The 72089-nt window shown below is 34.4% G+C and overlaps 4 protein-coding genes across 4 annotated transcripts; all 4 read right to left on the reverse strand.

Moving 5' to 3' along the window:
- Positions 1-11775: 11775 nt before the first annotated feature.
- Positions 11776-15047, reverse strand: LOC143560941 (kinase-interacting protein 1-like). The gene is made up of 2 exons (XM_077049128.1): positions 14739-15047; positions 11776-14564 (listed from the first exon to the last, which is right to left on the reverse strand). Exons 1-2 carry the CDS (start codon positions 14830-14832, stop codon positions 11776-11778), a joined length of 2883 nt encoding a protein of 960 aa, XP_076905243.1. The 5' UTR covers positions 14833-15047.
- Positions 15048-16515: 1468 nt separating this feature from the next.
- On the reverse strand, positions 16516-19306 carry LOC143560942 (S-norcoclaurine synthase 1-like). The gene is made up of 4 exons (XM_077049129.1): positions 18972-19306; positions 17517-17653; positions 17351-17448; positions 16516-16695 (listed from the first exon to the last, which is right to left on the reverse strand). The coding sequence occupies exons 1-4, from the start codon at positions 19304-19306 to the stop codon at positions 16516-16518; spliced, it is 750 nt and encodes a 249-aa protein (XP_076905244.1).
- Positions 19307-43149: 23843 nt separating this feature from the next.
- LOC143560934 (uncharacterized) lies at positions 43150-43579 on the reverse strand. Its single transcript, XM_077049121.1, has one exon. The coding sequence runs from the start codon at positions 43514-43516 to the stop codon at positions 43157-43159; it is 360 nt and encodes a 119-aa protein (XP_076905236.1). The 5' UTR covers positions 43517-43579; the 3' UTR covers positions 43150-43156.
- A 2556-nt stretch (positions 43580-46135) lies between these two features.
- On the reverse strand, positions 46136-47077 carry LOC143560943 (uncharacterized). The gene is made up of 3 exons (XM_077049130.1): positions 46792-47077; positions 46636-46730; positions 46136-46588 (listed from the first exon to the last, which is right to left on the reverse strand). The coding sequence occupies exons 1-3, from the start codon at positions 47075-47077 to the stop codon at positions 46136-46138; spliced, it is 834 nt and encodes a 277-aa protein (XP_076905245.1).
- Between the last annotated feature and the right edge of the window lie 25012 nt (positions 47078-72089).

The following is a 72089-nucleotide window of genomic DNA, read 5'->3' on the forward strand; positions in this document are numbered from 1 at the left end:
GAGGAATCATCACAAAGCCGATCTGAAGGTAAGATCTGTTTGATCATTTGACCCGTTTTTACTTTAACTAATATAATGCTACATTTGTTAGTTTATTGAAACATTTGGTACTCGATGTAATTATGGGTGTGAGGATGGGTAAAAGTTGTGGTATATATGAAACATAAGCATGCATCGTCTTTACAATCTGCTGATGTGCAGAAAAAGCTAAAGAGGAAAATGACAGCTAAGAAGCTTTTGGATTCTGAATATACTTCTCCAAATGATAAGGTATTTTTGTAATTTATGTCTCCAAACATAGCATAACTCGGTGGTTCTACTAATTTATTAGTGCTATGGGATCATATACCTGTCTAGAATCGGCATTCTCGGTATATATAAACATGTTCTCATAAACATTTTTCTTTGTGGATGCAGCAATATTTTGACGATCGGCTGACAACACCTAATGCTCATAAGGCAGCAGCATTGAATCACTATTCTCACAATTTCCATGTCTTGGTTATAAAACCTTAAAAGATAGGGACCACTTGGAGGATGTTTAATTTTCTTTGGCTGGTGAGCAGAGTTTATAAAATTGACCTCTCGCATGTAATTAGTATTTTATAAAAAAATGATGATAAATGTGTTCTTGTGAGGAAGGCGGGCTCTGTTTCTCAAAGACGTGATTATTAGCAACGAACCATGTTATTGTTAGGACCATGCCTTTTGTTACATTTTATTACATGGTTCGGGCAAAATGGGTATGTGCTTTTGCATTCTGTAATGTTATGCAATTTTTTTGTACAATTGAAAAGTTTTAAGTGAAGGGTATAAACATCATAAACATGCAAATAGGTATAAGCCCTTAACTAATCAGCTACTATGCATTAATTCTATTCAAAATTTGATTGAATTCAGTCATACGACCTATAATAAACTTATGATGAAGGATGAGGCAACCAAGCCTACTAGAACTCCAACCGATGTCATTCAGCAAAATGAAACAAACAATTGATTAAATAAATACCATATGAACAAACGTAAACAAACACGAACAAAACTATTCAAACATAAATGAACACAAACGAACAAATATAAAACATTAAATAGATGATTCATTATCCCACATCATAAACATTAAGTAGATGATTCATTATCCCACATCATAATGAACAAACATAAATGGATCAAAATATGTCAGAGTATAAAATTCTGAATTAATATAGCAAACGTCCTTCCAATAAATTAAATTCAAATCCAAAATAATATTGTCACAATAATAGAAACGACCAAAAAAAAACGTAATACATTTATGTAAATTATATAACAAATCCATTTGTTTATATTAGCAACACCACGATGCTTGGCTTTGGCACTGGATCGAGAAACCATAGCTTGACGTTTCAAGGACCAAGAGATGGCTGTAATAAACACAATAACCGCTCGTGGACCGGCAGGTGTCTGGACACGACTCACATAAACCTAAATAGCCTAACTATGAACTTCAGCTCCAGCCCAACTATAAACTTATTAATCTCAATTGAAATAGTCTAAATGTAAAAAAAAAAATTAATGTAACAAACTAATATATACATATTAAATGAAAACAAAACTCGATTGAAAATAAAACAAATCATTAGAAAAATAAAATTGCAAAATGATTAAAAACAAAAACTACATAATCACGCGTAACACGCGGGCTAAAAGCTAGTTATATTTATATACATAATAATATTATGTTTGTATACATATACAGACACTCTGATCATCTTCTTCGTTTCCGGCGAGACCACCATCACCGTCCATTTTTCAGGTGGTGGATGTTTCATGTGAGCGGAAACGAGTTTCAATCTCTACTCGCATTCCCATAAGATGTGCGATTAATATTCGAGAGCGCCTTCGGTACAGCGGCAGGGGTTTAACTATTTTTATCATGGGAGAGGTCTTATGTTACTGTGAGAATACGTGATTTAGTTAAGAAGCAAAATCGATTAATCAAACTAGTGGCTAGGGTTATAAAGAACCCGGAGATGACGGCCGCAGAGAAATTGGAGCTGGCGGCGAGCTTGATGAATCTGAAATTAGGGCGTGAGGGGCTGAATTAGACAATGACAACTGTGAAAAAAGGAGTTTTATGGTTAGAACAACCCTAAGTGGATCTCGTATTCTCGCGGTTCGGGTTAGAACAATGATCATTAACCGTTGAATGCATTAATTGTTGTCTAAGTTTGTGTGCGGATCTGGGTGTAATTATTGAGTTCGAAGGGAGGGGATTGGGGTTTTTGCAGATATGAAGGTAGTCAGGTGGTGATTCAGGCGACCAGAAAAATAGACGGTGATGGTGGTCTCACCGGAAACGAAGAAGATGATCGGAGTGTCTGTTTATGTATGCAAACATAATATTATTATGTATATAAATATAATAATGGGGTAAATTTAGTTTATTAGTGTGGGTATTTCGGTCATTTCACACAAATTTAACATACACAACTAATCGGGTTAATGATTTGTTAGGCTAGGATTGTTATCGGTAACGAAATTGAAAGTTGGGATTGCCATGGGCCACATTGTTACTTGGGATTATTATTGGCCAATACTCAATAGTTTGGATTAATAACATCCAATTTTCCAAAAAAAATTAGAGTTGTTCATCTATTTTTAACAAAATTACAACTTTTGTCTCAGATTTAGAATTCAACTAGTATTTCGACCCCCCGCAACCAAAGATGAATCTCAGATCTTAGCTATCAAGACCCGAGAGTCAATCGAATCTTCTCAATTTTGATCATCATGGCTTTGAAAAATGAAAGGAATTCAAAGTTCAAAGGTACAAAAGGAAGGCACAGATCTCCGTTATGGTTGCAACACACGTTACCATTCCAAATAATGGAGCGTCATAGCGAAACACAATGTGCAAACATAAGCAGACCAATTACAACCACTAAAGTGCAACCAAGCTTCCATATAGTTAACAAAGAAATAAAGCTCGTAAGAATGGAGCAGCAATGGACCGACATCAAATGTGCTCAGATCGGTTTCAAATAAAGCTCGTAACCATGTTTTTATGTAACTGTGAACTGGAGACCAAACTAGCAGTTTTATATATCATTAAGTATTTATATCTAGAAAGTGTTCCACCACTTATCCAAAACATTTTCAACAATTATATATCTAGAAAATCATATTGAACTTTTATAATCTGTAGTTCTGTACTACACCATATTGAATTCCAAAATGCCCTTAAAAGATATAATTTACTACATGTGCTGTATTGCTGTAAATTCAAATCTGCAAAAACCGTCCTAACTTCAATTTGTCATAAACAATTGTTAATCAGCCCCAATTTTGTGACTAAGAACAACTAAAATTTTACCTATAATAGAGAATGCCTAGGGATGGGGGTATCTTGTCGTGTGAACCTTTGAGTTCTCAACTGCTTCGCTTCCGTTCCCGTAGTACTTAAGACAGAAAGACATCTGTGTCGAAATCAAGATGTGCCTCATGTAAAGCAAATAAGCTCAGCTTCCATAAGTTGTACATAGGCTTCACAAAATGTCAATGGATTACCAAAATACCTGCACCACATCAACAAATATCAATACTCGAATCACATATTAAAAGAGTTAAAATTTTACAAAATTATAGGAAATCAACATTTGTGAATAAACGGTACCGATGTAATTCCTATATTTAGTTCTACTTTGGAACTGTCCCTATTCCATCACTTCCAACAGCATCAGTTTGCATTTTGAGAATCCCATACACAAACAATTTGTACCCCAAAATGTTTAGAATTAGAATCACATGTGAATAACTTAATTATCATAGCCGTTAATCCTTTATCATCCTAAAACCTCAAACTCCTTCATCATCATTGAGTGAAAGATATATAGGTTGGTGGTCGCCCCCGGCAACAACAATGCAACACCGGTTTTCTCTCATTCTTTCTCTATAAAACATGAAATCGTTGCCACAAACAACGGGCGACATACCAAACATGAAGATGGAGTTAAATGTACAGCCACATAAAGCATCACAAAATATAAAATTTAGACTTGTGAGGAATCATTGAGATACAAACATCGTTCAGAGACGGACGTATCTGAAAGAGAGGACAAACTATGCAATTCCCAAATTATCAATGCCTTACATCTTAAATCAATAAAACTGGGACTAAACCCTAAATTGTATCAGCATTCTTGAATCCCCAAATTAATCGACATCTAAAGTGCCAAATTGGCAAATTGAATAGCTTTCGCTGAAAACATATAATAGAATATTACTCAAATAAATTACCTTCGAAATTGATTCCGTATTTGAAAGCAGAACCACAGGTGGATACATATGTGTACCCCATCCCCATCGCAGTCTCAAATTGCAAAAGCAGTCTAGAATGCACTATTGGATCTGGGGCGGCCATAGGCTTCCAAAATGCAGAACACTATACATACAAATAACAAAACAACTCTTTGAGTAATATTCACAACTTGTGAAGCACATTGTGCAACCTTTAAAGCACAATTTTGTTAAGAAAAGTTGTTATTTAATATATACTTATACTATACCAAGTCTGAACAACTGATGTTACAAGGGTTTGAAATTAAACTAGATGGTGAGAAATGCCATATATCATAAATGTTTGATGAAATTAGCGTTACATTAAATAAATCTTGTCATATTTTACATTGTATAATAATGAACACAATCTAAGGGAATTGGTACGATCAAGTTGAAGGCGAGTCTAACACCGCGGGTTGCACGAAGTACGGATGAGTTATACAACCAGACCGATGTACACCCTAATTTAAGACAAAAATGACGGGGTGGGAACCGTGGTTTACAGCTCACAAGGTATTATTATACAATGTAAAATATGACAATATTTATTTAATTTATTGATTTCAAATTTCAATTCAAGTGCACAAGTTTCCAAACACAACAGATATAACCCAAAACAAATAAATAATCCATAACAAAATAATAATACAAATATTTCTTGATTTTATTTTCTAAAGTCTTTCTATGTGTTCTTCACCTTAGCTTCAAATCAACTGGTAATCTGCAAAATGCATAGAAAATAAATAGAGATTTATCAACAACACATGTTGAGTGAGATGATCACCAATTTCGACACTAATAATAATATATGTATAATAAATGATAAATAATAAATGCATAAACAAAATAATGTGAGTAATAATTCAATTAAACGATGAGCAAATAGTTGTGTCAGTTGACCGCTGCCTTACAAAATTGGGCATTGGCTACTATGACTAGCATACAAATGTGAGTGTCGGTTGACCATCGCCATGCGAACGGGCTTTGGCTCCTAAGACGACATATGATCATATTTTAATGTGATTATGATGGACCTCTCCGAATGCGATAAAAGTAAACCCTTAAACAATTAGCAATTTAGCATTTAATTGAAATACACACAATATTTGCGTTTGCGAGTTTGTGTATATATAGAATATAAAAGTATGCATTAGATACGCATATGTCCCCAAAAGTTGTAAAAAGCAGTAAAATAAAGGGGAATGATATCTCACCTTTTTGCTTAGGCGAGTGTGCGAAAAATAAGAAAAAAACACGATAAAATGAACGAACATGCCTTTAACGTGCTGACTGATAATAAACCAAATAGACCTGAAACTTAGAGATAATAAAGTATGATTAAACCGAGAACATAGCCGCTGAAATCGATCCAAACGGATGTCTAGAACTCCGGTTATGAGATAATTAACGTTTAAGCGAGTTGGTACTAATCAGAATCCGAATAGCGAGTCGGAAGTCGGATTTTGGCTAGTAGCCTTAAAATCTTGAAACATAAATAAAAGTCACCGAAAGTCGGTTCCGAGCAGAAGTGTGAGAAATTGATTGGTAAAAGTTGTTGACCAATATGCCCTTAAACGGATTTGAGTCAAATTGACCCGTCGATACCCCTCAATCTCAGAAACTGATCGAGGGTTATTACCTAAGGAATAATAAAAGATGATTTATAGTAAACAACTTATCCAGAATGTGTATGAATCAATAGAAAAGTAAAGTCAAAGGTTGATATTATAGCAAAGTCAAACACTTAGGCTTGTATCTTCGAGTAATATGGCAAAAATGGAGGAGAACTTGATGGTGAAATGAGGGTGATGACTGAGGGATAAAATATTAGGGTTTAGGGAAGTGTTTGGCAGATGATTTATGTCTTGTTCATATAGAATAGGTAAGCACGAGTCAATTTTAGTTAATATGCTCGATTAAGTAATTGAATATCGTTTTAATGACTAAATCAACTAGAAAAACATCAAAATTCGTTCTTAATGAAAGGGTTATTGAATGTGGACATGTACCTAGTCTATATTAGTTTTCTTGGGGCTTAAAACAAATGATTTGGTCCAAAAATAATTGATTTTGCACTAAAAACGAACCAGGAAATAAAATAACAAAGAGGATATGCACAGGTGGGTGGCCGCGCGACCAACTTCACCCATCATGGCCGCGGGGCGCAGCATGTCCGTGGTGGGGAAGTTTCGTCATTTGGCAGTTTTAGTTGTTGTGCTTGTTAAAGTGTTAATTTTTTATATTTTAAGAGTTTTTAAGCAAGAAATGGCTTGTTTAAACAACACATAGGGTAGGAAATGAAAATTCATCAATGAATACTTGAAAATGTATGATTTTATTAATAATAAAGATCCGAATAACGTTCCCAAATCAGTTTAAACATAAACGAATTCGAATACGAAAAATCCAAGATGTTACAACCGAAGGCAACTATGCGCTCTACATGGGTCAATGAAAAGAAGGGGGCATAGAAGTTTGGAAACCGAATGTAATATACGATATTCGAAACAGTAAGGTGGTGTAATTGTACTGGTTATTAGAGTATTAATATCCCCTTAAAGTAATACGTTAACATCCTTAATCGAGCATGAAAATAAAATATCATTGTATTATAAAAGTGTAAAATAATAATTACGTTAATAATAATTATAGTTTATGGAGAAATATTCTAAAGTCTATGGTTAAATTTTGAAACTTCTAAAACTAGAGGGAGTTATTTATAATACATACACCAAACTAATTAACTAATAATGTTGGGGACCAATTTTGGCATTTCTTTTAGGGGGTGTTTGGTAGAGAGATTTGAGGGTGGAGAATTAGGTTTCTCTTGTTTGGGAGAATTAGGCGGAGAATTGGGCGGAGAATTGGTTTTCTCTGAGAATTGGGTGTAGGCAAAAAGTAGAGAAATCCAATTCTCTCCATTTGGAAGAGAAATGGAATTCTCTCTGCTTCTAAATCGCGTCTCTGCTCTACTCCGTTCGCGTATGATGATGATGATGCTCCGACCGGCGATGGTGATGATGATGCCGACGTCCGGCACGGCGGCCGACGCCGCAGCCACGTCCGTTCGCGTCTCTGAGCCAAAACGAAACCCTAAATCGCGAGGCGGTGTTGCGAGGCGGAACCCTAAATCGCGGTGTTGATGTTGCGCGGCGATGATGATGACGCTCTAGTCCGTTCGCGGTGTTGCGACGCGTCTCTGAGCCACCATTTCTCCACCATGATGATGCCGAGGCGGAACCCTAATCACGTCTCTGCTCCCGTTTCTCCACCCATTTCTCTATTGTATCAAACAAAGAAAATGATTGTCAATTCTCCACCCATTTCTATTTCTCTCCAATTCCATTTCTCTCCCATTTCTATTTCCATTTCTTCCCATTCTTTTTCTCTGTACCAAACACCCCCTTAAAGTTAAATTTAAAACCTGCAATGATTTTCCATTCCGAGAATAACGGCGTAAACCGAATACTTTCTAAACGATTTAAGCGATAATCCGGGGTCGCCTGCGTGTTTAAATACATATGATAACATACGAATGAATTTTACTTAATCTAAAACCCTACCTTGCGTCCTTCCTCTGCCGTATCTAGCACCACCTTTCCGCAAATCGCCGAGATTACGCCGCCACCACTATCGGTTGTTGCCGGAGATAACAACCACCATCACGCCAGTTTGCTGCGTCTACGCTTTTTGATACGTTTTGTTTTTGTCCGGATTTTGAGGTAATTGTTACCGGTCTGCTTCCGAATACTTGTACGAATATAATGTCTATAATCGATAGTTTGTTCCGGTGACTAAAGCGAAATTCAAAACTTTGTTATGACGAAAATACATAAACTAATAATATCAATAATCTTTTTCGTTTGTTTAGCTCTATGAACAAAATCTAAATATATGATGTACTGATAAACTAACTATAATCCCTATACCGACTATGTTGTACTGATAAACTAAGTATAATTGCTATACTAACTGTCAGTGAAATAATAATAATAATAATAATAATAATAATAATAATAAGTCATGAAATTGCTATAGACTTTTTGAGACAAGCTTGCACATACATATTAATAAATAAACATCAATTAGTTTGCTTTGGATTTTAAAGACCTTTGTCACCGGAAAAGTAATATATAATATATATAGCAAATCCAATAATGTAATTTAAGCTCCATGAACTTAATTCGTAACTCTTAATACAATTAAAGTGTAGGTTCTCGGACTCGTTAAGGACGACTTTTATTATTTTGTTTGTGTTCATCACTTAAGATACGGTTTCTGGTTTCTTTCACTCATAGTATTACTTATATTCCGTTACTTCGTAGTATGGATTCTGTTTTTTTTTCACTTGAAGTATTAATTATATTTCGTGGCTCTGTAGTACGGTTTCTGTTTTCGTTTACTCGTAGTATTAATTAAATTCCATTTTATATTCGGTGTCCGTCACTTTGTAGTGCGGACTTTTCGTTAGCTTCTATTACAGTTGAGTTCGGCTTATTTATTAAGTTTTATATTTATTTCTGTAACATGTAATAGGTAATAATATTTTGTACTCAGTATTGCATGTCCTGTTAGTAGCATTTTTGTTGCATATTTATATGAAATTAACTTTTGTACGCTGTCACCCGAGCATGTCTGAAATGTCGTATGGGCGTCAACGGCATGCACTTATCGTGACAGTGCGTAATTAAAGTTCACGGCGTCTCTAGCTTGGCCCCTAGAGGTGTATAGATCGATCTTAGCTCTGAGTTTGCATTTGTTGTGTGGAGATGGAATAATGGGTACACGCCATACTCATCGTCTCACAGGTGCATGGACTAGCTAGCTGTGTACCAGTCTGTTCTGTTTAGGCTCGTTGGTGCTTCTGTTTCACGTGACTTTGAGTTTTTGATATGTGTAGTCACGTGGTTTGATATGTGTATATATTCTGATATGTTTCTGTATGCGTTTGATTTTGTTCCGACAAACTATTGAATTATGCATCAGTTTATGTTTAGTATTTTTGTCAGTAAAAAGTTGGTTTCGAGTTTGAATCAAAGTTCTTAGACTTACTTTTCCTTCGTCTGTCCTTACCTATACTATTGTTCTTCTGTTACTGGGCAATTTTTGGCTCAGCCGTGTTTTCTTGTTTGTGTTTGTCTTATTTTGTTGGCAGGTAATCTGGGAAATCAGTGATGAGAGTAAAATGAAGCTCATGAATAAGGATTTTTATTTATTTTCGCATTCAATAAATTGGACTTAGGAATTTTCTTTCGGTTTGTTTTGACTAGTTGGTTGCCTTTGGATTCTCTTTATTTCTTTTAAATGGATTGTGTTTGGTTTATGATATCTGTAACAGTGACACGTCAGCCTGTTTCGGGTTAAGGTGTTACACCGAATATGTTTTGATTTTCAGCCCATAACTGAAGCCGTGAAAGAAGTACGCACATCTCCTATCTCATTTGACTAATGCTACATTTAGGGGATAATGTTGGAAAATGATTTAAACTTAGCCCTTAAGAGCTTATTTATTATTTATGCTGTTATGTTCGAATTAATAATGCACACATTAGATTATCCTAGGTAAGATGTTTTGGCGGTTAACAATTACAACTGTTTTCTCTCTTCTAACTATCATAACGGTTAATCTCAGATACACCTGAATCAATCCAAAATATTAAACCCTTGGTCGAAACATAACTCGTTTAACCAGTATAAAAACAACTCTTAATTAAACTCACTTGTCCAACCCAATAAAAATCAAGCAGTAGTCAAACCATACTTGTTTAACCAATAATAAAACCTATAAAAATAAATTTCTGGTCTCGTAGCCAACAAAGCCAATAAACCCCAAAAAAATAAATAGTTGTGCGAGGACCTGCTTCCTTCTTCGCACAATCACAAAACATATTACACTAAAAATAAACCCCAAAAGTCACCTTGCTTCTAAAACAGAGACCTGCTTGCGATGACCATCACAAAACTTAAGCCTTTTTGGCTTTTCAATGAATATTATTTCTTTTCGATCACAAACTAATCCAACTTTGCAACTCCTTTTGAAAAATATGTTGTATATGATTGATACCCAACAGTAGGTCCTTAAAGGCGGATCAAACAACGTGTTCTTGAATCAATCTCAACTATATGCTAGCGGAAATCACATATAGCCAACCAAGATCTCGGATCTTGCTTGTGTTGATTATACCTGAAATAGTAAGGTAGAGAGAGTTGGTGAAGAGATAAGGTGTGTGTGTGTATATATATATATATATAGAGAGAGAGAGAGAGTTTTTCTAAAAGTTGTTGATTGCATATGCATACTTCACCTTTTATAGCTGAAGCCACGCCATGCTTCCTTCTATTATAACGGCCCAATGGGCTTTTCTTTACAAGGTCTCGGGCCCAACCAAACAAGGAAGATAAACGAACACATACAAAACACAACATTAATCAAGCTAAACAAATACAAAAGACTTAATACAAGAAATGGGATCTGCACCAACTGTTTTTGGAATCTGCTTGCCTGCTATCTTCCAAGCACCAAATCTAAGCCCGTCACCGGCCGATTATCGATTTCTTGAACTTAGCCTTAATACCAATTCAAGTCCCGGATCAATAAGCAAACACGAATAAAGTACTAACTCTCGTTTATATTGATCTAGAAAATATAATTCAAAAAATTTATTACAACTCTCAAACCCTAACATGGTTAGACTCTTGATGAACTCTAACTTATTTGCATCTAGATGAACCCTAGCTCGGTTACATATTGTGTGTGTCTCCAAATGAACCCTAGCTCTGTTGCATCTCACACGTTCTATAATGTCTAACCATAGCTCTGTTTATATAGACTAACCCTAACTTATTATTCAAGATATTTCCAATAAAATTACAATACAATTAGAAAACACGTTGTAATTTGGAAACATAACCAACTATGACTTACTTGTCAATATCGGTCCTTCAAGTTCACCAACTTATGACTTAGAGTCCGAAATTATGTCCAACACTTTAAGCCCGGCTTATGTTTACATATTAATGGGTTATCTAAAACATTTTACTTTTATGTTTATTAATTGGGTTAAATATATACTTGTGTTACGGACCAGCCGACATGCTTTGTAATTAGGCCATTAGTTTATGTTGTGGCACACTTTATCGAACTGAAACAATGGAGCACATAAGTTAACACCGAATCAGTGTGTTAACCAAATTCAGAAGTTGCGATGTTTCGTTCACTGTGTAAGATATTGTACATTTGTAAAACATTTGGAAGTTTTCAATTTGTGAATAGATGTTCTGTGTTTATATATATACAACAAAATATTGAGTTTGTTGAGTGCCACTGATACAGAACAAGAAGTTGGTCCTGGGAATACTTCTGTGTTCTAATAGCTATCCATAGAAATCTTAAAAACCCAAACAAAACGGGAAAACATATAGAAATCTTAAAAAACAAATATGCACAAATTTATGTTATATTCGACCACCTTTTGGTCTCTTATTAATAACATTGAAAATTGATGGCTTTTGCTTCTTTGCTTTAACCCCAAAAATGAAGTTTCTTAATGGTATTCCTGGTCGAGACGTTGGTGAGGGAACCGAAGTTTCCTGGTTATTGGGTTTCTGATTATCTGAAAGACCAAGCTCCTCTTCTAACTTTCTCAATGTTTTCTTTATTTCAAGGTGTAGAGCCCTGACATGATCTAATCCAGCTTCAAGTTCTTCGTTTACTCGATTATTTTGTTGCTCCATATTTAATATTTCACCTTGAAATTTTGCTGCTTGATGTGTACTGAACTTGATTTCATCCTCTAACATGCCTTCCTTCAACGCCATTGTTATTTCTTCTTGGATGTTTGACAATGATGTGCATCTCGTTTGTAGTTCATCTTTAAGGTTTTCTGCTTGTTCTATCCATAATGTGAGTTCACTTTGAATCTCTTTAAGGTGTTTGTATATTGGTCGGATATCGGACCGCAGATCAGTTGTGAACATAGATTGGCTGGTTTTGTCGTCAGAGGATTTAGCCTCTGCGCCTCTAGATTTAACTTTTGTTATCTCTCGTTTTAGATCTTCTACTTCTGTCTTAAAGTTTTGCACCTGGTGAAATTGAGTGCTGAATCGTAACCAGAAATCGAGGTTTTCATCCAGTATCACGTCGATATCGGTTCTAAACTTCTCTTCGATCTCTGAAATGGGTTCGGAATCAACAATTGACAGTGTTATTTCTTCATATTCTTTCTCTTCTGCTGATGTGTAATCTTGTTTTAGGTCTTGCGGCCAGTTTTCGATATCTTGAAGCTGATTAAGCTGCTGTTTTAGCATTTGGATCTCATTGTCTCTTTTAACTATGCATGTTTTTAATTCTCGTACTTGTACTATGAGCTCAAAGAGGGTTCCTAGTTTTTTCTTCTCTTCATCACTTAGTTTCTTCTTGGTTTCCTTGTAGTTTTTGAGATTTGTTGTGTATTGTTTCAATGGATTCTTTCGAGGTTCATCACCGGTTTCTTTTATGCGTTGATCCCTTTTATTAATATCTTCTGTTTCGATTCTACTTGCCTCATCTGTTTTAACATCAACGTTATTCGCATCTTCATCATTTGAAACTTCCTTTTTCATAGTATTTGTATTCTCGACCAAATGATGTTCGTCTTCATTGTCACTAGCATTGGCTCTGATAGTGCCACAGGCACCGGCAATGTCGTTGTCACTTTTAATGCTACTATCTCTGGCCGTTTCACTGTTATTGTTACTGTTACAGTTAATATTACTGGCACTTGGTCTGAGATTGGCATTGACACTAGCACCTGCATCGTCACGGTTTCTATCATTGTCATTATTATAGGTATCATTCATACATGGGATTTCTTTCTCTTCAACAACACATTCATCAAAACCCCGCACTTGCTCTTCAGAATCATTACAAAAAACATCAATAACGCCTTCTTCCGTATTCAAATGTTCTTCTTCGGAGGCAGGAGAATCCGTCTCAACCTCCTCATCCGGCTGGACATCGTGAAGCTTCTCAGACATTTGTTCGATTCTGCAATTAGCTTCCATGAAATATACTTTCAGGCTGTGATTTTGCTTCTCAATTTCCTTTTCCAAATCCTCTAATCCTTGTAACTTTTTATCCAAGTTCTTCAACTTTCTACGCATGAGTGCCCCATCCGCCTTTGATGCTTTATCACTTTCCAAAATTTGAATTTGTGTTTGAAGTTCACTGGCCTGATTTCTTAAATTATCTATGTTTGCGGTTTGAGATGAAACTGTACTCTCCAAACTAATAACTTTATTCGCAATTTTGTCTATAGTATTTGCCAATTCTGAAACCCTTAATTGCTTTTTTGATGATTCATCTAAGCTTTCTTTAATCTTTTCCATAGCATCATTCTCGTTGTCTTGATTTATGATTTGTGACTCTGGTTCACCATCTTTTTGGGATTCGTTAACTTGTTCTGGCGGAAACTTACGCTTCAATGCATTGATTTTTATTTTTGCGTTGACAATCTTCTCATGCTCAGACATGGCAGCTTGGCTTGAATTCTCTTGTTTTTCTATTAACTTCTCTAGTGTCTCTTTGCATGATTTTAATGCAGCTTGTGCCATTACTGTTCTAGCATCACCATCTTCAATAGCTTTCCCGACTTTAAACTCGTCTTGTAATCTACGAACCTTTTGTTGCATGGTGTTTATCTTGTTATCAATCTCCCAATACTTACAAAGCCCGTTCTCATACAAGCTTTTTGTGAACTCTTTCGTCGTTTGCAATGAAAGTATCTCCTTTTGAATCTTGTCAATTTCTTCAATGGCTTCTTCTTTACTCAAGCCGGATTTGGGTATGATACGATTCGGATTATCTTCTTTTGATGTTTTGGTTAGTTGCATTTTCTTTGACGCATTGCTAATAAGACCCTTTAAATTCTTATTAGGAAGTTGTGGTACTTTTTGAATGTTTGCTGCATTTGGACCCTGTATTTGTGGAGGCATGCTTTTGGGGATAATAGGAGGACTATCATCATCATCAAAATCATCATAAGATACTTGATCTGGGAAGATTGATGCAATTGTCGTGTTGGCTTTTTGTAAGTTTCTTGACAGCTTATCGTAACGCTCGGCTAATGATCTGTAGGCCCGAAAAGTCTCCTCTATGAAGCATATTAGATCCGGGCGGTGCCGGTAGTACATTTCTGCCCTCTTTCCAAATGAATCACCATCTTTTTGAACAATGTTTAGCGCGTAATGAACCTTATCTTCCATATCTGCATAAACATAATTAAAAATTCAAATGACAATAGGCACTTTTAGATCATGACATGAAATATAAATAGATATGTCATAATTTCATTGGAAATCAAAAGAATTAAAAGTATTGCGATTTCACAGAATACAGCATCAACTATCACTTCAATCGTTATGGGCAATTGGTTCGTTACCTAAAAGGCTCTGCTCAAGCCATTTGGATTGCTTGGTTCGAATGTGGCTAGCCCACCACCATGAAAACGCGTTGCTAGCCGCTCTTTGTAACATCTTAACTATATAAAAGCTGTTCTTCCCTTTCACCTTTCTCTTGCTGTCCGTTTCTACTCTTACAAATCCTAGAAAACATGTACGCTCTTTCCTGATGGGACAAGTTTACGTATGATTATGATAGAAAATGAGAGAATGGAGATGTTTTGTTGTATTGATTCAAACGCGATGGTGCATTGTATCATACAAAGAAGCATGGGATTGATGAAAAAGATGGTGAGTACCTATATCAACAAATGCTATGGAAATTAGAAAAAGAGAAGTTGGGGTTAATTGAGAGTTGTTTTGGTAGAACAAATGGAGAAACATTGATATATAGGTTTGAGGTTGAGAGATGGTATAGGGGCCTGAATATGTGCACTGCCTTTATTGATATAAATAGTATCTAAGGCAATGGGTATAGACTTTATTTTTCGTTTTACCTACTTAATTGTTAATTGGTATACATTGTATCTATCATTGAGACACCAGCTTATTCATTTAACGGTAAAAATTTATGAAGACTAGGGTTGGTCTTTACTTTTTACCTTTTCTTTTTGGAAATAGAAATGATGAATTTCTTTTTAACGTGTAAAAAGGAATTGATGATAAATGTGTAATATTTATATAATTTCTTGAACATATTCTTATAAACTTTTCTATTGGGCTCTTACAAAAATGTAGATTTTATCAACTGTTGTAGATTGAAGGATTCTTGACAAGTATCCATTTGGAAACCATGGCAATAACGTTAAAGAGGATATAGCATAACCTACTGGTATTGTGGAATAAATCAATAAGTCAAACCGTAATTTACCAGTTTAGGCAAATTATACATCGATTGTTGACCTAAGAGGTTGCTGATGGTCGGTAATTAGGAACCCAATGCTAGCTCTTCCATGTGTGAATCGAGAGTAAATAGTGACTTCTGCTGATGGTCGGAAATTAAGGACGTGCTAGCTCATATTGTCTTCCTTCACTTATTCTTTCTTTTAGACAGTTAACAAACTAGTGGCTTTCTCATCTGGTGGACATTAATTATCAAGCAATGGTACAGTAACGGTCGAATGTGCAGGTAGATTGTATCATTATTCGACAACAATGTACTACTCTACTATCGAATTTTTCTAGCAAGGATATCCTACAACTATCTTATTATTTTTGTTATTATATAATTTTATTACTCATAGAAATTAGAAATGTAAATAGTAAACCTTTTTGTTATTATGTAATTTTATTATCAAGTATGATTTTTAATCAATGTAAAATATATCTAGATATCTTTTTAGGTATATCACGAATTTATTTCTTGGGACGAAAGACAATGTTTGTTTAATCAAACCATTTGTAAATTAACTTTTTTAATTGTGAACACACCTGAGTATTTTCAGACTACCGATACTGTAGTGGTAACTCGCACCTTTATGTTTATAACCTCTACTTGATTACGTATAATACAACTGCAAACAATATTACATGTTTTATGCATATACCAAATTCTTCAACTGCTAGATGGTTTGGTAACTCACAAGAGTTCTTTTTGCAACACACAAAAGAATTCCACTAGTTAACTACATTTATTTAATGTATGTACAGCTTGCCCATGAAAATGCTATAACAAAAGTTGAAGATAGAAGATCCATTTAAATGCGTTTATTCTCCACAAGTGCAACTTTTAAAAGACATGAAGCATGCTATCACACATTAGCAGTTGCTATCTTCCACAGGGATTGCAAAGTGATCAAGATCAAGAACTTCTTCACGCAACATAAGAGGGTTTCTTTCTTTCTTGAGTCTTGATTGCAAAAGCTCTTTGTAAAAGAACCCTTTATACTTTGGTGCTTCACCAACCTCCTCGGCAAATTTGGGCAATGGTTGAATCCACTTTTCACCACCAATATTGTAGAAAATGCAAACGAATGACGATTTCTTCCTTTAGGTTTCCACACTCGATGATGCGGTGCTACCATCTTCTTATTTGTTAAAGCCTTTTGAACAAAACAATTGTTGCAAAAATTAAGCAAGTCATGTTGTCATATGTTTTGTAAGCAACAAACGCTTTTTCTCAATTATTTACATGCAAATTAACTAATAAGTCGTGTAGTTATTATATCATCAATGATATAAGACCTTCTTCAATGGGTGTCCATCGAGCCCGCTCATGGAAGATGTGTATAGGAGAGTGTGCATGGGCGATGGTGCATCTGTTTAAGGTGACGGTTATTATAAGGTTTCCATTTGTCAATTTCGTTGGTGCGAATTAATTAATGAGTTGTAAATCGCATCATTTACTGACTTCTACGTAAGTTAGTTTACTAAAATCTATTAGTTTTTACAAGTTGTATAATAATTAATAATTTGGTTCGGTAGATAAAACAATTTGATTATGAAGAATAATGGGGAAAAATATTGGGTTTATAGGTTGGAGATAAAATAAGTGTTTTGTATGATAAGTGGAACTTCGACATTGTAGCTGATTGTGCGCATTTTTAGGCTTTTGCTTTGGAGATCGATGGTCCAAGTCTGAGAAACGCGTTACCTGAATGGTTGTGCCAACATTAACCACAAGAGAGCCCGCCACGGGAGGTACAGGAATCCAAAAGCCAGCTTTCTCATATTCAAGACCACCAGCATCATCTTGAGGCAAAAATGTAAAGCAATTAGTGTCTTGGTGTGCTTCCCTTCCTATCTCGGATATCGCCAACACATGAGAACATCCTTGGATCGGTCGTCGTTGAATTCCTTGAGAAAATTGGACGGGAGACCTAAGTAATCGTTAACCAAGTTCTCCACCATTGCTCCAAGCTTCTGAAAATGAAGAAAGATCTCCTCCAACCTTTCACTGTTAATTACAAATTATATCTTGTAATTATGGTTGCTTACAATTTTTTAATTTAAACATATTGATATAAAAAAATCTTAACAAACACTTCTTAATCAAACTATAATATTTGGCATTGTATATGATACAATGACAAAAAATGTAACGATATAAGTAAAAATTGTAAAGTATATGCATATGTATATTAGTTTATTATATTAATTATATATATAGGAAATCCTCTTTAAATCGGAAAAATCAATTTGAAAGGAAGAAGAATAACAAACGAAGGATAGATATAAAAAACGGATAACTTTGTTCTTTCTTTTGCTTTACATTGTGGACTAAAGTCGTTATTATCCATCTAATTTCTGGACTGATCGAATTGGTGTTGCATAGCAAGAGTAGACCCACATGTGACAAAATAAATTATCTACTCTTTTTCTTATTATATTAGCAATAACAATAATATATTCTTCATCTAGAAACATACATAAAAGTATAGTTTATTTTAATAAATGCAGCTTTTGAATTCCTCGGGTAGCCGTTTGATAAGGTAGCCTCTAGATACAAATATACGTATACAATATATGTGTTGAAGGAGGTTTAAGTCTATTTAACTTGCGAAGTGTAGAAGTTATTAGAGCGTGACACATTTTTGAAGCGAGGGGCATACACTTCAATTTGAGTCCGCACAATATTTACCTTCAAGATTTAGAGGTGCATATAAATAATCAAATTACATACATAAACCTTTACGCCCAAAATCGTAAATAACATGATGCATGTATGTAAATAATTACACAGCATATGTGTGTGTATACATGATAACGCGTAGTTATATAGCAAGTACACAATATGTATTACATACATGTATATATTTAATGCATACGTAACATACTGCATATTACACGTGCATATTACTCAATTACACAACATATAACAAATAATTAAGCAAGATATATTGCATAATGCACACATTCCCTTACACTAAAGCAACTCTTTTAGAAAAAAAAAAAGCAAAGAAAAGAAAACACGTTTTCTCTAGAATTTATATAGTAACACTAATTCTCGATAATAAAATTACTAATTATGTGATCTAATTAAAACAAATAATCAAACAGAATAAAAGTTATTAAAGTTTAAAACAGTATAAAAGTTATTAGAGTTTAAACCGTGAAACGTTCTAGGCTTGATTTATAATTCATTTTTTTACCCTATTGGCCATTTCTAGTTTTGTATCTGTGCACTCGTCACTCCTAAACATTGTAGAATAGAACCACTTTGGACTCTTCGTCTTCTTCTATGAGAGTGTGATGGAAACATGTTGGAAACTTACCGAACCACACATGAAGGGAAGACATTGAAACCCAAGACGGGCTGACACACTATTAACCATTCATTGCAGCCAAAGCTACCATTCATCTTGCCATAACCTGCTGGAAGAATAGTTGAAACAGGCTTACACTCAAGTTTCTCATCAATGGGACGATCAAAAAACTGTTTAGTGAGTTCCCGGCTGCGGTTTATCAATTCATCCGGCAGGCCATCGTTTATGATTCGCAAAAACCCGAATTTCAAGCACGCTTCCCCGAAATCTTTCACTGCCTTCCTCCGGTCCACCTCATTGGAATGCTTGAACATGGAAGCAAGGTCTACTACTAGAATTTCCATTGGAACCTAAGTTTTCTAATTACAAAGTTCTTGCCTGTCTTCATGGGGGCGTATATTGTAAATTTATAATGGTATCGATCCTCGTAAAATAATGAAATTAAAATGTAGCAGATAACATATTTGACTGCTTTTTCATTATTTATTTATTAGGGGTGACATATTTGCTCCTTTGTGATGCTAGGTGTAATCTAGATTTATCATTATTATGAAAGCCTTTATAAAGCATTTGTTTGTTTTTATAAGTTTAAATATTCTATTTCTAAAGAAATATAAGTCGCAATGCATTAAAGAGAAATATTCTTTAGCTCATTTTCTATTTGAAGTATGGTCACATATACTTTCTCACATCGATTACTAAAATTTTCTCCCATTTTTCCATCATGTGATGCATAGAAGTCAAACAAGTGACTTAAAGCCTCACCATAATGTTTGGCGCCTACCTTGTAACTTTCTACCATAATGCCCCAACCAATGGAATTAAGTCAATAGTCACTATTTATACTGATTTTGACGTTCTAGGTCTGACTTATTCAAAAACATCATCAAAGATAAAACTCATCAATGTGGGAAAACTCCCTTGAGTTAGGTTTCGAACCTGAAACCTCAAGGATCACAACCCAAACCTTAACTGTCACTCTCATGCCAGTGGACAAGTGACATATAACATTCTAGCGTTTATACCATAGGTTACTAACCAATAAAATTAAGTCATCATTTGTGATTTAGTACAAAGTTTAAGATTTAGTACGAAAATTATCTTTAATACAAGTTTATCACTTATCATGGTATTGCTTTTTTCCTGAGATTACTCTTGTTATTCGTTGCTTCTATCTCTCTCAACCAAAGTCTGTCTTTTCATTTATAATTTGTATAGAAGAAATATAGGAGTTTGTGAATGGTGTTTTGAGACGTGCTATATGCTTACATACCAAATATCACTAGTTTGGTATTAATCACACTCAGTTTTAAAAATGTAAGGTTTTAAAATTTTAACAATATCACATTCACAAAAGGATATCTTTACCCATCTAACAATCACTGCTACAAACTAGGCAATTGCGACTGAAGAAAACGGTCGCAAATTAACGACCGCTTGCGACCGAAACATCAGGTTTGCACTGACAAGGTTGTTTGGATCGCTCCTCCTCTGGCTCAATGGAGTTATCTAAACGCCAATTCCATTATTGAAGCCGCCGTACTGGCGCTCAATCAACTTAGCACTCCGCTGACTATGATTTTGTTATTATCCAACACTAGAAGTGGCATTTTTTTGAAAATTGTAGTGATAGATCCTATTAGTTTTGACACTTTGCGTAGAAATCAAAAAATTAACATGCTCTATCTGGTCAATGAGGACTGAGGAGCTTCCAAATTCATCATCAACTGTTAATAATAAAATGATTTAGTTAGCTGCAGTAGGATGTGACTAGTAGCAGTTCCATAAACCATAATTATCTTAGCCTCCTTGATTTGTCTAAATCCTGATACATATTTACCTACAGTTTTCTTATATTGATCTTGCTGCTCTTGAAAAAGTAAATTGTGTTAATTATATTTTTGAGACATGGGTAAAACATAAACCCTAACATGTTGATTCAATCATAAATAAGAAATTAGACATCATGGTAATAGAACTTACTTGTAGAAATCGAAATCATAGAGAAGGATGAAGATACCATGATGACTCCTGTTCGGTTCCATTATGATGTCACTGATTGATGGAGATTTTAGAGAGAGTTATTGGTGTGATTTTTTAATTATCAGTCATTGTTATGTGACATCTAAGGGAAACCCTAATATATATATATGGGTACATCCATCAAATAGCCCATATATCTTATGGGCCAAGTCAGGTTATTTGACTAATCATAATTACTTAAATGGTAATGAGGCTATATTATATGGGTTTTTCCAACATTCTCCCACTTGGCTGAATAACCATTTAGGATGAGTAATTCGTTAAATTAGTGGCCAAGTTAAACACTCATCAAGTTTTTACATTAAAACTGTAGTAGATAGTTACAATCGTTTGAGTTGCTGTCAACTCGAGATCCCCAACAGTCATACTAAAGTATCAACATAAAACATTTAAAACTTAAAAATCAAATAACTGGCCCATTAAAGTAATTAATTAATTTGCATAAGTTTGTCTATAGATCATAATGTGCACATAACCGTTATTATAGACAAAAACAAAGCGTTCGAGGAAATCATAATAATTCATACACAATGCTATTATACAATGTCTCTACTTATACCCATCCGTGTTATAAGTTATTAGATATTTATGGGCGGGAGACCTTAAGTTATCGGATCCTTAAAGCATATTTATAGTGTGGCAAAGTATAAAATGAAAACCCACTTGAGTTGTGAAAACCCGTGAAAACCCTATGTAACATCATTTTTTTTTGTTACATGTAATATATGTTGTAACATTTAATACAAAACATCGAAACATAAAAAAAAATGTTTTGCTATTTTTTAACATTTTTTTGCTAATTTTTATATATGTTTTCAGAAGAGAGAAAATGTTATATTTATATTTACATTTTTTATTCACTTTAATTGTGGACCACAAGATTTAAACTTTAATTAAAAACATGTGGTTGAGAATGAGTTTCTAGAGTTTTCACAACTCAAGTGGGTTTTCATTTTAACCTTACCCTTTATAGTGTTAATGTATTCCATACAAAGGTTATTTTCCTCTACTCATTCACGTACGACTACGAACAAGTACTCTGCATCAAAACATAATGCAGCGCCACTCGAACTTTTACTATTCAAGAAACTAATGGCAACTGACTTATTAAAGTATACCTTCAATTTTCATGATATGGAGTTAAAACAATTTTGAGTCCACTTATCAAATTTTCAAACAATATTCCATGGCACGTTGCATTGTACACTACAACATATTCAACCATCATTATGGAGATTGTTAGCTGTTGCTTATTACTCCTCCATGACATTAGTCCGCCTATCGACATAAAGTGGTACCCCAAATCTAATTTCTTATCATCTTGCTTTTAGCAAAGTAAGAATTATAAAAGTCAATTACTTCCAAATTATCAATTGTTTTTATATCAAGCTTCTTTTGTTCTTTATAGATATCGCAATACTTTATTTATTGTCTTACAATGATCTAGACCATAATTAGATTGATAACGGTCTAACATTCCAACAATAAATGTGATAACTTGACGAAAACAAACTTACCTATACATCAAGCTTCCAACTACTAAACCATAATGTATCAATTTCATTCACTCCTTCTAAACCTCTATTTTCGGACATTTAAAATGAAACGAAAAGACCTCCTTTAATTACTGGAGCTACTAATGGAAAGCAACATTGCACGCTATATCGTGCAAGAACACGATTAACGTAAGCCTTTTGAGACCGGCCTAATCTCTCTTAGATACGATCTCGGTTTATTTTGATGTCTAATACATAAGGAGCTTTTCGGAGATCTATCATGTCAAAATTACGCGAGAATGATCGCTTTGACCCATGCAATAAATCTATAAGCTGTTACTTACCAGAAAAATATCTTCCGTGTAAATGACAAGTATAGTAAAATTGCTCCCACTCATTTTGAGGTAGGTGAATTGATCCACTTGGTTTTCATAAAGCATGTATTCTTCATAATTTTATCGAACTTTAAGTACCATTGACGTATATCTATTTTAGCCCATATTTGGATTTCTTTAGCTTACAGACTACATGTTCCTTACCCTCAGGATTAAATCCCATAGTTTGAGTTATGAACACGTCTTTATGCAAGTCACCATTTAGGAGAGAAATTCTTGACATCAATCTAATGTAGCCTTAAGTCATAATTTGCTACTAATGTCATACCAATACTCAAGGAAACCTTCTATAATACAGGTGAGAAGGTTACATAATAATACTCTCTTTTGGGTATAGCCTTTAGCAGTCAATCTTGCTTTATAATTTTCGATGTTTTCGTTCGGGACTAATTTGTTTTCATAAACCCATTTACAACCTACGGGTTTTACACCCTCAGGTAATTTGACCAACTCCCAAAGGTCATTCGTATTCATGGAATCAAGCTCATCAATCATAGAAATATTCCATTCACAAGACTGATCACTACTAATGGCTTCATTATAAGAGGCTTGATAATTATACTTTCTTAAATTCAAATAATCTTCATTAAGGTAGGTTACATAAGCATCAAAGTTAGAATGCCTTTTAGACTTGTATGACCCTCAAGTTGATTTTTGGGTTCTTGATCGTTAATAGGTTCAGATTTTTACTCTTGTGTGTTTGAGGTGCCTTAACTCTCAGGAATATTTGAAGCATTATTTTCCGAGGAAACATTAGGTGGTGCAGTGTTATGTACAAGAGGTTTAATAGGAGGTAAAGTTGAAGAGCCCATCCCCCCTCCTCTTGCACTTCTTGGAAATCAAAGACTTCACTTTCACTGCTCCCACTAATCTTGGAGTTCTCTAGAAACTCAACATTACGAGTTTCTACTATGCGAGTAGTATACGTAGGGTAATAACATTTAAATCCCTTAGAATGTTTGGAATATTCTATAGAGTAACAACTGACAGCCCTCATGTCAAGTTCTCGTTATAGAGTATTATAAAGTTTAGCTTTGGCAAGACAACCCCATAATTTCATATATCGTAAGCTTGGTTTCCTTCTTGTCCTAATCTCAAAAGGATTTTTAGGGACAAAATATATGAACAATTGTCTTTAAGGCCTCAGTCCATAAAAGGTTAGGACGATTTGAGTTTGCTAACATACTTCCAACCATATCGTCAAGGGTTCTAATTCTTCTCTCAGCGTTGACGTTATGCTAAGAAGTACCCGTAGTGGTAAATTTGTATGTTGGTCATAATACTTACCTCGTCTATCTGATCAGTTTACCTTTATCTTATGCTTAAGTTGAATTTTAACTTTAGACATAAAGGTTTTAAATATGTCAGATGATTCATTTTGTTTTTCTCTTTAACTAAATACAAGTACGCGTAAATTGTAGAGATTTCAATCAAGACAAGCAAAAACAAGAATTTAAGAGTTTAACTAATAGTGACTTTGTCACGCCCACGCAAAACTTTATAACCATCATTGTCTAACTTTGGTATTGATACTAAATTAAGGTATCATAAAGTGTAATACAATGACAAGTTTTTCATAATAAATCGCATGGTTCCTACGACATCATTAAGTTCGTCACCAACTCTCGTTCTAAAAGTTCTCTGGTTTCTTTTTAGTTTTTGGATTGTAAGAAATCCCTTTCTTAGTTAGCTCCACCTCGAATTTTGGCAATCCCATCGCATGCGTCATTTATTATGGTACAATTAACATGTGATTGTCCCTTAGAACATTACGGTTGAGAATAGTACTTGATTTAGATTTATGGACCATAAAACTTTCCTCTTTGAATTTCCCCTACTTCTTATGCAAGTTACTAGTAGCGACATAAGCAACTTTCGGTTTTTCTAGTTTTCAATCGCTTTATCAACTCACTTGGTGACTATTTGTCTTTTATGAATGTTATAGTTGATCTTAGAAGCATCAAAATGTGCAGGAAGAGAAGTTATGATAAAAGGCGCTAGTAAACATTTACCAATCTCCATGTCTAATCCATTTAACTTATGGTACGTGTTTCTCATCATCATAATGTGCTTACGCACACCACTAACTTCATCGTGCTCGCATGCGTTTCAGAAGATGCCTTAAGTTATACCTTTTTTTTTAATCCAATAAACTTCATCATTCTTTGAATCGGGTATAGCTCCCTTAATAGTACTTAAGATGTAATTATTGATGATCATAAAAGACATTATGCTCGACCACTCCCATTTAGCTACAATACTTTAGGCAATAAGAGCTATGAGGGTGTCGTGTCTTCACGCATAATCAAGATCCATCATTCCAAGAGTGATTTTAACCATGTTCGTCTAAGAGGTAAAGTTCAATTGCCTGCCAGGACTTAAAGTGGATACTAGCTTGATATAGATAGAAAAGTTTAATTATGCTAAATTAGGGGTAATCAACAAGGTAGACATAACAATATATTGAAGATAAAGTCAATTATACACCAAAATAAAAGACTGACTTAAGGTTCTATTTGAATTTTGGCTTCGCGTTGGCTACGACCAAAATTCAAATATTATGAACATATATAAGGAGTAAAGTTCTACTTAAAATTTGGCTTCACATTGGCTATAACCAAAGTTCAAATATAATGAACGCACGTAAATAAAGTAAGGGCTCATAAACATAACACATCACCTTTGGGCATAAATGAAATGTCTATGTACATAAGGCCAATAATTCATCATGTATACCATCAAAACAAATAGCCATTGGGTTTATTTTATTTTGACAAAACACATAATTGCATAAAATGGTTTCATTAAACTTCAATTTCAAACTAAATGATATCTCGTGGTTCAATCACTTAATTCTTCATTAAAGTTGCCAATGAAATTCTAGCTTGCGCGAAACTTATGCGAAAGTTATGGGCTTAAACATAAATAGATTTACATGCAAAATAATTAATATTCAAAATAACAGGAATTTTTAAGTTCGATTACCCGAAAGCTTGTGGCATACAAGATTTAGACCATTCGTGAGTTCAATCAAATGAAAGCTTTGGCTATTCGAAATCTCGAGTCACACGAAAGTTTGGTCGCTCAAAAGTTAAGCCACAAAGTTTCGTTTATTTCAGCAAAACTATGTCATTTGAATATTCAAGTGAAAGTTACTAAGTTTCACCAAAGATAAATAAATTTCGTTTAAAATTAAGTTTCGTTTAAGGTGAAAGTTTTAATTAATAACATGGGAAATTAATGCACCTCAAAGTAATAATGAAACGAAAGTAAGCATAGGTCAAATGAGTTCAATCGAAACTTAAATTATTCACACAAAACGTAAATAATTCTTTTGATCTTATACGAAAAGTCATATATATTGAACTAATAAATGCTTGAGTGTAAACAAAACTAAGTAATGTTTTGTTTCGTAGTAAACAAGTTACAAACATGAAACATACTGAGTTTTGTTTACAACATGGTTAATTTCGTTAAACATTTATTTGCAGAATCACGTCCACTTTTGACTTTTATGAAAACAACAATTACTCATTCCACCAGCAAACTAATTGTAATTTATGTGGACGAAAAATTGATTAAAAAAACATTAGTTTTGGGCTTAAGAGAGTCCAGCCATGCGAAAAATTGTACATTAATTTACAAGATTTAATAAAATAATTATAATGCAAAACTTGTTTTCAATCTGAATTATATGGATTCTAAAACATAAATTTGTGGACATATTAAAATCATGTGACTTACCCACTTATTTGAATTAATGGAAATCGAATATATCAAGAATTATCAAGGGAAACTGATTTGCACCATTATTTTATTCTTGTGTCAATTATAATGCCGAACGAAAACTTGATGGTGGTTATCAATTGAAGCAACGATTTGTATAACACCAAGTTAAGGATTTTAATCAACACAAAACAAATTATCAGTTATTTTAATGATTGAATTGACATAATCAACATTGCTCTGATACCACATGTTAAGTATATTTTGAGACATGTGTAAAACATAAACCCTAACATGTTGATTCAATCATAAATAAGAAATTAGACATCATAGTAATAGAGCTTACTTGTAGAAATCGAAATCATAGAGAAGGATGATGATGCCATGATGACTCCTGTTCGGTTCCATTATGATGTCACTGATTGATGGAGATCTTAGAGAGAGTTATTGGTGTGTGATTTTTTAATTCTCAGTAATTGTTATGTGACATCTAAGGGAAACCCTAATATATATATGGGTACATCCATCAAATAGCCCATATATCTTATAGGCCAAGTTAGGTTATTAATTACTTAAATGGTAATGAGGCCATATTATATGGGTTTTTCCAACAAATTGAATAACATAGGCTGACTTTGACTCCAATTTGTGCGTTGACTGTACAAGAATTGGAATCACAAAAGATCATGTTTGTGTAAATTACTGGTTTAGTGGGAAATTGGTGTAATGAATTGAGTATCGCATCATAAATTGGTAATGGAAATGACTAGCATCAGTCTTAACATGTTGAGCTATGGTTTCAAGTATTATACAGTTGATCTCTTATAACACAAGGAGACTTGGTGTATATACCTTATGAACATGATTTTGGCGCTTTTTGGTTCATTTTTTTCTGTTTGTACATTGCAGTTCAGTTGCATCATACATGAACAAATTGATTACAATAAAGTGGCTAGACAGCAACAACCTGCACCGCAACCCCCTTTTATATAGCAAACACAATTATATTAAAAACAAAGTTCTGGTTCTTAGGGGTCAAAGAAAGCACAACCCCCTCTCCCTGAACCCTGGCCAAAAGTTCCACAGCCTCCGGGGCTAGAAACTTTGTCCAGTTTTGCCTTCAATGCCGCTTAATTTAACCCCAACAAGAGGGAATATTCCTGTAAGGTCCACACAAGCGTGTTGATGGTCAAATGGTCGTGTATAAATCAGGTATTATAATGTACTAATTGTTTATTTTTGTTAAGTTGTTTGTTAGAACTGTGGTACTCAAGCACGCTTTTGTGTTTCAAGTTGCTGAACGTTAATGATGCTTATCGGGGCTAGTTACGAGCTTATAATGATATTCGGGATGATCGGGATTTCCAACCACGCATCTCAGAGCTTAAACGAAAATAAAGTTTATGTAACCAAGGTCTATCGCGCTACACAACGAAGTGAAGATACCTTCGCAATAAGCAAGAGAGTCAGAATGTGCGTCTATTGGAATTTAATCATAAAGTAGGTTAATTATTTAATTATGTAATTATTGTCATTATGTATTAAATGGAAGGGCCAAAACTGAAAATAATAAAATTAGGTTTGTTTAGGCAGTTAGGGTTTGTGAGAGTTATTGTATAAAACCACTTAGAATATTTGATACGAAACGTTGCGCAGGTTCAGAAGCGACGCTTCAGTGTGTGTATATATAGGGCGATTCTCAATGTAAACAATCGTAGTTCAGTCAATAATATATTGCTTTCATATACAACTAGGTTACATCCCGTGTTACATACGGACGGAAAATATATAAAACTTCATATATATATATATATATTGTTTGTGTGTGTGCGCGCGTGCACGCGTTTGCGTGTGTGTCACATACATTTTAACGAATTGTAAACCTCAGGTAATGTAGCATTATTATGATTATTACAAGGCATCGCATTGTTAATTTTATTAAAAGAACCCAACATACAAAGACAAATAGAGAAAATTAACAATTTAAAACATAATTCTAAGTTATGCCACATATTTCTAACTTATACCATGAAACAAAAAAGACATATTAGTTAAAACTTCACCATCTACTGAATTCATATGTTGTAAACAATGAAGCGTAAACATGTAGATGTTGTAACATAAGTTGTGTGTTATAAAAAGTATTTTTATTGAAATTATAATACATTTAAGTACACAACATAAAAAATACTAAAAATATGAATATAACAATGAGATATAATTATAATTTTTATTAAACCGCACGTTTAATAAAGCAATAATATAATCCAAATCTCGTGATTTAAACCACCATTTTAATCCAAACATCCAGTCCAAACGTTCATAAATAATTTCTCAAAATCCAGAAAAAAATTAAATAACAGTCTCAACATTTAAAAAAAATAGCAATGAAAACAATTAATTGTCTTTATCACTCAATAAATAATGATTATAACAATTTTTGAAACTTTCTTCAACTTAGGAGTCGGTGTTTAAAATTATTGTTCAAATTAACATATGGAATTTATATAAATGGAAAATTGATGAGTTGAAAGCCAATGTGGACATGCTAGCTGAATGTCATGTGAAAATCTTATATTGCTTTAATAGTATAACAAGATCGTTATAAGGTATCATATTGTTATTTTTATTAAAAGAACCTAACATACAAAGACAAATAAAGAAAAATAACAATTTAAAACATATATAATTCTATGTTATGCCACGTATTTCTAACTTATATCATGAAACAAAAAACACATATTAGTTAAAACTTCATCATCTACTGAAGTCATATGTTGTAAACTATGAAGCGTAAACATAAGATGTTGTGACATAAGTTGCGTGTTATAAAAACTATTTTTATTGAAATTATAAAACATTTATGTACCCAACATAAAAAATACTAAAAATATGAATATAACAATGAGATATAATTATAATTTTTATTAACCGGACGTTTAATAAAGCAACAATATAGTCAAAACCTCGTAACTTAAACCATCATTTCAATCCAAATATACAGTCCAAACGTTCATAAATAATTTCCCAAAATCCAAAAAAAATAAAATAAATAACAAACTCTCAAAATTTTAAAAAATAAAAATAAAAATAAAAACAATTAATTGTCTTTATTGCTCAATAAATAATGATTATAACAATTTATTTTGAAACTTATTTTAACTTAGGAGTTAATATTTAAAATTAGTGTTCAAATTAACATGTGGAAATTATATAAATGAAAAATTGTTGAGTTGGAAGCCTATGTGGACATGCTAGTTGAATGCCATGTGAAAACATTGTATTGCTTTAATAGTATAGTAAGATAAGATTGTTGTTCTTCCTACTTCACATATTCTTTGCATATATATCCCAATTTATTTGTTGCTTCTTATTTACCAACAAATGGCATCAGAGCCCACGGTTATATATAGTTTAACAAGAAGAACATCATCCCTATGTCACGTCCTTTTGACCATGGGTAATCGTTCATCGTTTTCCATGTCGGCTTGTTAATTCGTTCAAGATTAAGACTTTGTTTTTATTCATAATACGATAATCAAAATATGACTTTTTCACTTCTTGTTCATAAAAATGACTTTTTAAAGTGTTGGACACAAACCCGGCTCAACCTTGGGCTCGTTTCCGACCAAACCGAAACACTCGGTTAAATTCTTTTCTTTTACATAATCATCAGTACACTTATTTCTAAACAAACCGAACCTTTTAAACATGACTAATAAGTATTATAACCAAATTCTTCACTAAAAACATGAACTTTTAGTGAAATATATGTTTTCTAAACCTTTTTTTCCCTTCAAAAACACTTGAACTTTATACCGAATCATCAACCTCTTTGCATACTTTAAAATTTTCAACGAGTCTTCTCTTGAATCTAGAATATTTCATTTTTTTTTCTAGGATCACTCGTCTAACCGAACTTCTTCAGTTCACTTGTTTAAGCACATTCTTCATCGTCAACCTCGCTTAATTTAACAAGTAAGTTTCATAACCCTTTTTCCACGCTTTATAAATATTTGGGGTGTAGCATGTTATCATGTTTTCTCGTCATTTCATGATCTTGTTTACAAACCGATTCCAACTATGGCTTACATGTTAATACTATTTCTTTTATATTGTTTATAATGACTATACGTGAATAATGTGCAATGTGTTTATCACTTTATGGTTGGTACATCAAATATTTAAGTGGGAGGGTCTGGCGTGACGTATCTGCGCTACCTATTATTCAACTTTGGTTGAAATGAATGGTGGTATCATTATCATTCCCCTGGTGGTGGGGCATCATTATCATTCCTCTAGTTTGGGGCGTTATTTATTGTTGCATTCAATTTACTTTATAATTGGGTATATTGCACTGTGACATGTGAATCGACAAAACATTTTTGTATTATCAATATATCAAACCAATGAAACCTCACCAACATTCATGTTGACAAAATATGCTATTTTCAACGTGCTACAGGTTGATTAACGAAGTGCTAAGAAACGAAGATAACTAGATTGGACCTTTAGAATTATTTAAATAAATTGTTATCTTTATGCTCCGAGTGTTGTTATTTGATTCAAACCAATGTGTACTTGCTTCATTATGATATAAAACAAATATACATATATATTGTCACTTAATAGTGCTACGAACTTATGAGCAATTTGTAAGTGTCGCCTCGACATATTCCGCCTAAGGTCGGGGTGTTACACTAGTCAACGTTGGGTCAAGGGGTTCCCCCACGCGTCATGGAGGGTGCATGCTTATTCGTTACGACGCTCGGCGTACTCTCGAGCCAGGGAGTTTGTAGTTTTGGCAGTTTTGGTCCTTAGAGTTGGGTTTTGATCTGTTTGAGATACAAAATATGTTAAATACAAGTTACGAACGAGTAGATAATATCCCGACAACATAAACACCATAAATACTCAATAAATACACAACTTTATTAATAAATGAAGATCCGAAAAATAAAAAAGTGTTAAAATGGGTCGGATTTTTTTTGGGTTTAAAAATTTACGAATGTCTCAGTATTCACAACTTTTGGGGAATTCCGTCCCAAAATTAATAATATAATAATAAAAAGAAGCAACTAATCTATGGAGTTGTCTTAGTAAAACGAAAGTGTTAAAAAAGTATAGCACAAATCTTCAAATGACCCGAGAAATGCTACAGAAGTAAAATATGACATGGACACTTATGTATAGGATGTACCAGTAGCGCACCTACCATGTCCTTATCGTATTGCATTTGTATCGTTGCCTAAAAATCACTCTAGGTTCCGAGTTATTTCACATAACCGTACTCACTATGATTTCCATGTGAGAGCTTTGATAATTGTGTGTGCACATGTAATTACTTAGATCGCCGTGTTGTCTGCATGGCTCATCCCTTTGTGTGGGTTAAAAGACATAAAAGCGCGCTACATAAAAGAAACTCTTGAGTATCAAGATAAATATACGAAAACTTTGAAATCAATAATCACAAGATAAATAAACAAACCATCAAAGTCAAAAACAACAAGACAAATAAACGAAACTTTTGAAATCAAGAATAACACAATAAATGAAACCTTGTGGTCAAGAATAACAAAATGGAAAATTTTGATGTAAAATGACAAAATATATTAAATGCTTGAAGTAAGGAATGACATGATAAACGAATGAGAAACAAAACTCATATTTGTTTGTTCAAATTGTAATAAATCGTCATAATTATTTGGGAATCAAATTGGAATTTTTTTATATATTTTTTGATAACCGTAGAGCGAATGACCTTAGGGTTACATCCTCTTCAGACTAGTGATTAGATCGGTACCATACCGGTACCTACTGGTACCTGTATCGAAAATTCTGATTCCAAAAATCGTAAATTCCTGGTATCGGTACGAAATATTCGGTTCGATACCGGTACTGAAATATTCAGTTTAGTACCGGTACCCGTATTGAAGGTAAAATTTAAGAAATAACGGTACCGCACCGATACCCAAACTCAAAACTTTGGTACCGATTCGATACCGACGATAACAAACCGGTACCGATTTCGGTAGCGGTACCAATCGATACCAATACCGAAATTTCTCATCATCCCTGCCCATACTTGATAAGTCATTTGATCTACATGTAAATTTAGGTCGATATACCCATGAAATCCATCTTGAATATGAGCTAGGTAACATCCAACGCGTTGTGTGGGGCTGATGGTGTAGTCTGTAAAAAATAATTTCATTAACGCTCAAATGTAACTAATTATTAAAATACAATAAAACAAAACCCGCCTGTTACAGCCTAGGGATGAGCGTTTTCGGTACGGGTACCGATTGGTACCGGTACCGATTTGGTACCGTCGGTACCGAATCGGTACCAAGTTTTGAGTTTTCGGTATCAGTACGGTTCGGTACGGTACCGGTATTTCCTGAATTTTTCACGAAATACCGGTACCGTACCGGTACCGAACCGAACATTTCGGTACCGGTACCAGTACCAATAATTTCCGAATTTCGGGATCGGGATTTTCGGGATCGGTACCGGTCGGTACCGGTACCATCCCAATCTCATCCCTATTACAGCCCCAAACCGACGTGAATTCGGCCGGTATTGACGGTGATGGCATTAAAAAAACAAACATTGTGTGTTGCATTAGCAAAACCTATACGAATTCAAGCTCAAATATAACAAATTAACATATATTTTTTTTAAATTTAAACTACTAATTAGGTGTCGTCAAATAAACCAATTAGGTGCTTGACGCCAAGCTTCATTTATCTTTATTGATGACAATTGATGATATATTAGATACAAATACAATATTAAGGGTGGAGGAAGTGGAGCTCGGGTAGTCATGAGGGTGGTTCGGGTTTTCGATGAATACCACAGCCACCCTCATAATCTTCACCATCGGGTATGTGGCGAAGGTACTATTCCCCGAAGAAAAACAAAAGAATATAGCTGTTATTCTCCTTTAATGTCATTTAAGTCAGCTCCCTTGTTTCTGAATTCCACCCACGAAGATGGCTTGTCTTGTAGGGGGACATATATAAAATAAAAACCCATATGAGTTTAAGAAACTCTATAAACTCACTATGTGTCTCATATCGTGCCACATCAACAAATGCAATTATCTAATAAATTAAAAAGAAAGGGCTTTAAAGTAATTTAGCATTCATGTACTTTCACTCTTCATATCATATGATGGTGACATGTACTTAAAAAGCTTATACACGGAGTTATTTAATTGTTTCATATGATGGTGATATGTACTTAAAAATCTTAAATGAGGTTATTTAGTTGTTTTTAAATAGCAGTACATGGTTTTTTTGTTGGTTGTCATTTTAATTTTTATTTTTATATAACGTAGAGCCCTCATTTGTTATTCAAAATAAACTGAGTTTAAGAAAGTAAATATGAATAACATTATAACAATTTATTCATAATTTTTATAAATAAGTTGATTTTAAATTACTACAATCAGTAATTATTAATTGATTTTAAGGTAATAAAAGTAACCATTGTATATAAAGTTGGATATAAATAATAGATGCAAGGTTGACAACAAGGCTACTCTTCAAATTAATTGTATAAATTAGTTTTTAGTATACAATTGACAAATTTATATATTTTGACTTATACTCAATCTATATAGGAGTTTATAATATTGCAAATCATTTATTCAATAAGGAGTATTAATTTTTTTTATTTCGTTACCTGTATAGTATTTATAATATTTTATATAACTAAATTTTCGACCAAGTTACAATATATATATATATATATATATATGTGTGTGTGTTTACATGTATTCTTTTTATGTTACCACAAAGTTACTCACATTACAAACGTGAACATATTGATAATTTGATATTCAACGTAAACATATTTTTTCAAACTTTAAAATATGTAATTATGTTAAATATGTAAAATTTTAAACTTTAAAGGATGTAAATTTTATTAAAGTATGTAAATTAACATAAATTTGTAAGCATTATAATATCTGTAACATAAATTTTAAACTTTAAAAGATACAAATTTAAACTTTAAAATTTTTGTAACATAAATTATTTGGAACAAAATTTTAGCTATGTAATTATGTTAAATTAAAATAACTATTAACTTTATAATATTTAAATTTTATTATAATATGTAAATTATGTTATAGCTTACATAAAACTATATTTTTTAATTTTAATTTATGTAACAACTTTACGTTTTCTTATAGATATAAGTTGTAACACAATATTTTACATTTTTATTAGATATTATATTTTGTAACTTGTGTGCCAGGTTATGTATATTTTATGTCAATTGTTACAACGTTTATAGAAACCAAATACTTTTCCTTTTCTTATAGAAAAATGCTACAACATTTTTTAGTTAAAATAATTTTTAAGTAACTTTACATATTTAAAAGAAAAGGTTTTCATGTTTTTAAATGTTTACCAAAATTTTTAATTAAAGTCACATATTTAGAATTAATTTAAAATATTTTTATATGTAACATATATATTTGTGCTAACGTATATAACGTCAAATATTTGTTGATTTTTATAATCGTATCGTTTAAAGATTTTTAAAAAGTTAATTTTACCAACTTTAATTTCCTAATAATTGTTTACTTTTAGAATTCTTTAAATATTAATTATATCTAATAAAAAAAGAGTATAGAAAAGCAATAGACCCGAGCATTTACTATGATAAAATAAAAATATAAGATGGTAGATTTTTGTTTGCGAAACTTATCTTTTGATCTAAGTTTAATAAAAAAAATATCATATATACACTTGTTTAGTTTCGCCGGAAATACAACGACATAGGCTAGTGGATTTTTTTTTTGTTGAAATCGAGTATGTTTTTAAATATGCAGTTGAAATGAATTTTGAATATAAAAAGGACAAATGAAGTGCACATGATAGATTACATTGAGATAGAGAGAGTAAATTTCACTTACCCATCTTACCCTTTTGATACTTTAAACTAGACAAAATAGCAAAAGACGTCATTTATGTTTAAACGTTTTTTCATTAGACGTCCTTTAGCAAAAGAAATGGCAGAAGACGTATTTCATGTTTCAAATTCATTTCACGTTAGGTCCTTTGACTCTAACCAAGTTAAAATTTTTCGCTAAATCTAATAATGTGCAAAGCACATGACGGTATATCAGTCATTTCAAAATTTTATTTAAAAATATTTTAATATATAAAATTAAAAAATTACATATTATAAATAAATTAAAACTTTCTCTCTCCCTCTCTCATCCACCCCCATTCTCTCTCTCTCTTTCTTTCTCTCTCTTCTCAACCTTCACCACCACCGCACCACCACCTGCCGCACCAGAAACACCACCATACAACCACCTGCCACCATTAACTCTGACAATCAATTCAGTTGGAGAACCGTAGATTGTTGCAAAAGCTTCTACAACCGACTAATCTTCCCTTACTGGTCTTGGATTGCATACGTCTCCACCACCATAAATTATTGTAAAAGCCCCAAGGGGCGATTTCACACACATAACCATCGATTCTCTTTTTCATACCCTCGCCATTAGATCCTCTTCGTTTTCATATCATAATTTTCTTTATCAACCACGTGAAATCGAATTGGTGTAAGTTGTAGAGATAGAGGTTTGATGGGGCTTGACCGAAGACATTTTCAGGTGTGACGAGGGTATGAAAAGAGTCGGAGACACGAACTACGAACCGGCGGTAGGAACACTCCCTTTTTACCATTAACCGCCGCTGCGACCACCTGCTACCACATTCCCAAATATCATTTGAAGTCCTAAATTCAACCCCCAAATTCGAAACCCTATAACTTCAATGACTGAAATTCAAGTTCAGAATCTTCAAATAATCAAACCATAAACATCAGATCTAAGTAAAAAGCCTTCTAATGTGAAGAAAACTAACAGCGTTTTGATTATAGACCTAATCCGTTGGTAGTGGAGGCGGGTGGTGACGGCGGCATGTGATGGGTGGTGGTGACGGCTGTCACACCCCAACCTAAGGCGGAAATGCCGGGGCGTGATCCGATTGCTCACAGCTCGATGATACTATCATATATAAAATGTGACAGTATCTAATTAATTATTTTATTCAAATAATACAAACATTATCCAATTATAACAAACAATTCACATATATGAATATAAGCTCAAATAATGTTTATCTTGATCATATCCTAAGGTCTTGTCTAAATGTCCAAACTTCAATCTTCAATACAAACAACCTGCATATGCGTAGAAAATGGAGTTTTGTCAACATAAAGTTGAGTGAGAATATCACCAGTTTTGAACTCGTTGCCGCCGGAATCACTCTAAACGGACGATTAGAACTCAAGTTATGTTTGTTTTAAGATTTAAGCGAGCTGGTACTGACCAGAATCCGAACAGCGAGTCAGAAGTCGGGTTTTGGTCAGTAGCTTTAAAATTATGTTACGAGAATAAAAGTCTTCTGGACCAAACGTTGAATCTGACCAGAAGTATGAGAAAACGGATAGTCAAACTTGTTGACTATTTTGCCCTTTAACAAGTTTTAAACGATTTGACCAGTCAACACCCTTCAACCACCAAAATTGATTGAAGGTTATTAACTAGAGAATGCTAATGAACAATTTCTATGTTTACAACTTACCTGGAAAGTGAAAGAATCAACCACAACGAAGAGTCAAAGGTCGGTACATAAGCAAAGTCAACCGATTAAGCGTGTATCTTCAACAATAATGCAAAAACCGAAAAAGATGGAGTATGGTAGAGAGGGTGACGTCTGGAGAGGATCCTCTAGGATTTGTGTAAAGTGTTATGGTAGGAGATTAAGGGTTGTTTATATAGAGATTACAAAAACGAACTATTTATGGGCTTTTTACTCGTTTAAGCAAGTATATGTGATTTAAATGAAAGAATCATGAAAAGATTCATAAAGATCTGATCTTGGGCAGAGGTAAACGAATTAGAAGTTGTCTTTTAGTTATAATCCTTTTCTTGGGCCTTAATTTACTCGATTTATGCAAAAAATAAGCGATTTGGATGCTAAAAATAAGTTAGGAAATAAAATAAGCTATTTAATGAGAAAATCTAGTATAATAACTAACAAAATTTGGCTTGGACACCAAGAAAACGAAATTGGACCAGCTATAACATTTCTTGGAGTTTAAGTTTCGTTAATTTAATCGAAAATAGGAAAAAATTGGCAAAACTAGTCCCTGTAGTTCCTGAAAATGCGATTTTGAGCCGTTTTAAGCGATTTTAAAGGTTTCTAAGGGCTATTTGTCATAATTGAAAGTTATGAAATTATAAAATAAGTTAAATACCAATATATACATGTTTTAAATAGTTCGGAAGATCCAAATTACGTTCCCGAATCAATTTAAACTTAAACGAATACAAATACGAAAAATCCGGGATGTTACAACGGCGGCATGTCATGGGTGATACGTGGCGGTGGCGGTTGGCAACATGTGGTGGTGGTTGTATGGTTGGTAATGGTGGTGTTGATGGTTTTAGTCTTTTAGATGATAGAGAAGAAAGAATAAGAGGGATTGAAAAAAAAGTATTTTTTTAAAAGGTCAAATCTTTAGTTTAATTATACAAACAGTCCTTAAAGGGGTAAAATGACCACACTGTCCTCATATGCAAGACATATGACCAGATTTAACAAAAATATTTAACTGGGGTAGAGCAAAAGGAATTAACATGAAATGAATTCGAAACATGAAATACGTCTTCTGCATTTCTTTTGCTAAAGGATGTCTAATGAAAAAACGTTTAAACATAAAGGACGTCTTTTGCTATTTTTTCTTTAAACTATTAGTTTAACCCTTTAAACTATTGCTTTTCTTACTTTTAATATCAGCCATAGATTAGTATAGATCAATGATTGTGTTAGAGTTTTTAGGGTTTTCTTAACTAGGGAGGGTTTTTAATTTAACCTTTCTCATCTTGTAGGTATAGTTGAAGAAGAAGGAAGATGGGTTGGTAGGAGGTGTGAGCATTTAGAAGACGAATTTTTTTTTTTAGTTTTTGTTTAATATATATAAGTTGTTTTTATATATTGAAAAGATAAAATGCATAATGAAGTAAATTTATAATTTATTTATAGATTATGAATTAATTAGAAAAAAATGTATGTAATTTTCATCAGTTGAAAAATAAATTTGTAAAATGAAGACAAATAGGGAGTCACACGAAGGTTTGTCCGGTTTGTTGTTAGATTTAATTTTTAACGCAAACGTTAAATTGCGAAAAAATATGGGTTGTCTTGTGATTTTTAGATTTAGTTTTATTATGTGTATTTTTTTGGTTTGAATTATGTAATTTTTAATTTTCGTTTGAATTATGAATTATGTAATTTTTAGTGGAAACTTTATTTATTTGTGATTAAAATTATAAAAAAAAAATTCTCTAGGATAATTTGGGTGCACCATTGCAAGCCCTTAAGGTAGTCCAAAATATAGTTAAAGGTAAAAATAATATAATAGTAAAATAAAGAAAATCTAGCTTAATCTATTTATAATTTATTGTTAATCTATTTATAATTTATTGTCAAGTGAAAATAAAACCATCATTTCGATGCAGTGATAACGCGGGCGTTGACCATTTAAAATTTTTTTTTAATGGTAACACTATTTTAGTAATTTTCTAAAGCAAAAATTTAATACAAAAATTAAGGAAGTAATTAATAAAACTTGAATGGGGAAATGTAATGTATCCATATCTCGATCTCTACTATATATAAAGCAGCAGTAGGAGCATTCTCATTCTATCCTCTATCTTCAAACCAAAAATTACACTAAAACTCACTTTATTTTCTTTTTTTATTTCAATTAATTATTACTTTTTATACACTTTATCATTACCTTTTCTCTTTCCTTCACTCACAATCACTTTCAAAATATATTAAAAAATTATAGGGGATGAACACTAACTTTTCAAATATACAGAAAAATCACTACTTTTTTAAAATATAAAAACACGTTTTAAGTTCGTTAGGAGGGTATTATAGTCCTTTAAACAATATCCTTTCACGACATATCCAATTGTTAAATTATATTTACAGCTTTTACCTCTTGACTATACTAAACTTTTGTAAATTTAAATAACAATTACATTTTTCATCCCTTAAGTTCACCTACATATTCCTCTTATTTCTATTTTTTTTTCTTTTTCTTTTATATATTTAAATACATTAAGTTTTTCTAAATTTCGAACATACTATTGCGATGAGCTTATTTTTGTCTATGTTTAGATGTAAATTTTATTAAATACCGAGGTTCGGAGTCTAAGGTGCAAGTCATAGCTGCATTAAGGTACAAGTCAATTAAGGCTCTAAATTGCAATCTTCTTTTTTTCCTTTATCGCTTACCGTATCGAATACTCTCGACAAATTTTTCTCCAACTTGATTCATACGTAGTAAAGAAACTGTTCCCTCCAACTTTAACTTTGCGGTTCCTATACGATTCAAAGGGAAGTCTGTTTCTTCTCCTCAAACCAACCCACCGCCCGTCACCCATTGTAAACCTCAAAATGACTGATGTCACATTATCTTTAAATGGCTTCTTAATTTCTATAATTCAGTGCCCATATATATGCTTTGGCGAGTTAAACCGAATCCATAATCGTTTAGATGGCCTTCAATAAACATCGGTACTTCCTTGTAGGTCCTGGATTAAATCAAGGTTTGTTATTTTCGCCGTCAAAATTCATATGTATTCCCTGTTTGCTTTACACCGTCTTCTTTTTTGATTTGTTGTTCGTATTCTCAATTTTGATAAAAAAAATATTAACATTTTGCTTCTATTTTGTAGTTTTCCTTTTCACCAAATATGACCAGTTAAGAGGCGATCATCATTTGCAGCATTATGGGAGGATGCAACTAGGCTTATTTCTCAAGGTATGGTATTTTAATTTTTCATCTGGATGATATTGCGTTTTAATTATAACATTTGAATATTATTCAGGGTGTTGAGTTGAATTTAGATGACGCATTGCATTTTGGAAAGCAAAGTTGCCCTTATCGTCATTTTAGGTAAGTTAACCAAAATTTTAATATCACTTAAACGTGGATTGGCCTATAAACGAACCGAACGAGCACGAACATGGCTTGTTCATGCTCGTTTGTTTAACTTTCATTAACCAAATGAACATGAACATTAAACGAACAAAATTTCTTTTTCATGTTCGTTCGTTAATAAAATGAACATGTTTGTTTTTGTTTATTTTCGTTCATTTTATATCCTAAATAAATATTAACAAACATAAGTGGACGTAAAAAATGAACGAGGTTTTGTCATTCATTTTCCTAAATTTGATTGGATGATTGGTTCAGCATGACGAGCCAGTTAGTATTGGTATTAAATATAAATAAATATGTAAATGAACATAAACGTAAGAAGGTAAATGAAAAAACATTAACGAACGTTCGTGAACAAACATGTACATGATGTGTGTTTTTGTTTGTTCATTTCTCTAAATGAATAAATTTAATTTTGTTCATGTTTCATGACACAAAAACGAACTTTGTGCCGAACATTTCTAAAAGTGTTCACTTAATATTTGATTCGTTTACAAACTTAAACTTGGAACAATAAAGTCCCTGAATATTAGATTGCAAGTACTTCAAGCAATATTATCTCATTTTATTACGTTGTACGTTGGAATATTAATTTATCACCTATTTTACCATTTAACCCTTGGTTCCGTGTCTGCAGTGAAGAAAATTTAAGGGCTGCTCTTGGTAAATTGGTAGTAAGCAGCCGTGCTTTAGAATATGTTTAATGGCGTGTCAATATCCCTCTGTTTAAGATAAAAATGACCTCTAATTTGCTTTAATCTGCTTAGTCTTTTTCAGATCTTCTGAAAATGTTGTTCAAGTTGGAAACCAATAAAGTTATGTTTATATGGTGTCATCATCCATCGTCTTTTCTGTTACATGTTCATTTTCTGGAGAGGAGCGTAACTATAATCGGGTATATTTATAGTATCTAATGTTCATTAATTTTATCAGTATAGACGATGGCTAGCTGATGATGGTACTCCTTCCTGTTCCCAACATATGGGATCATCAATGTTGCACCATGTTCTTCTCAAATTATGGTCTTGCACTATAGTTTTAGTCTACAATGACAGCAGTTGGAGTTATAAAGTATAAATTTTTATATTATCGAATTTTTCTCCTTTTAAAATTTCTTTTTAGATGACGGTTTAATTACTAATTATAGATGTTACATCACGTGGTATGATTTTCCTTCAAAGTCAACAACCAAAGAAGATGAATTTATAAATTTACCCGCTTCACAAAAGAAAAACTTAGCCAAAAACAAAGGAAAACTGAAGCACGAGCTAAGCAAGTATTAAGCCTTTTTTTCTTTTTTTTTTTAATTTCTAAAATATACGTATAGGTTGATTTTGTTAGTCTTCTCTTGATGAAGGTGGTCAAGCCTGAAACTTCCCAAATTGCCCCGAATCAAAAATTAATTTGATGATTTTGATGAACTTGATTATGACCGTCAAAATCTCAGGGCTCTTAAAAGGCTAGCATGAGCTAAATTGGAGAATATGATATTTAGATGTAACAGATAAGGATTTTCAAAGAATAAAAGAACTAAAAGTAAAGAGTGGATGGATATTCACTTGAAGTTTTTCTACGTACAGCAGTTTCATTTTTCTAATAGTTTGACTCGGTTATTTTCACTCGTTTGACTACTTTTCTTTTCTTTTTTTTTAAACCGTTTGGTTTTGGGTTTGCGTTTGGTTTTTTCAGTTTTACCATTTGGGCTTGAAATACTTGGAAGAAAAATATATGGCCCCAAATAAAGAATTTGTACCAAAACTTTTTTGCTAATTAATTATTGATTGATTATACATTTGAGCTAAACTTTTTGGTTAAAACTGTTTATTAATTTCTTATGCATTTCTTATATGTAAAAAATGAATATCCATAAATTCGGTTTGGTTTTTATGTTTTCGTTACATGAAAAATCGAAACCGAACAAAAAGTTAAGTTTTTACAAAAACATAAAACCAAACCGTCAGATTTTGTATGGATTCGGTTATTTCAATTCAGTTTTTTAGTTAAGGGTCATTTTTTTCGGTTTCATGCATATCCAATTTTTTGTCTTTGCAGGTTGTTAGCTCACGCCATTGGCCATGATCATTATAGAGCTTTTGTTCGTACTCGGTCTCCAAAACTTGAGATGATTGACTATCAGTTTAAGAAGGATTAGGATGAATATATCATGAAGTGGGTTTTGTTTTAGTTTTGAACCTCTTGTTTTTTTAAATGATCTTCTCCACACTTTTATATATAAACATCAGATATTTATGTTTCCAGTATATGTTGATAGCAAGTCGTGTTCGAGTCCCGCCGCATCACGCGAGTTTCCTAATAGTCATGTAATTAACTCTAAATTTAATACAGAAACAACAATAAAATTATCCCAAATACAAAAATAATAATAAATGAAGACCAGATCAAATTACAATAATAACAAAAGAAGAATATAGAATATATCTCACGAATATGGCAACACAAAACCAAACGTACACCTTCGTCATCTTTACATCAAAGTAACAGCAATGACTGATCCAGCGACCGCAGTTCCGGCAACGATAGCTCGGTTAACCCACCCATCAGCAAAAGAGCCATTGGGGACATCGGCTGGTGGTCCTCCAGGTGCTGGGGCAGGACCAGCAGATGGACCAGGTGAAAGGGCACTTGGAGCAAGTGATGAAGGGGATGGAGATGGTCCCGAGACGGGAGACGGGGTTGGAGCTGGGGAGGGAGTTGGTGGCGCAACCACCGGTGCAGGGCTGGCTGTTGGTGAGACAGTTGGGGTGGCTACTGGGGCTTGGGCAATGCATGAAGTGGCCAAAACAGCTAACATCATGAGGAATGGACCCATTCTAGCAGAAGCCATTGGTTTGAATTTACAAGTTGGGAGAGAGAGGACTGTTTAGATTGTGATGGGAAAGTGTCAAGAACAAGAGTTTATATAGAATGAGACACATTGACAGATTGTTTTGAATTATTATTTAGGGATTAAAATACACCAAAAATTATAGGTGGCTATGGTAATCCATCAAGAAACGATTTGGGTTAAAATAATAATAACCGTAAGGTCAGATTATTTTACAAGAATAATTTGTATTGAAAACTTTTTAAATCACTAGAGCATGCGGACACATCATGGAATTTCCTCATTCCCTTCTTTTCCATTTTACTCACAAACGGGGTGGATGGGTCGATGAAAAAAAGAAGGGGTGTGGGAAGGAATGATTTTGATGGAATGGGATTCCATGTGTAATGGATGATTTCATTCCATTGAATAATCAAACACCATTTTTTTCATTACCACGTAATGAATCATTCCATTCTTACTGTCATTCCTGCATACCAAGCGCTACCTTAGTATATTTTTTTTTAAAAGGAATAACGTGAGACCCATTAAACGGTTGTTGAAAGGGCAAACCAGCTAGCTGGTGACTGGATTGTTCCGAGCCATTTCATATTTATTTTTTATTATGTAAAATACAATCAAATTAATAATTAAATATATTAGTGTATGATTAACAGTTCAAATGGGTTGACAATTTGGACGTAGATGAGTATGGGATACGACTTTAATAAGCTGTCTAAATATTTTATCCAGGAGTTAGTGGTGGAACATGGCACAATAATCTTTGAAGTACATATTGCAAAGTACAGCTCTGGGTCCACTTCCATTACAGTTGTTTTTGTTTAAACAAATAAGACAAAAAAAAAAGTGTCTCATGCAAATAACTGGAGAGCAAATAAAGATTTGGAATGAATATATCTCAACCAAATTTTATCACAATAGATCTTCGGGCGACTTAATTCGTTGGTCCTAAAAAAATTGCCTCATATACCTTATAAATTGACCATGGAAGGTTGCTTTCACCTAAGTTTATGTTTTCTCAAGTTAAAATCGAAACTTCAATTTTGACTCATAGGTTTTGTATTCCATATGCATGTGATTTATATAAATTATTAAGAGTTTTCATCTCAAACCCGTATTATAGCTTCACCAAAACTAATCCTCGTATATAATAAAAGAAAAGAGGGTGGAACACGTGTCTCCCTCTTAGCAACTTGTACACTTGTCAAGCTAAGAAGCCGTGTGCTAACTTGGCAAGCTGTCCAAGCCTTTCCTTTCATCCCTTGCTTTCTGATAATCTTTCTCATGAAGCTTTAAGCATAATAATACAGCTGGGTGTTATCTCTCTACTTCATCGTCTCTTTCTATTTCAAATACAGAAACTCTAACCACAGTTTTCTGAAATAATCACAAGAATGCCCAGCGTTGATTTACTTGACCTAACAGCTTCTTCTTATCTATAACCCTAAAACTAATCTTCCACCATTAATCTCTAATCGTCCACATTATCCCCCTAATGTTCCATCACAAAATCTCTTTACAAAGCTACAAATCCATATTTGAGGACCCAACCAGGTATCAAAACCAAAATTATCATGCCATTTCATCACCACACTTTCAATTCTTATTTTTCATCTTGATCACAAACAAAATCCGCTTCAGCTGCTTGCTGATTCATCCGATTCTCACTCATCAGGTTCGATTTTCAGACTTCAAGTTATCAATTTTGTTATTTATATATTTGATTATCTGTACGCTGATTAATTTTGAAATAGACGAAGTTTACATATATCTAGGGTTTGGCATCGTACAATTACTAACCATGAAATTAAATCTGGTTTTCTGAATTGAAAAAATATATATTAAGTTTGTTAGAAATCCAACTCAAGGAGCAGATTAGAATCATAAGGGTTTTATATATATTATGCCGTTTGAAATATTTTGACTTTTCTACTCTTTGTTTTCGTTTTTAGGGTTTGATTTGTTTTTTTTTTCTTTTTTTGTTGACCTGTGGTGTAGATAATGTTTCTAATGGTGACTTCACGAAGCTCTCAAAATTCATACCCTCAAAAGTGTCATGCTTGGATTTCTAGGTAAACATATTATTATTTCCTATGTTATGTGTTTAACTCGGAAACTAACCGATTTTTGAGTTATCTGGAATAGGGTCTTCTAAAATAGACTCAAAACTCTTGAAGTTGAAACCAAACTTCAATCCGTTAAAAGTTTTTGCATGGTGAAACGTTTGTGTGCCACAGAAAAGAGATTTTATGTGAGTGCCCCCCCCCCCCCCCTTAGCAACTGTGTACACTTGTCAAGTTAAGAAGCCGTGTGCTAACTTGGCAAGTTGTCCCAACGATGCTAGATTGTCGCTATCTAGTCAGAAACAAGTAAATCAGTGTCCTAATCATCTTTTTTTTAGAACAGCTTTTATTAAAACACTAGCAAAAGCTAGAAACGAAAACAAAACAGTTACATTACAAGGAGGGGATTTTTAAGCCACTCGGTCCAACTGATAGTATTTTTACCATCTCTATTTGTAATCCATGAAAACGAATAAATAAGAAGAGAGTCGAAAATGGGGTCTTTTCTACTAACTTCTGGTTGAAAAACAACTTCATTTCGAGCCCGCCAGATGATCTACCATGCAGAGAGAATAATACCATGAATTAGTTTCTGCTTCTTACTATTAACTGAAAGCGTATCGAGCCATATCAAGATCCCCAAAACAGAAAAGTCTAGTATCAAAGGAAGATCAAGCCACTTACATATATTGTTCCATACTCTAGTTGCTACCCCACATGCACCAAAAACATGATCTGAAGACTCCTCTGAGTTAAGGCAAAAAGGATAAAGAACCGAAGGGACATCTATACCCTTATTCACTAAATTGGTCCGTAAAGGCTTCCGGTTATGATAAATGCGCCAACCCAAAATGTTTACTATTTTGGGAGCCAATCTATTCCACTGCGTTACATAACCCCAATCAGGTAATGTCATGGCATCAATATGCTTCCTAATAGTTTGGACTGAAAACTTATTATCTACATCAAAATCCCAAAACCACGAATCCGGATGATTAAAGAACTCGATCTGAGAAATCTCCGCCAATAAAAGATCAAATTGCTCCTTTTCCACACCTCCCCTGATTGGTCTCTTCTATGACCAACTCCACCCGACCATTCCACGTTTAGAGGCAATGGAACATCTTTTATCCGTTTCTTGGCGATACAATCTATTATACTTAGAACAAAACGGAGAATCACTTAACCACAAATCCTCCCAAAATCTAGTACCCTCCCTGTTCCCCACCTTCTTTTTGAGCGTGTTCCAAATAATAATGTCTTTTTCATGTAGGATTCTACTAGACTTTACAATTTGGTGCCAAACTCCATTACCCGAGCCAATCTCATTCCCGCCAATAACTCCTCCCATATTTCCATGAAACACTTTTATCACTTTAACCCAAAGATCATTGGGCCGACTAACGAAACGCCATTTCCATTTTTGAAGAAGTGCTAGATTGATGCCTTTGAGGCTACCAATATCTATACCCCCTTTTTGTTTGTCCGCCAAAACCATATCCCATTTAACCTACGGAATTTTTTTCGCCCCCTCACCCGAGCCCCAAAAAAATTAGATCTAATTGATTCAAGTCTTCGAGCCACATTATCAGGCAAAAGGAAGAGGGACATATAATAAATCCCTAAACTTCCCATAACCGACTTTATAAGAGTGTACCTGCCACCAATAGAAAGCAAAGAAGCTCTCCAACTCGATAGTCTGACTCTGAATTCATCAAATATCTTCTGCCAACTTTGCGCCTTATTCATATTACTTCACATCGGAAGCCCCAAATAAACGAAGGGGATTTTATCTGACTTACACCCAGTGATTTGAGCATAATAAGTGACTTCTTCAAAGTCAATTTCGATCCCATAAAGATTCGACGTATGAAGATTTAACTTTAACCCACTGGCTAAATAAAAGCAATTAAGCATTTGAATCAAAACTCGGATGTTATCACAAGACCATTCCCCAAGAAAAATGACGTCGTCTGCATAAAATAAGTGAGAAAGACACGACCCTTCTGTTCCCAAACTTACCCCTTTGTAAAGACCGGAAGACACAAGATTTTCTATAGCCACATGTAATCCCTCCATGGCAATGATAAAAAGAAAAGGTGACATAGGATCTCCTTGTCTCAAACCCCGCCCCACCTTGAATTCAGACGTGGGACTTCCGTTCACCAACACAGAAACTCTAGCCGAATAAGTAGGGTGTCGAACCACGAGGAGTATGTGGTCAGTGTGCAGTGAAACTGATTCCTAACATTATGAAGTAATTCGTTAACAGTGCTGATCACACAGCCATTGATTTGGTTATATAATAAACAAGTAAGTAATCAAAGATTTAATCAATAAACAAAGCAAATCACACCCGAGAATTCAAGTAAGTAACTAACAGCAATCTCATGCAACCTAACACATTAATCATCTCGTGTCAAGAAGAGTGGAAATGAATCAATTAATTGTAATTTTTAGGGAATGACACATGATGAACGTTTGATCACCGTTACTTTAACGGTAAATAACATTCTTTCACTTGGATAATTGGCCATATAATTCTTTACCAGGAATTAATTTTTAAAAGTTTTTTTCTTTTGTTTTTTTTCAAATATACAATGCTTTTTTACTTTCCATAAAACTGAAGTTATTGTTTTCATGAACAAATTCCATTTTTTTAACATTATCAATGTTTTATGCACATATAATTTGTTTCACCAATAAACATAAGTATAAAGAAAGTGGGAGTAGTCGACTACTAAAAATGATTACATGAAGAAAAGTGAGGGAATTTTATATTTTATTTTTCTTTCTTAGTTGAAAGTCAATAGACTGACTACAAGTTAAACTTTAGGCATCCACGATTGCTAACAAACGGCACTGGTTATCAAATGGTCCCTGCCAGTGTGACTCAACTAAGGGCAATCATATGCTTCCTTGCAAATAACTAGTCAATACAATCTTACGAGCAATTATTATAGCAGCCGACAAATTAATCGATCTGATCGACAAAAACCTAAACCGACTGAATGCATGGACATACTAAACATCAATACTTATAGATTAACATCAAGACAATTACAATTAGTTGTTCTAGTACATGAGAAATAAACTAAAAGATTACAAACTATGCATCCCGGGTATGACTAGAAGGGATTAGCCGCGATTCGTCATCTCTCGGTCTTCAATTTTAATGTTATGGATCATGTAGGTGAAGTAGAGATGATTGGAATTGATAGGATACTTCTCTTCTGCTCTGAAAATGATGTGGTAACTACTTCCAGAGATCTTTTCTCAAACCCTAACTTTTCCTTATATAGGTTTTTTTATTTAAAATGCGAATCCCGTGGTTTTATTTTGGCTCAGCATATGATACTCTAGTTTCAGCAAATGGTACTCTACTCAGCAAATGGTACTCTAACTTTAGAATATGATACTCTAATTCAACAAACCATACTTTAAAAACTCCTTATGTACGCTCCTCTTATGCTCAGCATATGATACTCTGTTTTCAGCAAATGATATGCTAAACCAATTTTTACCCAGATTCTCTAGTTTTTGATCATACACTATCACACATCATCCCGGGTCTTCATTTTGTGCTCGTACATGTCCATATTAACTGCTTTAATCACCTATGACCTGAAATATAACAAACACGTATGCAGTACCAAAGTTCATGAAATAAACAACTAAAAGAAGTAAAATAAGCATACGAACTATGTACAAATTGACCGAACATCACATCCCCACACTTATTCTTTTGCTTGCCCTCAAGCAAAACTCTAAAGTAAACATCAACCTCCATCACAGGTATGTCAATTATCGCCATTAATACTATAAAGGTTTAAGGTCATACCCAGTTTCCCAGACTGACACTTTCTAGATTGACAACCCACAAATACAGTTAACGATACAATAAAACTATAGAATCACCCAGACAAGTGTACTTTGTTTTCGGTTAAGGCATATATGTTCATACCCCTCACACTATCAACACTCCACTCGGTTTAATAGCTGGACTAGCAAAAGATGTGCCAGTATATGTCTTTACCCTCAAATACCAAATATGAGTTACAATTTAATATGCTTGCAGGTCAGTCTTATCTCCACCCATTACATACCGGTTGCATAAAGACTCGGACTAAGGGTTTTGCCGAGGCTTAGGTTTGGGTGCGAATTAGGCATATTTAGTGAGTAAGGCGGATGAAACCCGGTTATACAACCAATAAACAGACAAACTTAAATACAAACGAACTACTCAGCTCTATAGACTGCTATTTGCAACTGAATACAAACAACTGATAACTCTTTTTGCTTTTTTTTTTTGATTTTTTATTTTATTTTTTTAAGCATCAATATGCTGAAAAATACTTACAACTCTGACATTCACATATTTACATACTGTTCTGACTATATACAACTCAATACGAACTGGATTTCATCACATGGGTAAAATAAAATAAAATGAAGGCCAAGGCTGAATCGGTGTGTAATATTGGTTTTGTAAATGAAAAGGTAAAAGGTCCAAATGAGCTCCTAAAGGATAATGTCGGTTAAGGAATTTATTTAGTAGGGAATTATGTACGGAACGGGTTTTCTAAATTCCTAATCTCCATGCAGGTGGTGATATTAAGATCTCGATAAGCATGTAACAAGCAAGTTCTAATTCTGTAAAACATACCCGTTTCTCTCAAATAATGACAAGACATGTTTTATATATATATATATATTATATAATATGTGTATTAAGTATAAGGGCTAATCTCACAATATGTCTAGAATTAAGGGCTGCCGATATGAAACATGTATACCCGTCCCCTTGACTCGTTATCCCTGCCTAAACGATTCGATTTTCTTAAAAAAAAGTTTTCGGGAAAACTATCGATAAGCTGAAAAACCAACCATGACCAAAAACCTCTAACTTGGCATTAATAACAATTATTAACAGTTAATAATTTTGGTTTCTGAATACTCTTCGAGGTACTATCGGGCTAAAAATTTCAATTTTCCCCCATCCTCACACTTGAGGTTGACATTGTCCTCTATGTTAATATTTTAAAACAATTATCGAGCATTTGATGGACGGGGTTGAAGTTGACTGTTTGACAATTCAAAACTCGGGGCTCTAATGTGATAGTTCTAATACAAAAATCTACAATTACACTCTCAATACGTAAACTAAAATAACAAAATAGATTATGAAACTGAAATCACCTGATATGACTGATAAGGAAATACTAAAAGAATGGCTCGCAAACCCTCGTGAAAACTCGTCTTCTCCAAAGACTAAAACTGAATCTGCAAATTCTCAAAACGTGTAGAAGCAAGCTTCTCACTGTGTGTAAGACATAGGTCTTAAAAGAATTTTGCAAAAAATGAAGTGTTAGTCCATTTTATTGGAAATTATTACCGATCCGAATTAGTTAAGTTTCATAATAAATTTTGTTAAATGAGTTAAAATGTTAAAAGACCTAACTCACTTTCGTAGGAACCACGGTTGCATTTAACGTATGCAACAAGCCCTTTAAACCCCCTGGTAGCCTGGGTGGACGAGTGAGGTCTCGTGAGGGTTTATAGTGAACTACACCCACAAAGTTCCAATGCAACAAAATATACACGTACCTGGATTAACCACAGCAAAAAAAGAACACGAAAGCACTCTGGGTAGCTTAACTGAAACCTCGTTTTCTGACATAACTTTACTGCACACATCAAATACCAACTTTTTCCTTGCGGTATCCCCACACTTAGCGTTTGCTATGATGGTACGCTTGAAATACAATTAGTGATATAAAAAAAATGAAAACTAAAAATCCAAAAAAATATACAATTACCACCCTTTTGACAATTTTATGACATTCAAGGTGGGCGGCTGAGCCGTTCCTGTGCAGCCATTTCATTACTTGCACGGTCCTCCTCAAGAGGTCGCCTCCAACTTTTTGGCAAGCCATAATCCGGTCCAAACCTTGCCAACCTCCATTTCGCATCACATTCAGGTGGTTTCTTTACCTCTTTCCTTTTCGTCTTCTTTCCCTTTCTTGTTACTTCCTCATCATCTCTAACTCCATGCAATATCTCATTATTTCCTTTCACCTCCATGCTACCCTTTAGGTCATTCCTGTCAATCACAAAACATTTCTCTTGTGTGTTATCCTTGCTCAAGGATTCACACTTATCAATAAAAGGGTTAATAGCATTTTCAAACAATGGTAACCGTTTATCACGGTCTCCACACTTAATTCCTAAAACTCCCTTAGAACAATCAACCACCGCATGTGCTATGGTAAGGAATGGCCTACCAAGTATGACTGTAGATTGTGTATTATTCCCACGTTTAGTATACTCAAGTACAAAAAAGTCAACTGGGTAGCAAAATTCTTCCACCTGAACCATTACATTAGTCACCATGCCCTGAAGGAGTGTATGAGTTTGATTCGCCAACACCACGGTGGTGTTTACCCTTTCTAACAGGCCAAATTCATACTGATCATATAAACTACCGGGCATGATACTAACACATGCTCCAAGATCTAGAAGTGCCCGATCAATTTTAAATTCCTCAATTTGAATTGATAACAATGGCACTCCCGGGTCTTGGAGTTTACTTGAGGTGGTATTATCCTCCACCTCCTCATCTCTGCTGTTGGTCAATTTACCAGTTAAACATTTTTCACAAGTACAATCTTCACAAAAAGACATTTCATCCGTTTTTAGTTTCAATTCATTTTGGAAAATTGTTTTATTTTGACCAACATAATTATTCTCATCACTAAACTCTTCCACCACCCCCTCAACAAACTGTGGTGGTGAATCAACTTCCACACTAGTAATTTTAAAATGAGGTAAAAGACTTACCACCTTGATGTGCACATTGTTTCCCTTCTTTGAACTTGAACTGAAGTGCTATGGGTTTACTGTGGTATCGCTCGGTAACTGACCCGCGTTTTTCTGAAATCTCGCCACATCTGCTGCGAGATGACCAATCTACTTCGACATCGCCTTTGAAGATTTATCTCTCAAGTCGAACTGTTTCTGCGTCTCTTTCTTATTATCTGTCACCAGCTTCAACAACGCATCTAACTTCAAGTGTACCGACTCGTATGAATTACCCTTCTGCTGGTCCTGATTCTGATTAACCGATGAACTGTTACCCCAGTAACTGTCTCTGTTATACCCCCGACTGCTATTCTGATTGTATAAACCTTGCTGATAACTGCCCTGGCGGTAGCTGTTCTGCTGTAGGTTCTGACTGAACCCCTAAAAGTTCGGGTTTGGCTGTCCCGCTGATGTGCTAAAAGCAGTGTTATAAAAACACGCTAATCTAGACACTAAGTAATAAATTCTAGACTCTTAACTTAACTAAAACTACTAACTGGCAAGTGAACCGATCGACTCTAATAAAGCTAAGTAAGTCCGGATATCAAACCCACGAGACTCTTTAAATTACGTAAACTAGCTAATTAGACTCAACTAATACTGACACGACTATTTGATTGTTAAAGGGGGGGGGGGAGGGTTTGTTTACAATACTTAATTAATACTAATTAAGAAAAAAAAAGTAAAATAAACGAAAACATAAGTTTGAGTAAATAAGATGATGATGAGAAAACTACCTAGGCTAGAATCCTCTAAATTTCAGTTGTTTAATTAACGAGGAAAATATTTAGTTATGGACTGGGATTGTAAAATAGACACCTAAGAGAAAACCCGAACATGACCCTTGACCCTTCTCAAGAGACACCTATGACTTTCTAATAAGTTTTAACGCACACCAGTATTAAAAATCAAGTTTCCTTACGGTCACCTAATTATTTATGACTTAGTTTCTTTATACGAAATCCTACCTTACAGCGTGGAATCAATGGAAGTTTAATATATTTAATTGATTCAATAGACAATAATTAAATAATCAAACCTAGACGGACTCCTTACGAAGAACTAAATCTAGCAAGATCAAATAATAAAGATCTATCAATAACCTAGCACTTTACAGATTTTAGGTTAGCAGCACACTTAGGTTTATTTAATTAATAATTATTATTCCTATGATCCTAATGCATATCAATCATAAAATAGTCAAAAACACAAAGTAGATGACCTAATAGCAACCTATCATAATGACAAACAATAATCAAGGCAACTCTGGAATAATAACAATTAATCAAATAATCCTAAGTATCCATATGCATCAATTCAATATGATTAAACCTTTTACTAAATCATAAAACCGTAACGATAAATAAATCCCAAATCAAAACACAACGTCAAAGTAGGTTCATCATAAGCCTAGGCAGTTTATAATGTTTAGCCTAGCATGTTAAAGTAAAGCAAAACAATGATAAACGAAATCATGGCGAAAATAAATAAGAATGGAATATTAAAGGCGATAAAACCCGTGGTCTTCGTCCTTGGATGATGAGCACGTCGCCGTATGATTCCAAGCCTCCAAAACCTTCAAGAGATCACTTCTTGAGCTCCCAAATTCGTCCAAGTCGGCTGGTGGCTTCAGGTTATGATTAGGGTTAAGTTTATGGGTGCTTATATAGACTTTCAAGGCCCATAAACTTAAAATCAGAGAATATTCTGGAAATATAAGTCCAAAAAATTAATAATTGTAGAAGATTCTAGAAAACTGAGCCCGAAGTGCCGCACTGCGGGCCTTCTCCCATTTTGCTTGGTTTGGCCCTCTTTTTGACATGATTGAAACCCGGAACCTAACATATTCTAATAAATTAGTACTATACAAATTCTAATAAAAACTAAACGAAAACTAATAAAATATTATATTAAATATACAAGTGATTTATATATATTTAGCCTTATATCACCCGCGACGTTCCCGTAACTGAAGTTTGGGTGGTTCCTCAGGCCTGGGTGATAGGTATTTGAATTAAACCCTTCGCCTTTGGAATCCCCATACGCATAACTAATCTCTTCCTTGTTGGGATACTCGTCCTCATCAAACCTGGGGTAATTTTCTGTCTTATGCCCCAACTCACCACATTCTGCACAAACCGAGAACTTCACCCCAACTTTACCAACCTCTTTCTTTTTGTCACATCCATAACCCGCGAGTTCTCTTTTCAACTCTGCAATTCTTTCTGATTCACCCGAGGCTGATTTAACTAATTTGGTGACCCCATATTTTTGTCTTCGTTCTGCAACTGCTTCTAACTTGGAATCTTCACACATAAACTCCAAAAAATCCCTGTCACTCTCCTCAGGCTGGTTCAACAACTTCCCATTACAAGAAGCCTTCAAATGGTTCCTATCCTCATATGTTACCCATTAACAAAACATTTCCCCAGTTCCCACAACTCAATCTGATAGTGTGGACATTTCCTAATCATCTTCTTAAAACGATTAAATGCCTCATGAAATAAATCACTCGGTAACTTTGAAAAGTGTCGAATCTCGATCCGGGCTTCGCTTGTCTTTGACTGCGAATAATACTCATTTAAGAATACCTGCTGCATTTCACCCTAGTTCTCTATACTGTACATCGGTAGCGGATTGAACCAGTGTTTGGCTTTGTCTTTTAATGAAAACTGGAACAATCGCAATCGAACCTCATCCTGATCAAATGTACCGTCACCGATAGATCCTCAGACGCCATCCCATGAAAGTGAGGAACTATATTAATGTAGGATGGACGGGATTTGAATGTCGGTTGTCCCGGAACGTGAGCTTGTGGGACAATCGGTGAGGCACCATCCGAAATAGTCGGTCTGAACCGACTGTTTACTCCGTGAACTGGGGCCCCATAATTCCTTCGTCTGCCCCATGGATTTTCAAAACCTCCCCTGTTAACTGGAATTCCCTGTCTTCTTTCTGCCCGAAATCTCCCCATTCCAATTCTACCCCCGCCTCGGTTTCTAAGGCCACCACCCCTCTAATTAACCGGTTCCTTAACTTCATCTTCATAACCAACATCCTCTTCATTAACCAGCTCGAACCCGTCATTCTGTTTTACTCTCCAGTTACCCTTGTTACTGCCATCATTCCTCGGTTGTTGTTCTTCTTGATCCCCCTTTTCTTCGTCTTCAATGTGAATAATGACATGATCGAAATCTCTGATAACTGGCTGTCGGTGACGAGGGGTATTGTTTGGGGCTGATGGTCCAGGTCTGTCAGGGTTTCGGTTTTGGTTTCTGGATTGTCGGACTGAATTTTGTGGTTGTTGATTGGTGTTTATGGGTGGTAACTGGTCATGGTTTGGTGGATTTTGGGTGTCAGGTGGTTTTGTTATGGTTGAAAGACATTGATATAGGGTGGTTGGTTTTGGTTCTGATTCTGGTTCTGACCTTCCATGTCTGATTCTCTGATCTGAGCTCTGTTCTGCCGAGCTAGACGTTCAATTTCTGGCTCTTAAATTAGTAAGGAATTTCTTCCTGAATGGCGGGTGTGCATAAATCTATTACCTACACAAATAACACACCCCGCGTAAAATTGGAAAATAAACTAAAATTAAAATAACAACTAAACTAAACTAAACTAAACAAAGAAATCAATTAACATAAAAACACTAAGTGCACTAACTCCCCGGTAACAACGTCATTTTGATGCTAGACTGTCTCTATCTAGTCACAAACAAGTATATATGTGTCCTAATCACCTAAGCAAGCTAGGGTAAGCAGGGTGTCGAACCATGAGTAGTATGTGGTCAGTGTGCAGTGAAACTGATTCCTAACATTATGAAGTATTTCGTTAACAGTGCTGATCACACTAGGACTTGATTTGGTTTTATAATAAACAAGTAATGAAAGATTTAATCAATAAACAAAGCAAATCACAACCGGGAATTCAAGTAAGCAACTAACAGCAATCTCATTCAACCTAACAGAATAATCATCTCGTGTCAACTACAGACTGACTAACAAGTTAAACCTTAGGCATCCACGATTGCTAACACATGACACTGGTTATCAAACGGTCCCTGCCAGTGTGACTCAACTAAGGGAAATCGTATGCTTCCTTGCAAATAACTAGTCAATACAATCCTACAAGCAATTATTATAGCAGCCGACAAACTAATCGTTTTGATCGACCAAAACCTAAACCGATTGAATGCACGGGCATCTAAACAATAATACTCATTGATTAACATCAAGACAATTACAATTAGTTTTTCTAGTACATGAGAAATAAACTGAAAGATTACAAACTATACATCACGGGTATGACTCGAAAGGATTAGCCGCGAATCGTCATTTCTCGGTCTTCAATTTCAATGTTATGGATCATGCAAGTGAAGTAGAGATGACTGGAATTGTTTGGATACTTCTCTTCTGCTCTGAAAATGATGTGGTAACTGTTTCCAGAGATCTTTTCTCAAACACTAACTTTTCCTTATATAGGTTTTTTTTATTTAAAATGCGAATCCCGTGGTTTTATTTTGGCTCAGCATATGATACTCTAGTTTCAGCAAATGGTACTCTACTAAGCAAATGGTACTCTAACTTTAGAGTATGATACTCTAATTCAACAAACCATACTTTAAAAACTCCTTATGTACGCTCCTCTTATGCTCAGCATATGATACTCTGTTTTCAGCAAATGATATGCTAAACCAACTTTTACCCAGATTCTCTAGTTTTTGATCATACACTATCACACATCATCCCGAGTCATAATTCCGTGCTCATACAGGTCCATATTAACTACTTTAATCACCTGTGACCTGAAATATAACAAACACGTATGAAGTACCAAAGTTCATGAAATAAACAACTAAAACCAGCAAAATAAACACATGAACTATGTACAAATTGACCGAACATCACCCAACCTTTCCTTTCATCTCTTGCTTTATGAGAATCTTTCTCACGAAGCTTTAAGCATAATAATATGGCTGTCTTTCTCTCTCTACTTCGTCTCTCTCCATTTCAAATTTCAATTGCAGATCTCATTACTTCCTATCCTATGAACATTCATCTTCCAGCCTACATCAATTGAGAAACTCTAACAACAGTCGTCTGAAATAATCACAAGAATGCCCAACTTTGACTTACTTGGCCTAACCACATTTCTTCTTGTCTATAACCCTAAAACTAATCTTCAACCATCAATACCTAATTGTCCACATCGTCTCCCTGATGCTCCATCACAAAATCTCTTTACAAAGATGCAAATCTATATTTAAGGACCCGACCAAGTATTAAATCCAAAATTATCATTCCATTTCATTGCCACGCTTTCAATTCTCATTTTTCATCTTGATCACAAACAAAATCCATTTCAGCTACTTGCTGATTCATCCGATTCTCGCTCACCAGGTTCGATTTTCGGACTTCAAGTTATCAATTTTGTTATTTGTATATTTAATTATCCGTACGCTGATTAATTTTGGAATAGACGAAATTTACATATATCTGGGTTTGGCATCGTACAATTATTAAATATGGTTTTCTGAATTGAAAAAATATATATTAAGTTTCTTAGAAATCCAACTCAACGAAGCAGATTAGGATCATAAGGTTTTATATATATTATGTAGTTTGGCATATCTTGACATTTCTACTCTTTGACTTTTTTTTTCTAGGGTTCGATTTGGTTTTTTTTGGACTTGTGGTGGAGATAATGTTTTTAATGGTGACTTCACAAAGCTCTCAAAATTCACACCCTTAAAAGTGTCATGCTTGGATTTCTATGTAAGCATATTATTATTTCCTATGTTGTTATGTGTTTAACTAGGTGTAAGTGTAACATCATAGATGTTGCTCAGCTTGCCTAGACTATTGCATTTGCTTACTGTTTATTCAGGTATATTTGCTACTTTGATTTCTTACTAATATGCAGGTTTTGTTGTTATAACTAATTCTTTGTTTCTTACTAATATATATCTTTCTTAGACTTTTACACTTGCTTACTGTTTATTCAGGTATATTCTTTTTGTGGTGTTGGCAGATGAGACTCCAGTTTTGCTGGCAAAGCTGTGTCACTTTTAAATTTTCATGGAACAATAAAAAGTGTGGCTGACTGCAGGTGGACTCGGGACTATTTTGCTCACAATATAGCAGGTCAGGAGGTATATATATTATGATCTTATACATGTCATATTATGCATTTGATAGTTGATATGTTTTGGTTTTTTCGGTTTTAAGTATGGTTTGAAGATGGGTTTGGTTTAGTTTTAGTTCTTTCGGTTTTAGGTTTTAAGTTTTTGGTTTTACAATGGGTTTAGGTTCGTCTCGGTTTTTGTGGTTTTATATTTTCAGTTTTCACAATGGGTTCATTGTTAAGGGGTCTGTGTACTTGTATTCATGGGTTGGTAGGTCCAGCACATGAATCTGAATATTTGACTCGAACACGACCCGAAACTGAATTGTATCATACACATGAATCGAACATGACATTCGTATTTGCTGGTTATTTTCTTTTTTGCAACAAGATTCTATAAGAAGTTTTGGCATCTTTTGGCCAATTATTTTGTGTTTGATCAGATTTGATTGAAGCTAGAATGCAAACATGGTTTTTTAAGCTTCTTCTTTTGTACTGGTCAACCTTGTAATTAAAGGTCTAGATGACCTGGAAGTATGTTTGACTATATCTTCGTATCTTGTGAGTTCTAGCTTTTTTAATAAATGGATATGTGGACTATTTGATAATCCTTTGAAGGTTTATACCAATCTCGGTTTACAAACATAAACCTAAATCTAAATTCAATACTACAAGTATAAAGCACAAAATACGACCCAACACCTCCCCCTTGGTTTATAGCTTGATTTCAGCCATCATCAAAATTGTTAACCGAAGACGTATTACATGCTTCTTTACCTTCATTTTCTGCCTTATGGCGTATATACTATGGCTTCTAAATAGACACTTGGAAGTTGCATGTCTTATTTAGTGCCTTTATTCCGGTAATAGTAATCCCGGCTAGTAATCCGGCACAAGTCATGCTACTTCCCAACAGAAGTAGATGATCATGACTTTTTTTAATGAAAACAACAATAGATATTAGGCTTGATTGACTCAGAAGTGTCAAATACGATGTATCTTTGGTAGAACCAGCGAATCCTCGATCACGGTTTGACCGAGAATGCTTCAAAATGTCCTCAAGCCGAAGATCTCTCTGGTTGATCAGGAGAATTTGGTCAGTCCACATTGAAAACATGAGAACACCATCCATCGTCATCATCACATCACCAATCACCATTGATGACCAAACCTGTAACTGCACACAATGACTAAAACAAAATTCAGTAACTTCAAGAGAAATCAAATAAACTTAGCAAACTTGTAAATCAGTTGTATCTAATAATCAACCAATCATCACTGTAAATCCTTCAACCATACTTATTGTGGAAATACCTTGGATAGATTTCTTTACCTTTTAAAGAAATCTGATTGAAAACATAAGGGAACAAGAAATGATTGATGGCGGCGAGTAGGTGAGAGATTAGATGGTTATAATTTCGGAAGATTTTGGAAGATATTGGAAGATGCAAATTTCAAGAGTGATTAATAAAGTGCAAGGAGTGGCTTTTAAACTTCCAACAGACAACCGTCTAGGCCGAGAACACATATGGACCGAGAACATATATGGACCGTGAACAGTTATCCTGAGCCGAGAATTCACATCATGGAAGTTTTCTGGACCAACTTGATCAAGCCGAGAACTAAGACACCCGTTTAGCCCAAGAACTGGCCCACTAATCCAGTCCAACAGTTGTCAAAGTTTTATGGTTAAAAATCTCGAGTCATGGAAAAATTGATTTCTTAAGGACATCTGTTTCGATACGAGTACACATGAGGCAACACTAAAAGAAAAATAAAATAAAATAAAAATAAAAAAAACAAAAATAATTTACATGTCTAGCAGATTTATCAAATATTGGGATCAAATTTCAGCAGTTTAAAACAACCAGCCTTTTAAGAAAAGATCCAAACATGAGATCATATTGATTAGGATACTTTCACAATGATTTATTTTCAGCATTATTATGACATAGTGAGAAGGTTGAAGGCAGGTAATTAAAAAAACTTAGCATGACTTTCATTGCGCTAGTGATATGCTTAGGTTCAATTAGGTATAAAGCTTATATGGACATCACTTATGGAACTATGATGCCCCCTATCTCTTCTCAAGGCTTATTTGGCTTTCCCAGATCACCCCAATTTGACTCCAACCCCCTAATGCTTTATCAAAAGAATTTTCTTTATACAAAAACAATTTTAAGCTTTAAGGTTGAACGTTGGACTTACATGCCATCCGGACTTACAAGCCTTACATTCAGGGTGTTTAGGACTTACTTGTATGCCCCATCCCTATAGTTCCCTGGTGCCCCTTTAAGCTTATAAAAACAAATTTAATTTGTAATAATTTTCATATATATGTATACAATTTATTTATTTATTTATTTTTAACTCTTGGCGATCAAGACACTAACGGGCTCGTGTATGACTGAGTAATTAATTTTTTGCCTATCATTCGGAGAGATGTATCTAGGGACATGCAAACATCTTCAAAATGAATCTCCACAATAAGTTTAGCAGCTTTAGTTTGTATCACTTCAAACTTTTACTTATCATGGAAAGCTACCATACACATTAATGACTAATCAGAAGCCTTTTTAGCTTAATAACTTCACACGTTAGGCAAACATAATCAATTTACCTATCATTTCTCAAAGTTTGGATCAATTTTCATTAGAAAATATTTTAAGCTTCTATTAAGCTTTAGCTGAATAATAATATCACTTCCCGGATGATAATTTCGAAGACAATTTTAAATTCAGTCACCCCAATCACATTCAATTTTCTGGTGAATGGCTATCCCATGTGTCTACAGGTAGAGAATAGGACCAAACAAATACAAGTATATGTCCCTCAAACCAAGGTGACCGACATAATTTTTAGTGACATAATCAAAACAAAGTTTTATATTCAGTTGCCCCAGTCACTTTCAGTTCTAAGGTTAATGGCTATCCCGTGAATCAGAAGTTGATAACGGGACCAAACATATGAGATATGTCCGTTGAACTTGAGTAACCAACGTAATTTATAGCAACAGAACAACAAAATTTTTTTTATGTGACGCACACACACTCTTTTTATCTTTTTCTCCTCCTAAATTTGTACATTAATTAATGAAATATGAAAATATTTATGTACAAAATTTAACGTCAAAGGTACTCAATCTTCAAAACGTAACATCTTAAGAAACCCTACAAGCACATTGAATCTGGCTGTTCCAACCGGTTTCGTAAATAGGTCCGCCACATTATTATCAGTGTGGACCTGTTCAAGATAAATTAGCTTCCGGTCGTAATAGTCACGAATAAAATGAATTTTGATATCAATGTGCTTGGTTTTAGAATGTTGGACCGGGTTTTTAACAATGGCAATTGCATCATCAATATCACAGAAATAGGAGTGTCAAGAAATTCCAAACCGTAGTCCAGCAATTGATGTTGCATTCATATAACCTAAGAACAGCAGACAGAAGCAGCAACATATTTAGCCTCAGCAGTGCTTGTGGACACAATTTGTTATTTCTTGCATTGCCACGAATGAGTCGATCTCTCAAAAATTAACACCCAGCAGACGTCGATTTCCTGTCAATATCATCACCTCCATAATTGCTGTCAACAAAAGCATACAAATCAAATTATGAATTTTTGGGATACCAAAGACCAAGCTTCGGTTGCCCTTTCAGATATCTAAAAATTTGTTTAACAGCAGTTAAATGAGAGAGATTAGGATTAGCCTGGAAACGGGCACACTGATAGACTGTGAACATGATGTCAGGGCGACTGGCAGTAAGATACATTAGGGACCCGATCATCGACCGATAGTACGTTTGATCTACGGGTTTCCCGTTAGGATCTGAAGAAAGAAGAGGTCTTTCAACCATAGGAGTCGCCGCACTTTTGGAGTCCTGAAACTCAAATTTTGGCAACATATCCTCGATGTATTACCCTTTGAGCTTCAAGTTCAACTGATTTTCCATGAGCACCACGAACTTCTTGATCAATTCAGTTGTCTCACTCTTATTTGATAAGAAAAACATCCAAGTGAAACGAGAGTAGTCATCGGGTGATGACCAGACAGAGATTACTTCAAGATAGACTCAAGACGTGAACTGGACCGAACAGGTCCATATGAAGCAATTGAAAAACACTTGAATGGTATTTATCATCTTTGGCTTGTGTGATTTTCGATGATGCTTGCGCAACGCACAAGCCACACACTTCTCAATCGTCACAAAATCTTTAACTGGCAATCCTCGTACAATGTTGTTCTTTGCAAGACGATTCAGGTTTTTGATATTGGCATGACCAAGACGACGATGCCACAACATGGCATTATGTTCCGACACTTTAGAGAACAAGCATACAATTTCGTCAGGAACATTCTTGTTCATGTCAATCAGATAGGCTTTATCTTTTCTCTGAGATCTGACCAGAACCCACTCCTCAGGTATGACAATACTAGGTTTCAGAATCAAGCATTCTTTGTTGATGAAGTGTGTAGAAAACCCTTATCACAGATCTATGACACGCTGAGCAGACTGTGTTTTAGTTCTGGAACATAGTTAACATTTTCAAACTTTAATACTCCATTACTCACGGTACCCTTCTGAGTAATCTTTCCCTTCTATCCTCCCGCAAAGGAAACATATCCGCCGGTAAATATTTGAATGTCACTCAGCTGAGATATGTCCCTTGTCATGTGTCTGGAACAGCCACTATCAACAAACCATGGTCTGATAATATTCCTCCATAGCTGTTCCTGCACAGTGTGCGAGATTAGTTAGTTTTGGGTGCCCAGTCCATTGTGGTCCTGGGTAAGCCTGACTTGGTTAACCGTGTAATGGGTTTCCATGACATATCCTCATTATTATCAAAAATTGAATTCGAAGACGTTGAGGACTTTGTTACCGGAGACTTGGGCAACCATTTGTAGTTTGGTTTTAAAACTTTGTGATTTACACAAGTGGTTGACTCAATCTTTGGTCTGTGGACAGGAGACACATTTGACTTTACCATGGTAAGCGTTCTCGGTTCAGAGGCCCACTTTGGTCTTGGAACCGAGACCGTGTTTCCTTTCCGCTTTTGGGTCACAATGGGGTTAGACTTGGTTTGATGAGAGCTTGACCTGTCAGCCTTGTTTTTCTTCCAGTCACCGTCAGAGGGCTTTGCCTTATATAACCTCGTGTTATTTGAGTTAAATTTTGTGGAGGTATTCCGAGGCATAGTCCTTTGAGCGTCTGTAGTATGGAACACAAGGAAGTCTAGAGCAATTTCTTGCAATGTGATCGGGAATGGCACAGTTGAAACAGGTTTGCCTTTTTATGTAAAAATCATTGTAGCCGATTCCCCGTCTTGCTCTGTTGTGTGAGCTTGTTTTTCCATCTCTGGACTTATCATTAGAAACTTCACAGTTAACATTACAAGAACCCTTTTCTTTCACATACTTAGGTGACAAATGTTTATTTTGTTTTTTAAGTTCATCAGTTTTATTAAAGGACAGATCACTGCCTCTTGAAGTTCTAGAAAAGGTAACCAAACGATTGTCTTTGCTCTTAAAAACAGAGCCCACATACACATCAGTAGCATTGTTATTTAAAACAAACAAAACAGGCAAATTAAAGGAAACAGTAGAGTCAACAGGTGATTCATCATCTTCCTCAGTCCAGTCCTCAATTATTACTTCATCTGCACACGAGCTAGACACATTAGAATTGTTCACCCTTGAGGTTGATTCAGTTGCCTAGTCTGTATCAACCTTACCCTTGCCAGTTGCAGTTGACTTACCATACTGCATACATTTTTCCTTTTCTTCCTCTTCCTTAGTAAGAGGAAGACTAGTGTAGTTATTATTATAGGGGGGGGGACCATGTTGTAACCTAGACCTACACCTTTATTTTCTTTCCATTTTAACTGTTTCTTTATCATTGATTCCACAACAGAACTAGAGACATCAAACTTTTTGAAGTTGAATTCAGCATTTTTGAATTTATTTGTTAGTTTGAATATCACTAATCTTGATGCTTCTAACTTGGCAGTTAGTTCAGCTATTTTCTTTTTAGCATCTAGATGGTGACAGAACTTTATGCTAAAATCCGATTGCAGTTTGGAAAAATCTTGTTTTTGTGCCTCTATTTTGTCATTTAGAGCTTTTCCAAGTTTCTTAAGTGTTGAGTTTTCATATTTTACACATTCCAATTCCCTCATTAAGTTACTGTTATGTATTTTATACAAGCCTACTTTATCGATGCACAATTGAGAGCAAAGTATAGGACTTACCTCAGTTTGTTTGGTGGAGGTGAAGGCCATGAAAGCATGCTGAAGATCCCTGACCTGCTCCTCAGCTTCGTCTCCTTTTCATCAACATCCATCTCAACAAAATTTGCAACTTCATTGCTCAAATTCAGTGCTACCATTTGATCCTCCCAAGAGAAGTTCTGAACCATCAAACCTCGTTCACCTGTACTCGAACTAGCCACATTCTCTTCTCTTCCACCATTAACCAGAACCATTGCTCTCTCTCTCTCTCTCTCTCTCTATTTCCTTCTTTAGCTGGATTGGTACACTCACGAGCGAAATGCCCCGGCTCATGACAGTTGTAGCACCTTAGAGAACTTTTGTTGAATCCCACTTTCTGATTAGCAGGCACATTCCAATTGTTCCTGCCTGTTCTCTTGGTGAACTTCTTGGCTCTAAAAACAGCCATGGCAATTTGCCATGAAATATCCATCTCCTCCACATCATCAGGGTGTATCTGATCCAGCTCAGCAGCCACAACGGGTTGCACCAGGTCTCCAGCAAGAAAAGCGTTATAGCAGTTCATAAAACCTGCCATTAAGGATATGTTCTCTTGAGTCTCTTTGGAAATGATAGGATTTTGAATGAGAGACTGGCTGGAGGTGGCCATGGAGGCTTGCGATTTCGGTGCAATGGTTGGTTGTGGAAAGAAGACAGGAGTAGCTGGTGTGGGTTGAGTAATGGTTTGACTTTGTGATGACCTCAACATGGAGAAGGTCTGCTGAGGCTGCTGCGATTGAGTTGGCTGACTCTTGAACAGTGAGAAATTTTCTTGTGAAACTAGAGCATTTTTAGCCGGAATGCCATAACTAGCAATATTGTAAGTACTTGCATGATTGATAGCACGCTGCTTGTCGTCCATGTCACAAGTTTTGATAATCGCCATCACCTCAGAGAGAGTCAGTTTAGCTAGATCTTTGGTCTTCTTAATAACAGCCACATTTAGATCCCAGCTCTGTGGCAAGGAGTTAACTAGCTTGTTGTTGATCTCAACAAATGTGAGGTTTATATTTGTAGACCTAATCTCCATGATCAACGAGATGAACCGGTGAAGCTGTTTCTCAAGAGACTCTCCCAAGACATGGTTGAACATGTTGAATTGTTGTCTTAGGAGATCTTGCCTACTTCTCCTTATGTCCTCATTTCCTTCGAACACTTCAATGAGAGCCTCCCAGAGTGGTTTAGCATAATTTAACTCTTTAAATCCCAAGGAAATTTCAGGTGAAAGTGCCATGGTTAAAGTAGCCAGAGCCTTCTCATCTTGCTCAACAATGTCAAAATCAGCATCTGTATACGACTCAACTGGCTTTGTCTCCACTTCTTCAGAACCCTCTCTTTGATAGGTAATAACCCGAGGACCTCTAACTATGCTTCTCCACAGTTTCGCATCCTTTTCGTTTACGTACATCTCAAATCTGAATTTCCACTCAGCAAACCCTTCTGATGTCAGTCGACGGGGCACACGAGTGGCAGCCCCCCATGATGGAGTCGAGTTCTTAATGAAGTGTTGCATTTGAGGACACACTAACACCTGATTGATCCATAATATCCTTGACCGAAAATAGCAAAATTCTTCCGAGAACTCAGAAAGTTGACCGAGAACAGTCAACAATATCTGATAACACACACCAGGTTGCCCGAGAACGACGAATTCAACCCGAGAACAACGAATTTTTCCCGAGAACTTACAAATCCTCCCGAAAACCTTTAATGTTAGTCGTGGACCCTGAGATCTTCTCGAGAGCTTGGAACTCAACCCGAGAACTGAAGTAATTTTACCGAGAACCTGGAATGATTCAAGATATGGTAATCTTAGATATTTAACTATATCCCAAAAATGATGGGATTCAAATTAAATATAAGATTTACCAAAATCTATTCCGAACTAAGCCTTTACCAGCCGAAGAACACGAAGAACAATCTTCTTCAAGCTCCAGAAATCTTTAACCAAGAAGAACTCCCGTAAATCACCTGTAGAATCCTTGATATCACCAATAACCAAGCATACAATAGATCGATAGGCTCTGATACCAATTGTAAGTCCCGTGACGGATCTTTCAATGTGATATCAAGATACTCAATGATTAGGCGGGAACTAATCACTAAGTTGATTCCATAAAACAATCAATAACACACCAAACATGATAAAGAAGGTCCAAAACACACGTATATAATACGTCGGGTGCTTAAACCCTTCTTGTCAACTTACACGGGTAAAACAATAACAATGAACGAACCCCTAACTTCGTTAACATACATGTATATATATCCTACCAACTAGGCCCAAAACAATCTAAAAGCCCACCGAGATCAACTAATCTTGGTTTACAAACATAAGTCCAAATCTAAATTCAATACTACAAGTAAAAACCACAAAATACGACCCAACAATATTAGAAATGCTTAAATTTGAATACTAATCCCGTGTTATTGGTTAATATTATGGGAAGTTGTTGAAATATTTAATTAATCGATATATATATTTTAATAACTTATAGAAAACAAAAAAGAAGCAAAGATTCGGATTTTTTAAAAACATGGTAAATGACTTTTAACTGGTTTAACTATTTTTTTTAAATTAATGTGAAAATGAAATATTCCTTGAAATGTAATGAGGAACATGATTAAGATGTTGTTTATTTTTGAAGACAAAAACTGTCTGCAATCTGATTTCATATCTGCAACTGAAGATGTGGTCTGAAGGTCGGCAATCTAAAAATATAATACTGTTTGTTTTATAAACTGGGTATCGTATGCATAAACTGAAAATTAGTTATCTATCACACATATCATAGTAGATAGAAGTCATTTAACGTCTGTAGACTAGTAAAATAGTTGGTGGTGGGCGGTGGACAGTAGTGGTGGCGGACGGTGGGTGATGGTGGTGATGGACGGTGATGGTGGTGGACGGTGTTGGTGGCGGATGGTAGGTGGTGGTGGCGGACGGTGGGTGGTGGTGGTGGACGGTGAGTGGTGGTAGTGGACGATGGTTGTAGTCGACGGGTGGGTGGTGGTGGTGGTGATGGACGGTGGTGGTGGTGGTGGGTGGGAAGGTGGTAGTGGACGGTGGGTGGTGGTGGTGATGGATGGTGATGGTGGTGGCGGATGGTGGGTGGTGGTGGTGGTGATGGGCGATGGTGGTGGCAGACGGTGGGTGGTGGTGGTGGCGCACGATGGGTGGTGGTGGTGTTGAACATTGGGTGTTGGTAGGATGTTAAGAAGTGTGAAGAAGTTAAACAATAGCTTATTTTTTAAGACCATAAAAGCAGTTTACAGATCTTATTAGAAAAAAAAACAAACAGTTTTCAGAAGCTTATGTCTGCACGCCCGCAGACATAAGCCTCTTGCAGATGTTTTAAGCAAAAACAAACACAACCTAAGTTACAAATAATAAAAATAATAAATATTTCTGTTAACTTACATTATAATAAGTGTGAATCTTAATAATTTTTTATAACATATTTTAATAATAAATGTTATGAATGTAATTTTTTTAAAGTTCTATATATAGCTTTGTTATTTTGAATATAAACGTAATAAACACTTTAGTTATGTACTAACCAACAGATAACACTAACATAAACCCAATTTGTTATATATGTGTATAAAAATAAAATTAATAAGTTAATATAATTTTGAAATTATGTAACTAACTAATGAAAACGATATTCTAGGTTTCAATGTTCTAAATTATTTTGGAAAGCGAAAATAGTGGAATGTGATTGAAGCAAATTTTTTGGTTTAAAATTTTGAATGCTCTTTATTAAGTAATTTGTCTTATAAGATATATTAAATTAAATATATTTAAATGTATAAAAAAGGTATAAATCAAGTCATAAAATATGTGTTTATGAAGCATTTTTGTATGAGTTATGAAAAAAAATATTGAAAACTAAATACTGATCTTCTTATTACTAAAACATTTTATACTACACAAAAAAATTATATAAATAAAGGATTAATTTCATATGTAGCCTTACAAAATGATAAGATAGTTCATATAGTAAATCTTTATGCATATGGATTATAGTTATAATATTCAACTTCAATGATTTAATGCTAACAACAAGATATATATAATAGGTATTCTCCATGTTTGCAATATTTATACAAAATGTTTGGAGAAAATTAAGAAAATACATATTTTCTTGAGTTCAAATGCATATGAGAAAATCATTAAATTAAAATTTGAAACCAATCTTATATAAAGAAAATATGCATTGTTGCTCGAATCCCAGTTTACAAACAATTTGTATTTTACCATACAAATCCAAATTCTTCAACAATGATCCACCTTTATTTTCTCTGTTTGCAATTACCCGTGATTTTAAAATTTTATTTTAACAGACCTGCAACTTCAATTTTTATATTTTCTTATTTTCTTACCATTAATGTTAATAAATAAATCGGTTAAGATTTGCATTTCATAAAAATATTGAATCCATTAATTGAAATAGCTTACAAGATAAGGACCATATATTAAAATTAGTTGAAAAAAATTTAAGAAGGGCTATAAAATTGACAAATAAAAAAAGTGATAGCTTTTTTATTAGAGTAGATAGACGAGTCCTACAAGGGAAACCCCATACATCACCCTATACGCCCCTTATAAGACTATAAGGAGCATATAGGGCCCTGTATAACCCCATAGGAGAGGGGTATTTGATGTCCCTAGAAAACTCCATATTTATCTACATCAGTTTTAAATAATTTATCAAACTTTCCATTCACACCTCTTTAGCTATCAGTTTGGTATGGTTGAACTTTTCAGATTGGGCAAAGTTTAAAAACGTTATCCAAATTCATACTTTGTTCATTTATAATTTTAGTACCTTTTAGGTAGTAATAACTTATTGTATTTATCAATAGGTTGTATTTTTACAACTATTAATCAAATATTTATTTTTATCCTATTTTGGTCAAAAAAAATTTGTCTTCTTCATTTTAATAGCTGAAGATTTTAGCATTGATGCACATTGCTAAAGAGTATTATTTTGTTTTTGTCAATTTTTATATTGATTAGTATTATTTTCAAATCTTTTTATCAAGCAATTATGCAAAACTTTTACCACAAAAATTATACTTCAAGCTTTGTTTGATACATACCTAAAATATTTGTTTTGGTTTATTATGTAGAGCAAATACAAGAACAAATTTAAGTAATTTGGTTACATATCATTTGATTTTCAAAGTTTTATAGATTATGTTTATAAACATGTTTTAAAAATATTTTTTTTCAGCCCGAGTGTCACATGATCATATAAACTAGTTATACATAAGTTAAAAACTGATGTTTGGTACCGGAAAATCCTCACTAGGCTAAGTGACGGAAGTGCCACGTAAACTTTTTGTTTTGTTTTGTTTTTTTTGTTAGAAAATTATAAAGTTGGTGAATGGAAATTAATAATATTAAATTGTTAATAATAGACTTCTCATATTTTGAAACCACTGAATAGAGTTTCTTTATGACACTTGATAAGTTTTATTAGAGTATTAAGTCTCTAATTAAGTAAGACTCCTCATTCACCTACAACTTTTGTATATATAGTAGACTCGGACTCGTTGTCTCATTTGATAAATGGAAAAAGTAGTATACAAATAGATATATACAAGAGAGGTATTTGGAGCATGGAGAACACTTAAAGACCTATATGTTAAGAATCCATAGAGAGGATACTTTCTACTCGATTACATCATCATATTATTCTTCCCATAATTCTTTTTCTCATGAACACCAATATACCTAGCGTAATCTCATGTACGAGTGTGCTATCTCTGGCAATACATACACTGTTCCGGTTGTTATACCTTTGGGAGACAAACTAACTATTTATTTGAGACCTGAAATCTGTTTTAAGGGGAACGTATTAAATATGTGTCTCAACCACACTCGATATATATTGTGTTGTTCATCATTTGTTGCAATAAATGGAGTTAGATACACCAAAGAAAACTAAGACAAACGTGAAGACTCGATTTAAGAAGTTTCTGTTGAAGTTCTAACCAAAGGTATCAACATGAATCTTTATATTAATATAAATTGTATTTTATATTTATTTCCTTTTTGGTTTTATACACAGTATTATAGTACGGTATTTCTTTTGTATAATGAGAGTATCGTTATACTTATTTTATATTATTATTTTTAAATAATATTGTGACCCATGTCTTACATTTTATTCTTATATTTTTAGTTTTTTAGTTTTTTTTATTAGGCCTCATTTGTAAATGCATACTACACTAAAATAACAAAATCAAAGCCTACTCAGAAATAGTTAACCATTTCATCTCATTTATGCACATATTTACATTCTTAATTTAATGTTTAGACTCGACGTTATAAGGCTGTATGCTATGGTGAGAGGCATCGAAGCCTCTCCAATATGCCACGTCAACGCCTCGTAAAAAACGGGGCATCGAAGCCCCTCCCGTTATGGTTTAATGCCCCTTGGACGCCCCAACATATATATATGCATATATATGTGTGTGTGTATGTGAGAGGAGAGAGAGAGAGAGCCCCCTTTCCGCACCCATCTTCATGACCACCGTTCCCCCTTCCGCGCCCCCACCGACGGCGCCCCACGGCGGTGTTCCACACCCTCGGCGCCCCGTTCCTCCCCATTCGGCGCCCCATGGCGACCAGACTAATAAGCCTTGTGGCCATATTCATTCATGAGTGTATACAGCCAGCCATATATGTGCTTGTTTTTTGAAGAGACTTTTAGTCATGCACATGCAAACGCTTTTTTCCAAAGGGATTTTAAGGAAAACCTCAGCTTATCCTTGTGCACCAGGCCTGAACAGAATACTTGGACAATACATAACTTGTATTTGAATTCAATATTTTACTAGGGTCGACAGTTGTGCACATCGAAAACAAACACAATTCGAAACCGAAAAACAAAAAACCAAAATGAAAAATTCTAACCAAAACAAAAGGCGACGATTAAAGTTTTTCTTTTTGAAACAGAACTTTCAGTTGAAAAACGAACCGAACCTATTGAATTTCATTTATTATCTTGAATTTTAAGTAATTCATAATAAATTAATATGTAATTTAACCCAAATTTACAATACTCAATAATTATTAACTAATAAAAAAATGTTTACACTTTCATGGGCAACCTTTTGTTGGAACGAAAACTTTAAAGCTTAAATGGCAAAACAAAATCCAAACAAAAAACCGAAAAAGCCAAAAGTACGGAATATTTAGAAATTCAAAAACCAAAGTTTCGATTTTGGTTCGGCGTAACC

Source organism: Bidens hawaiensis, unplaced genomic scaffold, assembly GCF_021521415.1.
Source record: "Bidens hawaiensis isolate Kalapana, Puna unplaced genomic scaffold, B.hawaiensis_p1.1 tig00020515_1, whole genome shotgun sequence".
In the NCBI taxonomy this organism is placed as follows: domain Eukaryota; kingdom Viridiplantae; phylum Streptophyta; class Magnoliopsida; order Asterales; family Asteraceae; genus Bidens; species Bidens hawaiensis.

What these genes read in the sequence shown, in the direction of transcription:
- LOC143560941 (XM_077049128.1), bottom strand. Translation starts at nt 14,832, where the DNA reads ATGTTACAAAGAGCGGCTAGCAACGCGTTTTCATGGTGGTGGGCTAGC. An exon ending in GCTTGAGCAGAGCCTTTTAG is followed by an intron (nt 14,565 to 14,738) that starts GTAACGAACCAA and finishes ATGTTTATGCAG; the next exon opens with ATATGGAAGATAAGGTTCAT.
- LOC143560942 (XM_077049129.1), bottom strand. Translation starts at nt 19,306, where the DNA reads ATGGAAATTCTAGTAGTAGACCTTGCTTCCATGTTCAAGCATTCCAAT. An exon ending in ATCCAAGGATGTTCTCATGT is followed by an intron (nt 17,449 to 17,516) that starts GTTGGCGATATC and finishes TTTTGCCTCAAG; the next exon opens with ATGATGCTGGTGGTCTTGAA. An exon ending in ATGTTGGCACAACCATTCAG is followed by an intron (nt 16,696 to 17,350) that starts GTAACGCGTTTC and finishes GGTGGTGAAAAG; the next exon opens with TGGATTCAACCATTGCCCAA.
- LOC143560934 (XM_077049121.1), bottom strand. Translation starts at nt 43,516, where the DNA reads ATGGCTTCTGCTAGAATGGGTCCATTCCTCATGATGTTAGCTGTTTTG.
- LOC143560943 (XM_077049130.1), bottom strand. Translation starts at nt 47,077, where the DNA reads ATGGTTTTGGCGGACAAACAAAAAGGGGGTATAGATATTGGTAGCCTC. An exon ending in GAAGGTGGGGAACAGGGAGG is followed by an intron (nt 46,731 to 46,791) that starts GTACTAGATTTT and finishes TAAGTATAATAG; the next exon opens with ATTGTATCGCCAAGAAACGG. An exon ending in GAAGAGACCAATCAGGGGAG is followed by an intron (nt 46,589 to 46,635) that starts GTGTGGAAAAGG and finishes GAGATTTCTCAG; the next exon opens with ATCGAGTTCTTTAATCATCC.